This window comes from Gobius niger (assembly GCF_951799975.1).
Source record: "Gobius niger genome assembly, chromosome: 16".
Taxonomy (NCBI): domain Eukaryota; kingdom Metazoa; phylum Chordata; class Actinopteri; order Gobiiformes; family Gobiidae; genus Gobius; species Gobius niger.
In genome coordinates this window covers 4,436,048-4,508,136 of record NC_136867.1, presented here as the reverse complement: position 1 = coordinate 4,508,136, position 72,089 = coordinate 4,436,048, and positions in this window count along the sequence as shown.

Here is a 72,089-nt window from a genome sequence, read left to right as displayed (position 1 = left end):
TTTACAACTCATTAATTATCAGAATTATTTTTATTATATTATTATTAGGCCAGAATCTAGTCTAGGTTTTCTGTTTTCTAAACTTGTTTGTCAGATGTTTTGATGAACAAAGTGAGAAACGTGTTTCTAAAGTAACAGGACTTTCTCTTTCCTTCTGTCCCTGAGCAGAGGAGCGTTCGCTTTGTGTTTCCCAACATTTGGACAAACTTTATTGTGAATTCTGCCGTTCATGACCTTGAGTTGGATATTTACAGTGAAGGATTATCTCCACGTTGTTTCATGTTGGACGTATCAGCGCATTTTGCTGCAACATTCCACCAACAGCAGCAAGGCTGTGGGAACCCAGGGTGCTGAGGGCGCCGCAGCACCCCACTAGTGGATAGTTTGTGAACTGCAGGCAAAATCAACCCTTAACTCCCACCTGAGTTTTCTCCAGCTTTACCCCCAGTCCAAAAGCTTTTGGAAAAAAGGTGTGAAAACAGCAACAAAACTGAGACAAAAACAAGGATGAAAATGTGACAAATGTGAGAAAACATTGACGAAAAAGTGATAAGAATTTGACAAAAATGGACAAAAATTTGACGAAAATTTGTGAAAAAATGAGATGACTGTCCAACAAAAAAAGTGATGAAAAAAAATCTGATGTGAGGAAAAAGATCCATTTAGTTTTGTAGGTTTTTCAAATGAGGCGTTACACTGGCCTAAAGGATTTGGGTAAAGCTGAACTGGAGAAAATGCTCTCGGTTCAGGCGGGAGTTAACAGGTTAATAAATAGGATTTATGCACAGAAAAAGTATTTTGGGGGTAAATTTTGTCCCTCAGTGCCCCCTAACTAAAATATCTTCCCACGGCTCTGGACAGCAGCATTACGGATCCATCAGCGACAACAACACCTCAGTCATGTTCTGGATTCCTAAACTCTGCTGACTTCAATGGTTTTTTTTGGGCGGATAAAGCTCTGAAGGAGAGTCCTTCTGCCTCGCTCGACTATCGCTGAGTTCCCGTTGTTTGTGGCGGCGGCCAGTGCGTCAGCGTGGCTTCGCCCTCTCGGACCATGAGCGGCTCCGGGCGGCTCCTCATCGCTGCTTCTGTCACTTTATTAGGCTACTTTTTAAACTAAATTGTGCGCAAATAGTTGGGTTGTTGAACGTTCATTTTTAAGACCAGTTTACCCTGGATTTAAGACCAAATAGGCCGAATTTTAGACTTTTTAAGGCCTTAAAGGAATAGGCCACCGTTTTTACATACTGAGATATGTTCTTACCTTAGCTTTGATGAGTTCTTTAGGACCTGTCTGATCTTCCCCCGTGCCTTCAATCACGTAAACACAGCGCAGACGGCGTTAGCATTTAGCCTCTCCCTCTCTCCTCTATAGCTCCAAAACAGGTCAAGATAGAAGCTACCAAGCTCTTCCACGTTTTCCCTATTTAAATATGGTTATGTGAAGTGTTCCACTACAAAGTATAATTACACAAAATTAAACAATGTGGATTTTCTAAGCGGATAAAAGATTACTGCGAGGATTTCGAACTACTATTATTGTTACGCCTTACATTATAGTTTCTCCTTTTATCCGCTTAGAAAATCCACATTGTTTAATTTTGTGTAATTATACTTTGTAGTGGAACACTTCACGTAACCATATTTAAATAGGGAAAACGTGGAAGAGCTTGGTAGCTTCTATCTTGAGGCTAAATGCTAACGCCGTCTGCGCTGTGTTTACGTGACTGAAGGCACGGGGGAAGGTCAGACAGGCCCTAGTGAACTCGTCAAAGCTAAGGTAAAAACGGTGGCCTATTCCTTTAAATTTGGATTCTTGAATTTTAGACTTTTTAAGACCCCGCGGATACCCTGTAACTACAACATTGCAACACACCACCAGCCTTTTCCCCACACCTACTCATTCACAAATATTGACATGTTTGGTATCCACGTGTAGCATGAAAGGAGACTGAGATGACTTATTAAAAAAAAAAAAAGTACTTTGACCACAACTGGTGCGATCTGCTTCATCAAACGCATCATCACCGTGGTCACCGCCAGCCCTCCTCTCTCTCTCCTCTGACAGTCCACTTTTAATTGGCCGAGCGCTGCTGCTGTCATGTGGATGATATGGAACGGGGGGGGGGGGGGGGGGGGGGGGGGGGGTTCTCATGTGGCGGACAGGGCCCTCCGCGGTTGTTGGGGGGGGTGCTGTCAAACACACCGGCCCCCCGCTGAGGGTGTCCCGCCTCGTCCCGGGGCCCAGCAGACAAAGCGCCAATTAAAGAGGGGCTTTAAACAATCAAACAAGAGGTCCTGGGGGGGCTTCAGGCGGGCGCTCCCAACACGAGCGGAGGAATCAGTGTGGGGGCTGAGAATCAAAGGGGCCGAGAGCCGGATAAAAGCTTAGGATGATGAGCTCTTTATACATGCGAAATATGATCCAAATATTTATACTTTCTGATATTAAGTATGGACACTCCCATGAAAGGAGCAGATCATGTAAGGGAGGGAAGATTATTCAACAAAGAAAATCGGATAAGTGAGCATCAAGCTGATCTTTAAGAGATCAAAACAACCCAATAACATTCATTTTAACAGACTTCCATGTGTTCCCATGCAGTTTCAGATTGAAAATTGAAAAAAGGTTCCCTACACCAGCTGACACAATTTCTCGCATTTTTAGAGAACTTTAACAGGTATTTGATCTCTTATTGGCATAATAATATTCCTCTATTTCATCTTACACTGCAAATTAATTCACTAACTTTTAGATTTTAAGCCATCGACTTTGCATTATAGTCCTATTTTTAGCACAGACCATTATTAATTGTCTTATTTAGTTCAGAAATCTTAAATCATTATTTTGAGGAACTAAAATAAGATATTGTTTATTTCAACGTCGAAAAGCTTGATTAGAGATTTTTGGAGCGTAAAAAAAGACTTAATTCAAGGACTCAAAATGAGTGTTTGGCACTAGATTTATTGTAGAAAGGCAGTCAGTCAGGAGAAATTTGCAATATATTATTTTCATAGGGTTGGCCCTGATGCGCATTCTTTATTTTGTTCTATTTAGAGTCTCAGTACAAAAGGCACATTTATTTCATTAGTATTACAGAAAAGTCTGAGTGTAGAGGATGATAAGACAGGAGTCTAAAAGTTTGAAAGTCTAAAAGAAGTTCATTTCCCATTAGTATAGGATACAGCAGTGGTCCCCATCCTTTTTTTTCTTGAAGCCGCCCCTATGACCTGACTCTCTGACCAGGCAAAGCTCTGGGCCCCCCCTGCAATCCAGAATCAAAATCACTGTTTCGAAGGCAAATCCAAGGCTCTGTAAGCTGCTTTTTCAATAAGGGAGGGAGGTGGGGGCTCATCATCGAGCGCTGTATGTCCGCGGGTTTTTTCTGGAATCATCTACACTGAACTAACTTTGGCTCACCTGGAGTGCTGTAGTAGTATTGTAAGCCATCGCGTATCAAGATTTCAAACCTCTACATGTGTAATAAAAAAGCATTTGGTTTCACGAGAAAGTTGTAGCAGTACATTATGTATACTGTAGTGCTTGTAAAGCTTCCGAAGTCCCCATAGCTCTCCACCCTGGGATTGAGCAAGTTTGCTATAGCTCCCAAATTCCTGCTTAAGCGGGTTGAGATAACTTTGATTACTTTTTTGTCATATTTATACAATTGAGTTGACAGCCCTGGTTTCATCTCATAAGATGTTAATGATGGAGAAACCACAGAAATGATATAAATGCCACATATGATTAAATATCAGGTCAGAAGCATTATCATAATCATAATCTTTATTCTTCTTGCTACATGTGCCTCAGTCGTCTGCGTTCAGAATAAGCGTTTGCAGTGAATTCAGAGTGACGCATGCCAAAAGAATATTTCGGAGCATTGGGTTTCGCGGTTGTCACCATCTCTGGGCGGTAGGTCCCGGGCCCCGGTGTCTTGGTGCCCTCTGCGGGGGCCAAATCGCAGCCCGTCATACTGTACTGAGGCCTCTCCCTGACGAGTCTCGTGTCCACAACTCTGTAGGCGGCAGGACCCGGCAAGGTTGCCAGGTCCGCGGGTGAAAAAAACTGTCCACGTTTTTTTTGCCTTGCTGTGATCAATGTTGAATTGATCAAAATCACTATTTCAAAGGCAAATCCAAGGCTTTGACTGTATTCTACACGTTCAGATCACCAGTTAGTCTCCTTTCTGCTTTCCTGTAATTTACTGCTGGCTGCTTGGAAGAGCACCCGCCGTGTACAAGTTTTCAGACATTTGGGACCCAGCACTCGTTTGTTTACTTTAAAGGCACACTGTGTAACATTTTGGACTATACTGTTGCCATCAGTACTAAACATGCTCCTAATGACCAGCCCGACACAGAGAATGCTATTTTTGACTTTTAGACGAGGACCTAACCTGTTTGAATCTTAAATTCTGCTGCCTTTAGTCACATCTCCATGGAGACGAGCTGGAGACGCACCCACTCCCGGTAAAGCTACAGTCATGTCTTAGGAGAGCTGAGCCGCTCACAGCAAAAGCACATGTTTGTTTGTTGATGAGGTATTTTTCAATGATGAAAATATCTGTCATGAAATAAATGCTTGTATTTCAATTTTATTTTTAGGGTAAATTTCTATGCGGTGTGGCTTTAAAGGAATAGGCCACCGTTTTTACATACTGAGATATGTTTTTTACCTTAGCTTTGACGAGTTCTTTAGGACCTGTCTGATCTTCACCCGTGCCTTCAGTCACGTAAACACAGCGCAGACGGCGTTAGCATTTAGCCTCTCCCTCTCTCCTCTATAGCTCCAAAACAGGTCAAGATAGAAGCTACCAAGCTCTTCCACGTTTTCCCTATTTAAATATGGTTACGTGAAGTGTTACACTACAAAGTATAATTACACAAAATTAAACAATGTGGATTTTCTAAGCGGATAAAAGGGGGGACTATATTGTAAGGCGTAATAATACCAGGAGTAGTTCGAAATCCGCGCAGTAATCTTCACTTTACTATGCGGATGCCAAATATTTCCCTCATTCCTCCCCCACTTTTTTCCAAACTCCCCCTAATTTTCCGCCCAAATTTCCCCAATCCGAGCCAACTTCTTTTGGTTTTCCGTCACTTTCCCCCTATTTTCCCCCAATTTCCCCCAAATCTTCCAAAATTTCCCCTATATTTTTCACAATTTACCTCCCAATTTTTTTTAAAAAGTACCCCCTATCTTCCCCACATTTCCTGACATTGTAGATAAACGATATTTAGAACTTGGGATTATACGAAATCCCATTTAGATCACACTCCCTTTGAGTACCTGAAGAAAGGAACATGAAACAGAATGCGAGAAGGAGACTGCGAGGGCGTGCACAAGAACAACACAACAAAAACCCAAATAAGACCCGGAGCATGTCACTTCCCACTCTACAACCTGATTGGACTTCACAGCTTTGACTTTTCGAAGGAGGAAATTGGAGGATTTTCAAAATGGCGGCGTCCTAAGTGCAAAGCGGTCCAGCTGTGTTGACTCCGTTGGTTTGGTTCTTGTATTTTCCATGGACGACTGGCTCAGAATGTTGAGTTTGGAATTGGACGCAGTTTCTTTTCTGGACCAGAGCTGGAATAAGAGATTTTTCCTCCTCCTCTTGAATCCTTCTTGCTATAGGACTTTCTTTCATTCCGTTCCACGAAGCAGAAACTACAACTGCGGCAGGAACGCTTGCATAGCTTGAACCTACAACAGCTGAAAAAACAAAACTCCAAAGCTGAAAGTTCGCAAAAAAACAAAAGTCGCCGGAAAGAGCTTGTGTGACAGAATTTCCCGCATCTGTCTGCGCGTGCCTGCCCGCAGTGCCGGAACTGACGGATCCCTCGTCTCTAAACTGATGAACCCTGCATTTTTAAAGAGCAAAAGTCTGGCGTTTAACGTATATCTCTGTCATTCCCTTCCTTTTGGCGCCTTCTTCCGCCACGCTCCTCCATATGCCGGCTCCATATGGCCCTGCACCCTCTCCTGACAACCCCCGAGCGAGGCGCCATCCATCATCCAGCCCGGAGCCCGCACTTGTTATCATCGCAGCCCCAGAGCGAGCCACCGCGAGTCGGGCGAAGGCGGTCGGCAAATTGGCCCTCGCGAAGTCCCCTCATTAAAGGCGACATCGTGTACAAATGTGCTTTTGTGAGTTCTTAACCATGTTATTGCGTTCCCTCGTCAAAAGTACCTGGAGTATTAGTGGAGAGTAAGACTGTATAATGTTGTCGTCTCGTCCTCTTCCACTGCCGTTGTGCTCTGATCTGTATTTCCTGGATTATATTACGTTATAAATGGAACAGGAAACGTTGTCTGTGTGTTTAAAGCTCATTATCTATTACCAGGTCCGTCATAGGCAGTTCAAAGTGACAAGGATTTGCTAACGCACCATAAGCTGAAACAGAAAGGACCACAGGAACAAGGTTTCTTACAGCCACAAATCATCTTCGACATTTAAAAGAAAGTTAACCCTCAATCATGGCCATTCCACCTTTTCTCTGCCCGATCCCGTCAGACCTCAGGAAAGGCCCGGTCAGCACAGTGAGTGGTTGGCAGTGGCGAAGCAAGGATACCAAGGGCCCCCAAGCAAGAAAGTCGGCCGGGGGCCCTCTGGCAGCTGCTCGGTGTACTGCGCACTGGGGTAGAGGACGCCATTTGGGCAGGAGCTGGTCACCTGACAATTCCCATAATGCAGTTCTCTGCATAAGTTTCCCTCTGAACAGAAGGCTGATATTATCTGGTGGAGCCATTAGTAAAAAGTCTGTGCACTGCTCATTATTAGTTGACATTAGGGAACCATGTCTCACTAAAGCAGCAGCAGGATGGGAATTAGTCATAAGAAAGACCGTGAATATCAAGCGTTTGATGCAAGCATATAAATAATTGACTGTTGGGGGCCCCTAGTGGCAAGCTACACCTATGGTGGTTGGTGGTGGTCGGACGGGCCGATGGCACAGACTCGCTTCCGTCAGTCTACCCCAGGGCAGCGATGGCTACAACAGTAGCATACCACCATCAAATATGGAGTGAATGAATAATGACGACAGTGTAGCACTTTGAGAAACTTGGTAATACAGACTTGTAAAGCGTAAAACCAGTGTAAAGCATTATTATCATTAATTCAAACATGTCCACTTTATGGGGACATCTCATGCAAAAATGAGCAAACCTTTAAAGGGGGGGTATTATGCAAAATTGACTTTTTCAAGCTTTACATCATGTGATTATGTAAAAACATGCCTGAAGTGTTGCCTTGGCACATTCACGTATTTCTGAGTAATCTGTAAAAACTCTGATGGCGGCCATTTTAGGGATAGGTTTGCCTGAGTCCTCCTAGGAACGCCCCCACCTCCTGGAGACGCCTCCGAGCTTTCATCACCAGCCGAGTAACCAACCACTGCTCCTCAGCAGAACCCCCTCCCCACTGATGCCACAGACAGCGTGTGGAGGGGGCGTGTCTAAAGGCTCAGAGGTTCTTAAAGAGACAGAGGCCTATTTCAAGACATTCACTACAGCCATTTTGAGAGAGCAACTTTATACAAGGCAGTTATTCTAATTTACTGCATTTACAAACCAAAGGAAGGTTTCGTCGTCATTGTAGTGTGATATAGACTGGTGCTATATGATTGAAAAAAGCATAATACCCCTCTTTAAAAACAAAATTGTTCGCTCATCTTATCCATACAGGTTTAAATAATTCTGTTTCCTTTGGTTGAAACAGGCTTCAATCTGGATTTCCTGGATGTTGTTGCATAATATTGTACTGACATTTTTGAAAAGCCCATAAACATCAAAGAACCCGTTCTGATCAGTTCTCAAACTATGTTCATTTAGATTCATCGGCTTGTTTTGCAGATTGTACAACATTTTATTCCTGAGTTGTCTGGCCATTGTAAAGTGCGTATTCATTCTTACTGTCCTTAAATGAATGACCGCAGACCACTGTGAAAGACAAAATCCAAACATAAAACACTGATATCATTGTTTGTTTTAAGCGGAAATAAAAGTAAAACTATTGCAAAGTATCTGGCCCGTTTTGCGCCGTAGAAAAATAAATGGTTTCCTCCGGGCAGATGCAGAAGTCCTGGTGTTTATCGCAGTCAGTGTAAACACAGGCCGTGCGGGTTTACGTTCACAGCTCAGAGCAGCCTGCTGTGGATGAGAAGGGACGTTTTCTGAGCACAAGCTGGTGTGGAGTCGGCTCATCATTACAACATGTGTATTTTGCCAAACACCATTACAAGACGGCTGTGGTCAATACATAAGCACAAACAAACACATCTCGCATTGTCAAAGAATGTAAAGAGTGAGTGAGTGTTGGCCGGATGTGAAGTGGTTCATGCAAAGTGAGTCTAGAATGTAAAAAGACTCTCAAGTATAAGGCTTTATCTAGGGCCTCTTTATCAGTTATGTTTACATGCTCAGATGAATCAAACAGATGTAATGTGTTGCATTCAGTCTGAATTCTTCTACCTGGTGTTGCATCTCCACCTGCAGCACCTGGTGGAACCGATCAATGGTGAGCACAGGACAGTCTTAAAAGAAAAGACCACCGTTTTTCCACACTGAGATATGTTCTTACCTGAGCTTAGATGAGTTGATACGTACCTGTCTGGTCTAATAACTTCACCCCCGTTTGGAGCTATAGGAATATACTGGGAGAGGCCAAACGCTAACAACATCTTTGGTCGTTTTGCGTGACAGGTATGTATCAACTCGTCTAAGCTCAGGTGAGAACATATCTCAGTATGGAAAAACGGTGGCCTGTTCCCTTAAACGGACTATACAGAGTTTAAAAATGTTAAATCAAGTATTTTCCTCCCCCTACATGTTCCAGCCATGTCCTAATGTGTAGAATGAGCTCAGACCTGTTCACCACAACTGCCTCTAAAATCCTGCACTGTCGCTCAAAAAGTTGTCAGAAGGGCATTCATGCACAAGCTAATATAGAAGGTGCAGTTACACGTATGACCTGAGGTGGCAGTAGTGAGTGTAAAATGGCCGACTTGCATCCAGCATCCAATTTTAAACTTGGGATATGGTCTTTTAATCTTTTTAAGTGAAACTGCCTCATATACGTCTTACAGGCCTGTTCTTCAGTAATTATAGTGATCTTATGTCGGAGAAAAATCGATAAACAAATAGAAAACATTAACAGTGTTGGTTTTGGGTGGACATGATTACTGAAGGTTAACCTGTTACTTGCCATCCCCTGGATCATTGAGTTAAGCCATTGCCTGGCTCTGCCATACTATTCCCTGTCCATTCCAGGCAGGGAGGTAGTCTGGTCACGGAGCAATTGAACGGACGGGCCTAACGTGCACAGATTGTCAGTGAAATAAACCAATTAGCCGACGTGACGACAGCTGTGTCCAATTCACAAAATATTAACTGAATATAAACTCACGTGGAGAACACAAGGCAAAATCCTCGACTACTTTATCCATGATTAGATTTGGCTCATGTTAATGTTAAATGAACTAACAACATAGTGGTGCAGCGAGTGACGTAACCTTGTCATTTCTCTGTGACGGTCGTGATTGGTTCGGCCTTAGCCGCCAATCAGCAACTTGTTTACCGTGTGTGACCAGACCCACCTTCTTTCACGCAGAAGGAAGTGGGTGTGGTTTATCAGGCTAGTTACGCCGGTCTCACATGAAATCCGGTTTGGGTCCAGTATGGCCTCCGCAAGAATGAAAAAGTCATTCAAATCAATGTTGCACACTTGCGTTGCTCCGCCAGGTCCGGGTCCAGTTACTGACTCTCAGGGCCTTTCCGAAGGTGCCCTCACTGAGGCCTGAGTGGAAGGGTGTAGGGGAAGGGAGGAGGGAATGGTTTGGGAAAGGCCCTCAAAGGAGTCTATTCTTGCCAAAGGCCGGAGCACTTCCTGAACAAGCTGACGGTAAAAACACGAGCCAAACAGGAAGTCGTGTCTCGTAAGGAAATAATCCCGTGTATTTCAAAGTAAAATCTGCCTGCTCACAATTGATCTGGTCTCGTCTATCACCTGTACACTAGCGAAACGTCGGAAATGTAAACATTACATCACTACCGGTGGGGTCTAAAGTGTGTTGCAGAACATCCACTTCACACATTTGGAACAATGTGAGACTCATCGAGGATGGATTTACAAAACGCATCTTTGTGTTTGTTACATGACAGTATTTTCCTGGTTGGCGTGTGCACAGGTGTGAAACATCTGAAAGAAATCCGATTCATGTGGACCACAAACCTCCAAAAAACCCACCGGAAACCGACATCCCATCTGCGGCCGCCATTTTGAAACCCGAGCTGAGGTGTCATAAAAACAGATCCACCTTGAGACAACAGCAAAGGTGAGGGAGGCGATGCTCTCCCAGACGAGCCTACGTGCATCTCGATGTGCGCACGGGGACTTGCGGTCGCCCTGCGGTGCATCTCTGGAGCCAGGACATTCTATCCGCGAACCAGTCTGGTCCTGCTAGCAGCCTGAACGGGTCATTTGAAACCCCATTTAAAAATCCTGAGGCCTCGCATATGTATAACCAACCACACTCACTCACTTAGGACAGACGATCCAAGTTTGCGGATGCCGGACTTCCTCGTAGGCGCGGCGATGGCATGAAATATTGAAATGGGCGAGTGTGCGGGGACGTGTTCGTGTCTCCTGCCTTTTTAAGCAATCAGATGTAATTAACGCGTTGGGGAAGAGAGACCAGGCAGTGATGTGAAATCCATGTTTGCGTGGTTTATGTGTGCGGGGGTGACGGGCGTCAGGGTAATGTGTCTTTCGGAGGTTAGAGTTTCAAAGCATTAAGGCGATAATTGTCCATCAGACTGTATGGAGATGGTACAAGGCCGGAATTACATGCAGCCTGGGTTTAGGGGCTGAAGTAATGAATACAATTAGACAACCACAAATTATGCAATAATCGATAGCCATTGCAATGCTATTACAGTAAAAAACGACTATTTCAACATATTCAGTCATGTGACCATAAAGAATAATCAACGCTTTCTGAAATCTGAACTCACTGAAGAGGTCACGGTCAGGATTCGAACAGTCAACCTTCTACTTTACCCGGACACTCCTGTGTTCAGGTAACTTTGATTTGATTAAAGGGATATTTCAGGATTTTTGACATTAAAAACAGTGTGACCCGCTCCACAGAGCACCTGAGGCAAATCACTTTATTACGCCAGACTAACCATATAAATGTCTGTGTCCATAGAATATTTTTGGGAATATAACTGACCTGCATCACATGAATGATCGCATTTTGAGGGACTATTTTCTAGCAGATCACTCCGCCCCTGCGTAGTTTATAGAGTTCGACTAACACAGGGGTCACCAACCTTATTTCAGCTGAGGGCTACTTTAAGAGCATTAAGTTGTTCGAGGGCTACCATTTAAAAACAAATCCTAAAGACTTAAACGTACACTGTTCACTTATAGGATATTGACCCCATATTATATTGAAATAGCTTTATTTTAAACTCATACTGAGTCACAAGAACCGAAATAACTGTAATTTTAAGAATTAGATTCAAGAAAATGAAGTGTTTTACACTTTAGAAAAAGTCCCAAGGGCTACTGGACATGCCCCAAAGGGCCCCTCGGTGCCCGCGGGCACCACGTTGGTGACCCCTGGAACATTAGCTAAAGACAATTTATTGTGGAGAAAATAGCCGTGGAACAGCTCCGTTACCGGCTGAGTTACTGCTGGTAAATACATCTAACTCACTGTGGTGTCCAAGTGTTTTAATGTGAACAATAACTCCAGTATTTTAACTTCTAAAATCTCCATTAGTTTACAATTGCTGCTAATCCCATAATGCTTAGCGATATGACGTCACATTCCCGAACTCTATACAACCACGAAGCTGATGCTGCTCAAATATAAGGTATTTTAAATGCAAAATGTTTAAAATTACTCTATCGACACAGACATTTATATGGTTAGTCTGGCGTTATAAGTGTGCACTGTGTAGCGGGTCAGACTGGTTTTAATGCAGGCTAGCTGATATCGTAGAAATGCGCTAGCCTCACATTAGCCTAGCTCTAGCCTAGCACTAGCCTAGCGGCACGTAACTCTTCAAACATAAGAACTGCATGAATTTGAAAAAAAATATCTCCAGAAATCAGCAACACTCTGGATAACTAGGAAATGTCGAAAATCCTGAAATATCCCTTTAACATCAGCTGAACACGCAAGATCGAAGGAACCTTCAGTTAACATATTTTTCCAAGTCGAAAGGGACATTTTAGTTCACCAGTAACTGACAACACAACTGAATTGGTTGAAATTCGTGGGTATTAATTTGAATCTGCAGAATACGCTCATGACCTTTCGTGATTAAGAAATACAATACAATATTCCGTTGAACTCAAAGTAGTAATCATGTGCTGCCCTCCTATTAGACCTTAATATAGGGCCTTCGACAGGTAGATCCGATGTATTCGCTCTGTCTGGATCATTTGTTCAGTTTGGGAAATTCCTTCAAGTCCCCCTTCAAGTCCCCCTTCAAGTCCCCCTTCCAGGCCGTTTGACCCGTGTAAATAAACGTAGCTATCAAAGAGCCGGGGGCCATTGTTGTGGTCGGCCCGTCTCTCTCGTGTCACGCCGCTGACGGGGAGTCAAGTGTGGCGGTGGGTTTGATGTTCCTGACCTCTCTTAACAGGCTGGAGGGAAGGAGGGAGGGGGCACTGAGGGGGTTCCAACCACAAACTGAAGCTTTATCGATCAACGTCAAGTGTCAAAACAGCCATCGGGGCAAATGGTTAAGAGCCGTCTGAAGAATCTCAGTGAGGAGATGTCAAAGGCCTAATGTTATCGTGGGTTAAACACACTGAGATTCAGAGACTATTATTTTAACCACATTCCCTTCGTGAAAAGCACAAGGCGGTGGATCTCTGTGCTGTTAAAGTCCTGACACCTTCACTGGACCGGTTCTGACAAGTCCACATGTGTGCTTTTAGAAATAAGGGCTGAATTACTTACTTTTAAGCCATGTTAATGATTATGGAGATTGAAAAATAACTAATCTTGTGATATAAACTGATTCCCTGGTAAAGGTGCCAACGCAATGGATGAGACAGCCAGCAGATTCAGGTTTAAAAGGTGATGTAATTGAGGTGGAGTTGTAGTGGGGGTTGTGGGCCTGGGGTGGAGGTATGGTGGGCCATGAGGGAGAGCACAGAGCAGTGGTCCTGGCCCAAATTAGCCTAAATGTGACACTTCCACAAATACATATGTTAACCTCTCACCCCCCGCCTTAACCGAGAGCATTTTCTCCAGTTCGGCTTTACCCAAATCAAAAGGCTTCCTGACTGGAGAGCAGCACTGTAACGCCTCATTTGAAAGCTCAAATCGAGAAAAGTGATGGTAACTTTTTGTCACATCGCTGCATTTTTGTCATGTTTCTGTTGCTTTTTCATTACTTTTTTGTGGCTTTTTGGCCTGTTTTCGTCACTTTTTTGCCACTTTTTCGTTGTGTTTTCGTCTCTTGTTTTTCTTTTTTTTTTTCATGTTATTGTTGTTTTTTCATCGCTTTTTTCATTGCTTTGTCGTCACGTTTTCGTCCCATTTTGTTGTGTTTTTGTCACTTTTTTGTCACTTTTTCGTTGTGTTTTCGTCTCTTGTTTTTCGAGAGGTTTTTTCATGTTATTGTTGTTTTTCATCGCTTTTTTCATTGCTTTGTCGTCACGTTTTCGTCGCATTTTGTTGTGTTTTCGTCGCATTTTGTTGTGTTTTCATCACATTTTGTTGTGTTTTTTCACTTTTTTGTCACTTTTTTGTCACTTTTTCATTGTGTTTTCGTCTCTTGTTTTTCGAGAGGTTTTTTCATGTTATTGTTTTTTCATCGCTTTTTTCATTGCTTTGTTGTCACGTTTGTCACATTTTGTTGTGTTTTTGTCACTTTTTCATTGTGTTTTCGTCTCTTGTTTTTCGGGGGGGGGGTTCATGTTATTCTTTTTTCATCGCTTTTTTCATTGCTTTGTCGTCACGTTTTCGTCACATTTTGTTGTGTTTTTGTCACTTTTTTGTCGCTTTTCCAGCACATTTTTGTTTTTGGATGCTTTTCTTCTAAGCTATTAGATTTGGGTAAAGCTCGGTTTCGCCCGGGGGGTAAGTGTAAGGTAAAGTGAGGGTCCAGACCGGTGGCCCTAGAGCCAGTGGCCCTTCTGTGCTCTTCCAGAATGGACATGTGGCCAGTCCGCCCCTGAGCGAATGTGACAGGTGAATGCAAGATGAAGATGAAGATGTTTTTTCTGATCTAAGACCAGACAAAATCTACTCAAACTTTAGATTGAATAAAATGCCATTTCTTCCTTAAAATTATTATTATTTTTCCAGTGCACTTTCTACAAATGCCAGAGTTGTACATAATATGGCCTAATTGGGTATAATTACAGTGTTTCTCCCATTTAACCCTAAAAAAGTTAAAGTATCTTCTGATTTGTGCCATAATGTTTCTCAAAAATCATCTCGAGAGCCAGAGGTTCTGTGCTGGAGGGCCGGATTTGGCCCGCGGGCCTGACGTTGCCTTGCCCCTGCCCTAAAGCATCAGAAAGAGGATGAAATCTCAACAAATCCTGAATTTAAACAAAATTCATTGCATAGTGGAAGCGTTGGTGTCTGTAGATTCTACCTGAGGTGGAGATGTCGTCTCTGGAACATGGGAAACACATCCTTTGAAAGTACAAACTCCCAAAACATCTAAGGAGAAACAACAATTCAGTGAAAAGCAGTAGAAAAACTGAAGTAACAGAGTTTTGCTTGAAGTCCGTCCACTTAAACGCAAAAGTAAAGCTCCACCTATCTATTCTTTCAAATCTCTTTCTAAAACCATTACCCAAACAGAATATGTTCACGCTTCTGGGCTTACACACGTTAGTTTTTTTTGTAAGCACTTTTTCTCCACACGCTTGCGGCAACGATCACATATATTACCAAAAAAAAAAGGCCTTTGTTGATGTTTTTTTTTTAATCCCCTCCTCCCTCTTCTCAAAGCGTCTCTTCCCCCCTCGCTCCTGTCATCTCCTCCATGACGGGCCCAGACCTGCAGCTCAGCAAGGCCCAGCGGAGAGCTCCCGTCCCAGGCCCAGCGGAGAGAGCTCCCTCCCAGGCCCAGCGGAGAGCGGAGAGCCCCCTCCCAGGCCCAGCGGAGAGAGCTCCCTCCCCAGGCCCAGCGGAGAGAGCTCCCTCCCCAGGCCCAGCGGAGAGAGCTCCCTCCCAGGCCCAGCGGAGAGAGCTCCCTCCCCAGGCCCAGCGGAGAGAGCTCCCTCCCCAGGCCCAGCGGAGAGCGGAGAGCCCCCTCCCAGGCCCGGGGAGAGCGATGATGGGTCAGCGCGGGAACAGAGAAAACGCTCCCAGGGTTAAAGCGTTTGTTCACACGCCGGGCTCAGGCCCTGCTTAGACCGGGCAAATTTCGAATCAGCCCGTCCGTCATTTTTGTGCAGAGTGGACGGAAACTCATATCAGAGGCTCACGTGTTTGTGTCGAGGTGAAAGCATTAATTTTTCAAACCGTGGTCAATTTTTGAAAGTCTCAGCTAGATTTCTCTCTGAACATCTCAGTGTCAGTGTCATAGTTTAAGGAAAAAGGCTGAGCTCACCCTTTGTAATGCTTATTTTATGCTGTAATCCAGATATGGTCGTTTCCTGTGGTCTGGGATTATCTATATTTTCAGCTACGAGTATCCGATCTAAAGAGTGGATAGATGCAGGTTTACATAAGGTTTTACTTTGTTTATATACTAGTTACAACGATTTCTTCTTGGATCTTGTTTAGTTTTTGAATGAGTAATTCATGAGTGAAAAAAAAAATCTGTACAAATTTCAATCTCGCCTTGTTTTTTGCGGTTCAAAGCTCAGCCTGGGAATTGGACATTATTTTATTTTAGCCTCTTACCCCGACATATATTCTCAATGCAACACCTGACCTAAATTTGAGCTTAATTTGAGTTATATCGGATGATTTTTTTGGACAATATACGACATGTAGTGCTGTTCTGTGTGAGTTTCTCTCTTCAAAAATCCTCCTCACGACTTTTCTGAAGGGACTGGCCTCTGAGTCTCTGATCTCCGCTATAAATAGGACCTACCTTTTCTCCTTTTTGACTCAAAGTTCGTCATATGCCGTTCACTACTCCATCCATCTGACCGTCCAGGGTTACACAGCACTCATCAGTGAACAAGACTGTTTCCATGTATTTCTGAGACTTCAGAGGCCCCAGCAGCTTCAAATGCCTGTTTGCTCCTGTTCTATTCATCTGATGTGTTTGTCCGGCAGAAACTGTCCTCATTGTGCCTTTATCTGCACAAACCCGTGTGTGCTCTAAATATGTCTATATACAAATCTCTTAACAGTACGATGATTACGCTTAATCTTTCATGAAATATCGAAGGTTTCCATACCTAGACCAAGGCATTCAACTATTTCACACTTTTCATCAGCAGAGAGTTCCTTTTTCTTTCCCATATTGCTTGGAAATGTTGGTCTGCTTAATAATGTGGAACGTCCTTTTTCAGTAGTTTTTCATGAAAATCAACCATCCCAGGCGTCTGAGATTGATGTCTGTGATCCAAAGAGCCCTGAGACACAACACCATCCATGAGATTCATTGAAAAAATTGGTGTTGCTTTGACCTCTTAACTCCCACCTGTCCAGCTTTACCCAAATCTAAAAGCTTAAAGCCTGCAGGCCAGTGCCTCATTTAAAAGCTAAGACCTACAAAATTCATCCAAACAGATCTTTTTCCTGGCGTTGATTTGTCACTTTTTAAAAGCATTTTTCATCACTTTTTTTTGTTGCATTTTCTTTGTCACGTTTTTGCCATTTTTGGCGCTTTTTTGTCACTTTTGCATCGCATTTTTGTTGTGTTTTTGTGGCTTTTATGGTGCGATTCTTGTCACTTTTTCATCTTTTTTTTGTGTCACTTTTTGGTTTTGCCCTTAAGATGGGCAAAACAAAAGATTGGTTAAAGGAGCTAGAGTTAGCCATTTTATACTCACTGCTGCCACTTCAGGTCATGTGTGTAACTGCACCTTAAGCTTGTGCATGACGGCACTTCGGACCCGTTTAGTGACAGTGCAGGATTTTAGAGGCAGTTGTGGTGAACAGGTCTGGGCTCATTCTACACATTAGGACATTGTTGGAACATGTAGGGCAGGGCTAGGCAACGTGAGGCCCGGGGGCCAAATCCGGCCCTCCAGCACAGAACCTCTGGCCCCCAATGTGATTTGGAGAAATATTATTATGCAAATAAGGGATCAAATATCTGTTAAAGTACTCTAAAAATGTGAGAAAGTATCTTTTTACAGTGTATTTTTGAAAAGGTCCTGCAGAACATCCCACTTGGTCATATATAATGTATAACAGTGGTTCTCAACTGGTGGGTCGGGACTCAATAGTAGGTCGTGAGCCTACAGGGAAATTTTTTTCAATATTTTCCATCTGAAACTACACAAAACACACACGAGTCTTTTAAAATGAATATTATTGGGTTATTTTGATCATCATTTTCAGTCTTAAAAGCAAATCTACGGCTTGTTCAATAAAAACATGTGGTAAATACAATATTTTATACGATATATGACAAAGTACTGTTTTATTTGGGTCGCAGCTTGTCATTAAGGTAATGGCGGGTCTTGAAGCCGGACCACTTTAGAACCACTGATGTAAAACATTGGCATTTGCACAAAATGGTTCTTAACTTTAGGCTACCATGGTGAGGTTCGTCCCTCTGTGACGCAAACTTGACGACCCCTGATGTGGGGGGAGGAAAATACTTACTTTTAACATTTTTAAACTCCGTATAGTCCCTTTAAGGCCAGGCTGGAGTAAATGTGCTTGGTTAAGGCGAGACACTGCAGGTGAATAGGGTGAACTGGCATAAATGTGAGAAAAAAATACATTGCAAGTTTTCTGTCATTTTATCTTTTCATATAAGAACAAAGTGTTTTATGCCTAAAAATGCCCCAAATTTCCCATCTTTTCAGCGACGAAATCTGAATAATGGATAGAGCCACATTCAAATGTATGGTTTCATTTTATTGATGAATGAGTAACCAAGACTTTTTCAGAGCGGATTTTGGATTTCTTGTTTAGTTTTAAAATAAGCTGTTTTTTAGTGGAAAAATGTGTAAAAATTAAATTCTCGCCTTATTTTTTGACATTCAAAACTCAATAAATGGAGTTTAGGGATTAGATAATAAAAAATCCCTCTGAAAAAATCTTCCAAACATTGTTCAGTCCAAGGCTGGAAAATGTGAAGTCTTTAGGTCCGACTGACGTGGACATAGTGTCGCCACAATGACAGAAAAATGTGTTTTGAGAAAAAGGCCCTTGAAATTGCATTCTCCCATATAAGTCTATGGGGGAACATTGAATCAGCGCAATATTTAAACATGTTATTGTGAAGATTAGGCATTTTTTCTTTTTCCGGGTGAAAGCTTATATGTTCAGAGACCAATTTGGCCCAAAACCTGAAAACTGAAAAAAAATGAGTTTTGCCTGTAGTGTCTCCCCTTAAGTCGGGGGTGTACGAGATTAAATATAAGACTGGAAAGTTTGCCGTCTTGACGAGCGACTAAAGTGGAGATGTTGCAAGAGTGGAATTTTGAGAATCACATATTTACGACTCGCTAGCAAACAATCGTCATGAAGTAAACATCGCAAAGAGTGAGTTTGCTCTGTTTTTGCTCTGACATTAAAACTAAGACGGGAGAACAGCAGCTGAATGTTTCGATCTGTTTTGACCTCCTCAATATGTCAAATCTCGCACTCGTCATAAACCTCCCAAAAATAGCTGAATGTATTTGAGTTCAGGCTTTTCTTTTCTTTCTTTTTTTCCCTGTATTCACTTCCTTCAAAAGCCGTGTCTCCAGAGCAGGTCATCCGTCTGTCACTGCGCTGATAACTCCCTCTATTTACTGACCCCGGACTGTTTACTCAAACCCCCTTAAAAGCCGCGTAATGGACTGAAATACTTAAGCTGGAGCACTCTCGGGTTTTAGCAACAGAACCGGTCAAGCCACCACTTCCAGAGTCCCCCCCCCGCCTGCATGTGCAAATAAACAGACGATCGCATACCAGAAATCAAAGTTAATCAAGACGAAACGCCGTCTTTTCCCCACATAAAAATAATCGACCAATTACACGATGAGGGTGTGTTGAACTTGGCACGGGGGAAAGACTGAAGTGCACGATGTAGAAAGAAAACACAAACGCTGCCGAAACAGTGGGAAGAGTGTGTTCAAGAAGATAAAGACATTCTGTTGTGTTCTGAACCTGTTCCTTCAAATGCACGCTATCTATATCGTTTTTTTCTTTATTGTGATTCTCATTGAAGACATTGATTCTCATTGACGTGAACACATGGGATTACCGTAAATTCTCTAATACTGGCCTGTATTCCATTAGTGGCCGGGTCTCTAACAGAGGCCGGGTTCGCGGCTGGCGGAGGCAAATTAAAGCCGGTCTCTAAAACAGGCCGGGGCTTTTATTAGAAACTATAGCGGTAGAAATATTCCCCATGTTAGGAATTTGTCTCATACTGGTGTAAATGAAAACTCACGTGCAGGAAGTAACAAACGGGAACCCGGGCAGAGGGGGACGCTGCAGAGGAGCTGATCCAAGCGTAACTTTGACACAGATTTAGCCACTTTTCAAACCTCCAGTGACTATTTGTAGAAACAGGGCAAACAACAAATGTCATGTGACCCTCCAGGGTTTTAATAAAGTCACCATCACATCTTCAAAGCACGTCCAGCTGCTCCGTGTGCAGGTCAGTCCCACGCCTCAAAATAACTCCTCCCATCAGCGCGAGCGTCTCGTCTTCTCTCGGGTCAGTCTCATGATCGATCACAAACACAAACGCTCCGTCTAAACTCGCCTTTTACACAAGATACAGTGCCTCTCAAAAGTATTCATACACCTTGAACTTTTTTCACTTCACAGCTGTCTGTTACTTGTGTGTGAACGTTCAGTAAAAAAATCTAAATAAAATCTTTATGTTTAGGGTTGTAAACATGACAAAATGTGCAAAAGCTCAAGGCGTATGAATACTTACGAGAGGCACTGTAACAACAAATAATCCGGTCTGTGGTAAAAACGAAACAGAAACCTGCAGTGACATTGATGTCAAAGCTCCGCTAACAGCAACGAAACACTTCCTGTTGTCCCGACAAAATAAAAAGCGTCAATGCTCCAGCCGCTGGGAGAGGGTTTGAAATGTTCATTAATAAAAGAACCTAATATTTTAGGTGCAAATGGACACAAATCTTGTTTTTCTTCGTTTTCCTGGTCGTCCGTTTTGCTCAAATAGAAATAAAGGCCTGTCTCTAATTGTGGCCTGGTTCCAGTAAAGGCCTGGTCCCAGATGCCCTTGAGTAAATAAAGGCCCCGGCCTATATTAGAGCATTTACGGTATGTGGGAAACAAAAAGAGGGTGAAGTCACTCTAAATGTGCTTAATGTTTTCAATTCTTCAAAATGGCCACTCTTTATTCTCCATGAGCTTCGTCAGGTCCTTGTCCCTGAAATGGTTTAACAGTCGGTGAAGTCAAAACCATTCCTGTGACGACATCATGAAGAATCGGTTTCAACTTTTTTTATTTGTTTAAACATAACACCACATGTATGAGAGAATCTACAATGTAAATACTCTTGAAACACATAAAAAAGTGTTTTGCTCCCGGAGGGCCGATTTTCTTTATTGTAAAGAGATGCCAGTATTGTACATAATATATGACCTAATTAGGTATATTGACAGTATTTCTACCTTTATTGACAGTTTTTCTACCTTTTTTTTCTCTCCCATTTAACTCTAATATTGTTAAAAGTACTCTCTGATTAATAATATATAATACATTTCTCAAAATCATCTTGAGGGCCAGAGGTGCTGTGCTGAAGGGCCGGATTTGGCCCTCGGGCCTGACGTTGCCGACCCCTGCTATGGGGAACATAGGTACCGGGAACATAGGGCTGACCCCAGTATTAGAACTGGGACAATACATCTTTGTCGCAATAAGAGTATTATATCGCAATACTTTGACACCCGACTCACCTACTCAGGCGGTGCGGCGCGGTGTCGTAGTGGTTAGCGCTCGTGCTTCACAGCAGGAAGGTCCCAGGTTCGATTCCCACCTGGACGGGGCCTTTCTGTGTGGAGTTTGCATGTTCTTCCCGTGTTTGTGTAGGTAGGTATTCCGGTTTCCCCTACCACGAAAAAACATGTACACTAGGTGAATCCTCCAGCCTGGCTCAACATCTGGAGATGGGTCAGGTGTAGGGCTTTTTTCGGTACCGATACCTGAACAATACTTTTTTCGATACTTAATTATTTTTCATTTAGAACCATAAAACAGATGAATAATGTTAATTTATTCCACCATTTTCTTCTTCCATTTATTCCATGTTGTTTCCCTTTTTGATATTTTAGATTCCCCAAATTTTTCCCAAATTTAGCCCAATTTTTCCCACTAATTGCATTTTTTTTTTTTTTTTACTTTTTTACGTCTTTCATTGTTAAATTTGTATAACCAACAGCATAAAAACTTGAATATAAAGATTTTTTATTTCTTTTCGGTACCTGCTTTCGATACTTTGATTTTCCGATACCGGTCGTACCTAAACCTTCATTTTCGATACCGTACTGGTATCGTTTAACGGTACCCAGCCCAAGTCAGGTGTTGCTTCTTGCGGGTCATCCCAGAAGGATGGGTCAAATGCATGGGACACATTTCGTTGTACAGTTGTTGTATAGTGACAAATACATAATCACATGAACCGTTTTTGACTTCAAGTTAGTATTGTTAGTCATGCTTTAAAGAGACTAGATGAAAGTTGGTCATTTCATGCTCACTACTGCCACCATAGGTCTTACGCGTAACTGCAGCTTCTATATTAAGCTCGTGCATGACGACGCTTCGGACCCGAAGTAACTTTTTGAGTGACGGTGCAGGATTTTAGAGGCAGTTGTGGTGAACAGGTCTGAGCTCATTCTACACATGGCTGGAACATGCAGGGCAGGGGTAGGCAACGTCAGGCCCGAGGGCCAAATCCAGCCCTTCAGCACAGCACCTCTGGCCCTTAATCAGAGAGTACTTTTAACAATATTAGAGTTAAATGGGAGAGAAAAAAAAGGTAGAAATACTGTCAATATACCTAATTAGGTCATATATTATGTACAATACTGGCATTTGCACTGGAAAAAGAATAATTGTTTTAAGGAAGAAATGACATAAATCTACTTGAATTAACAGATTAAATCTAAGGTTTGAGTAGATTTGTTCTGGTCTTAGATGAGATAAAACCTTTAGTAGTAGTTATTCTCTTAATTCAGATCATTTTGTGTAATTTCAAGTGAAAAACAATTATTTGTCTGACTTCAAGTGGGTTTTATTTATCAGTTCAAACCGACTGAAATTCAACATAGAAGAACTTTTATTCAAGCATTTTGAAGTCATTTATCTCATTTAAGACGGTCATCTTTCCAGTGTTGTTTACTTTGGAATAACAATCATCAGCTTCGGCCCTCGGTCTCTTTACAATAAAGAAAATCGGCCCTCCGGGAGGAAAACTTGCCTACCCCTGATGTAGGGGGAGGAAAACACTTAATTTTAACATTTTCAAACTCCGTATAGTCCCTTTAAAACAGCCGTTCGCACTCGTCCTCAACCGGTGAGTCTCTTCGGTAAAAACGAGCAAAGCGTCACAATCCAATTCACACAAGAAAAGTATCAGCAGCAACAGTCATCTTGGCAGAATGATGGGCTTGGATATATTTTTAAAAAAAGTTTCCGGGGTGATTAAAGCTGCTTGATTCCACACAGAAGACAAGGGCCAATGCTTCTTCTTCTTTACTTTCTTCATCCCTGGTGTGTGTTCACTGGACAGAGCGCCTGTTTACCAAACCATCCAGGCCAGCGTGCACCGTTTTATCGTACCCGACCACTAATGCTTCCCTGAGACCTTCCAGTATTTTCTTTCTTAAGGTGCATCCAAAACCCATTTGCCCCCCCTCCCCCCCCCCCCCATTTATTCACCGGCCATTTTCGAGTAAACCCACCCCACTTAGCGCTTTCCTCCGCCTTATTACACTTTTTATTTTAGACCCGGCGTATCGATTCCTACATCTCCCGGTGCATTTTCTCCTTCTATTACTTCTGCTACTTCTGCCCCTTTTTTAATGCCCCCCCCGCCCCCCCCCCCCACGCCGGGTCGATAGTATTGACGTAATCCCGCCGCCGTGTTTTTGAGTGATCCGGCCCGACGTATAACGACAAGCCGAGCGCATGGGGGGGGTGGTCGGCGAACGGGGGGGGGGGGGGGCGAGGTCGGCGCAACATCGCTGCAGCCATTGACGAAGTGTCCGGGGCCCCCGCTTTGATTAGCCCCCCCCCACCCCGCGCGCTAATGCTACGCTAAGCAGAAAAACATCACTCCTCCTTCGGCCCCGCTAGCGATACATGGAAAAGGAACGCGTAAGGGGGGGGGGGGGGGGAAAGGTGTGGGGGGGTGGGGGGGGCTAGCATATACTCTACAGGGAAATTAAGCAAGCCCGCCGATGAAATGCCGTTCCCGGGGAAATTCTTCGGGATAAATTAACAACGCAATTACATTACACGACACGGCCGCAAGATGGATGGGGGGAAAGTTGGCCCCGGATTATGTTCTTGTTTTTCCAAATTGCAATTTATTTGAGGGCCCTAATGGATGCCGTATTAAAACATCTCGGGCCGCGGTCAGATTTCATTGTGTGTCACCGGGGCTTGATTGATGACCCAGCTCGCGCAGCACCTCCCCCCCCTCCCCTCCACCAGGAAACAGAGATGTTGTTGCTTTTTTTTTCCCCCCTTCTCTTTCTTCTTCTTCTTCTTCTTCTTTCCCAATCCGGGCCTGCACATTTAGGGCCAGGCGATCCACCATTAGTAGCGTTTATATAGATCCCGGTATTGACTTTCTTAAAGGCGCGGGGGGGGGGGTGTTGGTGGGGGGGGGCAGGGTTTTCAAACGCGCCGCTATTGGATATGTTTGGATGGGTGATTTATTCTGCCAGGAGAGGGAGAAGGCGGCGGTTGTCATAAGCCTCGTGCTGCTCTAAAAGGGTTCTTAGCAGGACCCGCTCTCAACCTATCGGACACAAGAAGAAGAAGAAGCCTGCTACTTTAAGATACTGCATGTAATATACACGCAGGTCGAGTGGTTGGGTTGGGGTCACAAAATGAGCGTTTAATCAAAAACTTTGTTCCTTTTCTCCGTACACAGATAGCAGTATCTCTTCCACATGGGTTTGGTATTGGGAGAGGCCAAATGCTAACAACATCTTTGGTCTTTTTGCGTGACTGAGGGCACACAGTTCTTCCATACTGTGATACGTTCTTACCTGAGCTTAGACGAGTTGATGCGTACCTGTCTGGTCTTTATGCCCGTGGAAGAGTGTGGCAGCTTCCAGCTTCACCCCCGTTTGGAGCCATAGGAATACATTGGGAGAGGCCAAATGCTAACAACATATTGGGTCTTTGGGCGTGATGAGCGCGCACAAAACCAGACAGGTACGCATCGAATGGTCTAAGCTCAGGTAAGAACATATCTCAGTGTGGAAAAACGGTTGTCTGAAAAACAGGTCTGGTCGTGTTGGGTCGGGTCAGATAATGTGCTGGATTCGCGGGTTAGAAAAAAGTCTGATCCTCGCATAGTAACTATAACCCAGCTCTGGTCCTGAGCCACCAGCTGGGATTTGGTGACCTTCAAGGCCTGTACACGTCTATGTTCACTTGGTTCATGGAAATCAGATGACCCGATAACCAGAGCTTACATTGTCTTTGGAAATCTGACGTTCCAAACCTTTCTGTGCACACGGGTCCATTCAGTTGGTTTAACCTCTTACCACCCGCCTAAACCAAATGCCTTCTGTCCTCTTTGGCTATTATATAGGACTGTGTAACACAGACCCACAAAACTGATCTTTTTCCTCGCGTTGTTGCTGTGTTGTGTCACCTTTTGTGTGTTTTATTTATTTATTTTTTCATTTTTGCGACATTTTTGTTGAGTTTTTGTTGAATTTTTGTCACATTTTTGTTGCATTTTTGTCACATTTTTGGTTGAGCTTTTTGTCACTTTTTGTTGAATTTGTGTCATATTTTTGTTGAATTTTTGTCACTTTTTGTTGAATTTTTGTCACATTTTAGTTGAATTTTGTCATATTTTTGTCAAATTTTTGTCAAATTTTTGTTGAATTTTTGTCAAATCTTTGTTGAATTTGTGTCACATTTTTGTTGAGTTTTTGTCACATTTTTGTTGAATTTGTGTCACATTTTTGTTGAGTTTTTGTCACTCTTTGGTTGAGTTTTTGTCACTTTTTGTTGAATTTGTGTCATATTTTTGTTGAATTTTTGTCACTTTTTGTTGAATTTTTGTCACATTTTTGTTGAATTTTGTCATATTTTTGTCAAATTTTTGTCACATTTTTGTTGAATTTTTGTCAAATCTTTGTTGAATTTTTGTCACATTTTTGTTGAATTTTTGTCACTTTTTGGTTGAGCTTTTTGTCACTTTTTGTTGAATTTGTGTCACATTTTTGTTGAGTTTTTGTCACTCTTTGGTTGAGTTTTTGTCACATCTTTGTTGAATTTTTGTCACTTTTTGTTGAATTTTTGTCACATTTTAGTTGAATTTTGTCATATTTTTGTCAATTTTTTGTCAAATTTTTGTTGAATTTTTGTCAAATCTTTGTTGAATTTGTGTCACATTTTTGTTGAGTTTTTGTCACATTTTTGTTGAGTTTTTGTCACATTTTTGTTGAATTTGTGTCACATTTTTGTTGAGTTTTTGTCACTCTTTGGTTGAGCTTTTTGTCACTTTTTGTTGAATTTGTGTCATATTTTTGTTGAATTTTTGTCACTTTTTGTTGAATTTTTGTCACATTTTTGTTGAATTTTGTCATATTTTTGTCAAATTTTTGTCAAATTTTTGTTGAATTTTTGTCACATTTTTGTTGAATTTTTGTCAAATCTTTGTAGAATTTTTGTCACTTTTTTGTTGAATTTTTGTCACTTTTTTGTTGAATTTTTGTCACATCTTTGTTGCATTTAGATCCTTGCTTTCTTCTCATTTTTTATGGCTATTTTGATGTTTTTCCCCAAGAAGCTTTTTGATTAGGGTAAAGCCAAACTGGAGAAAATGGGATCCGTTCAGGTGGGAGTTAAGAGGCTGAAGTTTGTGATGTCACATTCTGGGACTGGAGACACTCGTGGGTGAGGATGGGCTAAGATCTGCCTCACATGACTTGCATTCAACATGGGCCCTATACCTGATTAGTTCACCATGTACTAGGAGGACTTCATTTGACCAAGAGGGGATTTTCAGAGCAACTGAACCATCTCCTCTGTCCTCCCTTGGATCACCTCCACCTGCAGCACCAGGTGATCGATTGGAGATTGCACCTCCATAGTTGGGTCCTGATCCCAGCTCCTATCCCTTTGTCTGGAGTTACAAACCAGAGCTTCAGCTGCGTTTGGACGATCAAACCGCCCCTCACGAAGCGGCGGAAACAACAACTGTTTCCTGAAAACACTGCCCACAGACTATAATCTGCCGAGCTGCGGCCACTGGCTTCCTATATTTGAAACATGCATAACCAAAATCTGTGACTCAATTAAGTCAAACTGCTGCTGCGTTCAATAAACAGCACTTTGTAAAGCCCACAGACCGGAGCCACATCTGCACTGGCTCAGAGAGTTTCAAACATGAACCACCGTAACGACATGAAGCCACACAAAAAGCAGACCATGATGAAAAGACTTCCTCAACAGCTACTGCCCTCATCACAGAAATAAAACGACTCTGGTCAAATATTCCACCAAATCCTGTCTTTTGGTTCATCCTCAGAGAAAGACAGCTGGATTCACGTGCAGGTTATGCAAATGAGCCATGTGGCAAAAGCACAAACTGCCTTCATTTACTTCAATAGTCTTTAATCTCTTGACTCCCACCTGAACGGATCCCATTTTCTCCAGGCTTTACCCTAATCAAAAAGCTTCTTGGGGGGAAAAGGACCAAAATAGCTACAAAAAAAATGAAAAGAAAACAAGGATGTAAATGCAAAACAAAAAAGTGACAAAAACTCAACCAAAAAGTGACAGAAATTCTACAAAGATGTGACAAAAATGTGACAAAAATTCTACAAAAATGTGACAAAAATTCTACAAAAACTCAACCAAAATGTGACAAAAATTCTACAAAAATGTGACAAAAACTCAACCAAAAAGTGACAACAATTCAACAAAAATGTGACAAAAATGTGACAAAAACTCGACCAAAAATGTGACAAAAAATCTACAAAAAAGTGACAAAAACTCAACCAAAAAGTGACAAAACTTCAACAAAGATGTGACAAAAATGTGACAAAAATTCAACGAAAAAGTGACAAAAATTCTACAAAAATGTGACAAAAAATTTACAAAAAAGTGACAAAAACTCAACCTAAAAGTGACAAAAAATGTGGCAAAAAAGCGACAAAAATTCTACAAAAATGTGACAAAAAATCTACAAAAAAGTGACAAAAACTCAACCAAAAAGTGACAAAAATTCAACCAAAAAGTGACAAAAATTCAACAAAGATGTGACAAAAATGTGACAAAAATTCAACAAAAAGCGACAAAAATTCTACAAAAATGTGACAAAAACTCAACCAAAAAGTGACAAAAATTCTACAAAAATGTGACAAAAATTCTACAAAAATGTGACAGAAACTCAACCAAAAAGTGACAAAAAATCTACAAAAATGTGACAAAAAATCTACAAAAAAGTGACAAAAACTCAACCTAAAAGTGACAAAAAATCTACAAAAATGTGACAAAAAATCTACAAAAATGTGACAAAAATTCTACAAAAATGTGACAGAAACTCAACCAAAAAGTGACAAAAAATCTACAAAAATGTGGCTAAAAAGCGACAAAAATTCTACAAAAATGTGACAAAAACTCGACCAAAAAGTGACAAAAATGCTACAAAAATGTGACACAACACAGCAACAACGCGAGGAAAAAGATCAGTTTTGTGGGTCTCAGCTTTCAAAGGCGGGTGGTAAGAGGTTAAAACAGTGAGATGTGACTGTGCTGTGGTAACTCTAGCATTCTTTCTGTCATTTTTTTTATGTGTGGCTGTCACTCGTCTGCGGTGGTCATGCAGAGATTGGCAGTTTTCGGAATCACCGGCGCAATTCTCTGCTTTTTTTCGAATTTGCCACTGGATTGCCTGCATTAGCTCACTCCCATAGCAGCATTTTCCTGAAACCTTAGCCTCCGCTCATCCCTCTGATCTCCGCTCTTCTCCTCGTGCGCTTTTGTTCCACTCGCGGGCGCTGCCGATTCTCCAAATGAAAATCCAATTGAAAGTATTTTTACGGCTGTAGCAAATGCATTAGAGCGCAGTGCCATCTGGAAGCCATCCGCGCGGCCATGCCAATAGCTTTATTTGACCATTTATAATTACTCGCAGGGCCGCGGGAAACCATATGCTCCGCTTTGAACTTTGGGGAGAAGGGATGTCCCGCGATTGACCCAGGCTGACTCGTACAGGCGACCCAGTCAGCACCTGTAAGGCTGAATTCAAGAGAAATGACTGTTTTCACATCCTGCGGAGTTCATTTTCAATTTACAGGTTTTCCGTGACTGTTTCCGAGCCTGGTAAAAAGCAATTTGTGTGCAGAAATGATCCACTGGAAGTATGTGAGCTTAAAGAACATGCACTTCTAGGTGTAGATGAGCCGTCTTATGACATCAGCAAGTGTAATAGATTGTTTGGAGCCAGGCGGACTGGCCATATGTATATTCTGGAAGAGCATAGAAGGGCCACTGGCTCTAGGGCCACCAGTCCCGCCTCAACCGAGCTTTACCCAAATCTAAAAGCTAAAAAGAAAAGCATCAAAATAGCGGCAGAAAGAGGATGAAGAGTCAAGAAAAACATGAGAAAAACACAGACAAAAAAAACGACAAAAAAGTGAGAAAAACACAACAAAAAATGATAGAAAAAAATCATTAATAAAACAACAAAAATATGACAAAAATGTGGCGACGTGACGAAAAGTTTCCATCACTTTTGTAGGTCTTAGCTTTCAAATAAGGCGTTACATTGTTGCTCTCCAGTCGAGAAGCTTTTAGATTTGGGTAAAGCCCAGTATAAAAAAACAACCATGGAGTATGGTGTACCACAAGGTTCAATTTTGGGACCATTATTATTTATTATTTATATTAATGATTTTGCGACCACCTTTCCCGTTCTTTTTGCTGATGATACCAGTCAAAAAAATAGTAATAAAAAGCCGAACTGGGGAAAATGCACTCGTTATTGTTATTGGTTAAAATATGTTTTTGTGGAAGTGGCACAATTACGCTATTTTGGGCCCGGCTGGTCAGAGTCCAGGGCTGTTTTTCAGTCCCAGTCCGCCCCTGCTTGGAGCTCCAGAGAAGCCGGATGTGCAGACTCTTAACCCCTGCCATCGCCTCCTGATCAGCTTTTGTGTTTTTTGTTTCATTTTCATCCTGGTTTTCGTCTCATTTGTAATAAACACGTGCCGCAGGACAGGACGATTCGAATGATACTCTGAAGAGGGAGCTTTGGTGTGCATGTCACCATTCGAGTGCATTTCTCCTCAGCCGCACTGTACTGTCTGTGAACTCACACCGCTTCATCATGCCTGTTGTCATGGGAATTGGCGTGGCGAACAGCTGATTGCCATTATGTTGCTGAGTGGTCTTCGGAGTGAATGCGTACACATGTGTGAAAACGCTCTAAGTATAAGGCAGGGGTGTCCAAACTTTTTTCATGGGGGGCCGCATATTGAAGTGTACACGGGGTAAAGGGCCATAGATCAGTAGTTAGTGCCGCAAAACCTTCGACTAGCAGAGGTTTAAATTGTGCCCCATACCTCTATTTAAGCTTAAAACCTTCATGCCAGCTCTGTCTCACAACGAAATGTTAGTTGTTAAGTTAGAATTGTATAGAATTATTACATTTCAGATAAAAAGGTCCATCTCTGGTGATGTGTACCGATACAGCAAAAGGCCAAGGGCCACCATAAATTGGTCTGAGGGCCGCATTTGGCCCCCGGGCCGCACTTTGGACACCCCTGGTATAAGGCTATATCCACACGAAGACAAAACGCTTATATTTTCAGAAACTTTCTTTGTAAGCCTGATGCAGCTCAGTAAATGTGTGTGTCCACATGGGTCGACTCAGGTCTGTGAAAACGGCTCAGTTCATCCTCCAGGCCTGTGACGCTAACACAGTTAAGAGAACAGTAAACTTTTGTGGAATGTAAACAGTCAAAATGAAACTGATTCAAGGATTTATAGGTTTATTAGGTTTATTCTTCAGACGTAACGGGACTAAAGCAGAAAAACCTGTCAAAAACACAGACTGACTCATTGTTTTTCTTCCTGTCACCTGTAGCTTGTGGACGGCAGTGGAGCAAAGAGGAGCGGAGTAAAAACATCATAGATCCATGAGTCAAACTCATTATAAGGTCAGTAGATTATGGATCTGTGCCCGAATGATCCTGGAGCTCTGTTGTCGGGGGCTTGGTGCCCCTGGTAGGATCTCCCAGGGCAAACAGGTCCTAGGTGACGGGTCAGACAAAGAGCGGTTCAGAAGCTCCTTATGAGAGACCAACAGGCCCGGTTTGAACCATGAGGCCGTCCTTCTGTGGACCCACCACCTGCAGGAGGAGCCATGAGGGGCTGGTGCAATGTGATATGGGCAGCTCCAACAGCCGCCCCCACGACCCAGCAACAGACAAGTGGAAGAAGATGGATGGATGGATGGATGGATGGATGGATGGATGGATGGATGGATGGATGGATGGATGGATGGATGGATGGATGGATGGATAGATAGATTATGGATAACCGACACCACTCTGTGATGTCATCGTTTTAGTAAAAGTTGAGGAGACGCTACGTAAACGGCATTTTCAGATCTTTCCACCCTGGGATCTGGTTTGGAAAACGTTGGATTGATAAAATATGTTTGCGTTTGGTCCTCAGCTTGACTTCATGTGGACAGGGCCTAAGGGGCTGGTTTGAAAGTGGCTGCTCTGGTGGTTTTCCGTAAAGCACTTTGGTCTGCCTCGTGTTATTGTAAAGTGCACTAGAACTAAACTTTCATTGATTGCTTGCTTCTCAAACTGTGGATCAGGGACTATCATGTTGCTCAAGCCTGTTTTTTTTTTTTTAGAAATGATTGGTGAATGAAGTGTTCTTGGTGAAACAAGGGATGCAAGTCTTCTCGACTGAGCATGTCCAAGAGACGTGGCAAAAAAACTTGTTATCCAGGAGCACTTGAAGTTTTGACCCTTGTCTGGACAGGTGTTGCACTGTCCTGTTTGGTGTCCTATTGAAACAAGTGAACAAGGTTTCCGTCCTCTAACAGTAAAGTATTTTGATCGGAATTGTTTGGACAGACCAGAGACATAACGGATTCGGTGTGAAGAAAGACATACGAATGAAACAATGGCTTAGTTTAACCTTTTTAAAGAGAGGAACTTTCTTCTCAACATCATTTTTGGGGAGCCGTGCCTAATATAAACAACAAATGTAGAATTGATGTTGGGGGGCGGGAGGACACATATTTCACTTGGCAGAAGGTGCTTTAATTTAGCCGAACGGGATTAGGCTCCCAATCATCGAGAGGCTGGGAAAAGGATGTTCCAAATAAATTCACAGGTGTTGTTCCTCCGGTGAAATTGACCTAGATTTAGAAGAAGAAAAAAAAATCCATAAATAGCCACCGAACAGGCGAGAAAGTTTGCAAAAGAAATCAGGAAGTTTCTTCCGTTCTGTGCTGGACCCAATTGACTGGTTTAAAAGAAGGCAGTAACGGGATTTTTGGAGCTGAAACTTGAGACCTGCACTTATTGGTCCACTTTAAATGGATCAGGGTTCGTTTTGAACGCTGGTCCGGATTTTTTATTCAGGTGTGAATACAACAAACGAATCCTGTTGCGGATCAAAGAACCGGACCGAGACCCACTTTTTCAGGTGGTCTCGGTCCGGCTTCCAAACGGACTCTGGTCCAGTTTGCTCCAGGTGTGAAAATAAACCACGGTTGATCCGAAACAACTGCGGGAAACATGCGCCTTTCTGGGCTTAACAAGCCAACATAGCAAAGCACCGTGAGAAAAGTTAGCCCTTCGCGGCTGCTAACGCTAACACTGGATGGATGCTACAAACAACGAGCTGTGGACAGACCTGGAGCCTCCTGGATATTTGGGCAGATGCACTAACACAACTGCGTTCGTGTTTAGCGAGAAAATGAAGCAGACGGGCTTCGAGCGTCTCCTGAACAGCCGCGGTCGTCGCAGCGCGGTGTCAAAGTGGAAAAAACTTCACCAAACTTAAATGTACGAGACGCATTAAAGTGAAGAATTATAAAATATATTCAAGGTTTTTTACTGTTATATACTATTTCTATTCTCATTATTGTTTAACTTGACTTAACAAAATGTATGCGAAGTATTCTCAGTTCTTTGTTACAGAGGAAAAGTGTGTGAGCACAGAACCGCCGTGCCCCACAAGTAAGATAAACAACTGCCTTTCTCCAGAAGGATCCTGTCAGTTGCAACATTCCATTGAAGACATAAAATTGGGGGTCGCGGGGCGGAACTACGTGACCAGCACAAGCACTGGAGACAATGGAACCAATGAGATTTAGTTTTAGGTTCATGAATATTATAATGTTTAAATGTGATTCAAATATTCTGCTTCCTTAGTATAAACCCAGTCTCTCCCATTGAAATGGGCAGCTGGTAAACTCGATGTTAGGGAACTAGGGAAGCAGAGCTCTGTATTAGATGACCTGTTAGGGAAATAAACCTTTGTGATTTAATCTTCTGAATCCTGGGTCATCTGTGCTGGTATGTGTTATTAGCTGGTAGTGTAGCGTTGTTTGTCAATAACTCTTCTTCCAGTGTTGAACACGCTTGGTGTTGTCCGACGTTTGGGTAATTAATTAGGAAGTGGACAACACAGGAGAAGGAGTGAAAAACTCCTTGCTCTTCATGTGGTGACCTCGACGGGCTGTTTGGGGAATTGGAGGCAGACAACACGGGACGCGGCTGAAGACCGGTCTCCTAAAAACAATTTGCGAAAGACATACCAGTCGTTCCTTTCACATCCAGCCATCAGCGATTTCACGGACGTCCAACTAGATTAAGGTAAGACGACTTTTGACTTCTACTATTGTGTGAGTCTCAAAGTACGTCTATTTGGCTATTTTTCCAAAATTTAGTTTAAAGATTTTTACTGAAATCGACTGTTGGCTGGTGTAATCTGTGAATTGATGGTGGAAGGAAGAAGGGACACACGTTAAAATTATAAACTGTTGAAAATAAAGTAGAGAAAAAGTAGTAAAATGACAAAATAAGTGAGAAATAAAGAAGAAGAAGAAGAAGTAGAGGACTGCACGCTGGGTTTTACCCTTTAAAAGCCGAAAGGTGCGTAGGTAGGACCTCCCAAGCCCACGGACGCGTGGACTAAAATTAAAACGTTGAAATAAGTCGTTGACGGATTTGGGGACCGTCTAAAATAGTGAGTTAAAGTTCTAAATAGCGGGTTTCAGTCCCGGAGAAAAAAAAAAAAAAAAATATTAATTAAAGAAGTGTAAAAGAAGTGTAATAATGTGTGAAGTGAATTAAGGAGATACGTGAAGTTGTTTCCGCGGAGAGAGGAAGGAATTAAAGGTAAGAAAAAGAAAAAGAAATAGCGACTAGAAGGTAAGAAAAATGTCGGGAAAAAATGATTGTGAGAAATGGGTTATGTGGTTGTGCAAGGGAACGGGCTTCCTGAAGGGAAGGTCAAAGAAAGAGGTAAGGAAGGCAACAGAGGCGTGTGCACAAATGTATGAAGAACAGAAGAGAAATCCTAAGGAACCACATGATTTAGGAACACTCTGTGGAACGCTGACGGCAGGAGTAGAACTCTGCTCTATGGAAATGCAAGATGCGGAAGCAATTAAGAAAAAAGGAAAATTGGGGAAGCAAGACTTAAAACTCACAGACCTCACAATAAGAAGATATTTTAAGATCAAACAAAGAATCGAACCGGTCTTGGAGGCTGCTGTATCTAAATGGACAAAGGAACAAAAGATTTTCTCCCCCACTTCGGGGGGCGGGACAAAACAGCCCCTCCCACAGGGAAGAGGCCCCGTCTTGGGCCCTTCAGCCCCCCCTCCATATGAGGCGGGGGGAGCTGGTAGCTCTCTCTATCCTCAAATATCACTCCACGGACTTCTGGATCTGGATGTGGCTCCATCAGACCCACTAACGAAAGAAGAAGGTAAAGCATTGCGTACAATTATAACACGCAAAGCTACAAATGTAAAAGCACAGGACTTGAGAGACTTGAGTGGCCAAGTGTGGGGAGCACAAATGATGGAGACAACCACAAAAAACGCAGAAGAGGCACGAGAAGCTTTCGATAAAATTCAGAAAATTACCAAAGAAACGCATGATACAGCAGTGGAAAAACAACGAGAATTTTATGAAGACCTGGCTAAAACAATGAAAGAGGAAGCAGAAGGGAGGAAAGCAGAAGCTGATGAGCTTAGACGGAAACTAGAAGAACTCACACTTAAAGCCAAACCAGACCCAGTGGCAAAACCTAAAACTAAGACTTATACGCTCCACAAATCGTATACGGAAGATAGTGAAGAAGAGGGGGATGGAGTGAATACAGAGGCTTATGGAGCATACAATGACCTGCAGCGCCTGTACCAAGAAAAATACCAATTAGTACAGACCATGCAGAGTCTTAAACAGGGAGACGCGGAATCAGAAGATGATTGGAAGGATAGACAGAGAATGGCAAGGAAATCTGTACAAGAAAAAGAAGGAGAAATTCTCAAAGCTACAAAGGAGTTGAAAGACCTCCCTAGAGGAGGATTCCCTCCAAAAGGGACATACCCCCTAATCCCCACTGGGGCGCCAGCGGTGGGAAATGTTCTCCCTATGGCATATAAACCACTTAAATGTACAGAAATACAACAGATGAAAAACACCCTGCCACCCCTACAGGAAGGGGGCAGGAAGTGGTTTCGCACTCTTCAAATGCAGTGCGCAAATGCCACATTAGCAGTAGGAGATTTGAGGGGCCTGGTGGCGTCGTGTGCTCCTCCGCACGCAGTGGATCAACTCCTGAGAACATCCGGTTTGGACAATCTGCCCCTGCATCAACCTTTTGACCCACATGTGGAAGGCTTTCTAGCGGTGGTGGAGTTAATGTATCCCCCTCCACACCCGCAGCCCCCAACCTTTTCCGCCTATTTACCTGGGATGTGCCCTACTAAATTCTTGGAAGAATGTGTTCAGGTTTATGTGAGTTCAATGCAAACCCACCCATACAGAAACCCCCAAACAATGTGTCTGTTCCTCCAGGGGGTGTTGGATGTTTTGCCGGAACCAATTAAAACAAGCCTGATGAGTGTTCCAGGATTGTCTTCGGACTCAACTCTCTTTTTGACACATTTAAAACATCACGCCGATCTGTACAACAAAAAACAACGCGAGCGTGAAACAAATTTTAAAGAAATGCAAGAAGAATTGCTAAAATCTCAGCTGAACCAAGCACGGCAACAGGCCACAGCTGCGAGAAAAGACGGAAAAAACAAGGCCCAGGGGCAAATGGTGGCAACAACCTCGACAACTGAAACAGCAGACATGCCTGCCCCATCACCCGCAAGCGCCTTATACGCCTCCCAATCACAGCCCTTAGGGCAACATAACTCCAACATGCTCCCACCAATGCCCCAAACCCAAACACACATCCACTTACATGGGAACTAAGGTGGGAGGGGCAGAGGGAATAATAGGGGACAGTTTAGAGGCAGAGGGTTCGGCGGGCAGGGCTATGGGGGACGGCAGCAACAAAATAACAGAGACAAGTCATGTTTCCAATGTGGAGGAACCGACCATTGGGCCAAACAGTGCCCTCAGTCAGGATGTTACAATTGTGGAGCCACAGATCACTGGGCTAGAGACTGTTCCTAACCCCCAGCCCAAGCTAATCCAGGAGGACGAGGTGGGTCTCCTCTGAGAAATCCAGCGGGAGGGCCTGGCCCTGCACCGTGGAGGCGTGGGGGTGGAGGTAATAACTACCCTGTGTACGACACCCAAGGATGTTTTCCCTACGACAGGGATGACCACTGCTAGGGGTGCCCGGTGAGTCCTGTCTCCACCCCAGAACCGTTTGTTCCTGTAGAGGTTGGTGGGGAAAAGTTGATGATGCTCGTGGATACAGGTGCTACGCATTCTAAGATGAGGAAGGCTGCCCCGCACATGCTAAGTGATAAACACATCAACCTTTCAGGGCACACGGGAAAAGCGACCCCTCTACGGATGACAAAGAAATTGAAGAGACATTTTACAAGCTACGGGAGCTTCCATCTAATGCTCCCCGGACGCAATGCAGGTCACATGGTCTAATGGACAGAAAATCACCTGCACACCTTCAACCTCTCATGGACTTTATGTTTTTCGAGAGGACCCTGAATATCCTGGTGTTTCAATCTACTGGCTCCTCCTTGAACCCGATACCCCACAGATGAATGGAAACCATGGTTCTCGGTGCTGCACCCATAAGCCCCTCCCAAAGACCCACTGCATTGCACTCTATTCTATAATAGAGCATTAGACCCTCAATATCAGTTAGATTTTGAAAAAGAGTTAAAGGGAAACACACATACGATAACAGCCACCCATTTCTATGTCCACAAAACGGGAGTTGTTGCCCCAGTTGTCCTGCCTGAAATTGTGAAACCTTTTTATAAAAGAGACTCGCTTACTGACCCACATACCTCTCTATTCTTAGGCTCAGATCATGAAGCGCGTGAACTAGGGCCTCTGACTTATAAATTGAACCACACCCTGGATTGGGAACAGACCGGACTTCTTGGCATAATGTATAGTCCATTTGAAAAAGCTTATAAAGTTGACATTGGTTCTTGTACTGATGCAGTTGTAGTCTCACGGTCACACGGCTGTGAACTTACAGATCATGAGGGGGCTGCTCAAATGCTGGCTGGGTTCTCAGGAGAGCTGTGGGCGGAAGGGCCCGCGGAAATCGGACATTGTAATAAAGTTGATCCAGTGGTTCTAACGGTGCTCCCTGGTGCACATGTGTATGTCCCCAGAGGCCATTTCGCCATGATAAATAGAGACAGGGCATAGAACAGGCCTTAACAGAATTATGGAACTCTCCCCGTTATTTAGGACCTTTTGAAGTGACTCAGAGGACTGCTACAGCAGTTAAAGTGCAGGGAAAAGACAGCTGGTTTCATTGGACACATCTGAAACCTTGCTCGGACAAGACCGGCTACCACTGGTCCGACACTTTGCCTAATAATGGTGAAAGTGGGTCTGGGAGCCCCACTGAAGGGGGTGGGCAAGCAAACCCAGCAAACCCATAAACTTGAACTAGAGACAAAGATGGACAAAAGCTCCTCTCTAAAGTCGTGGCTACAAAAACTTGGCCCACATAGGTGCCCATACGGGGTGTGGGGTGTAATACTAGCCCTCTGCATACTACTGATATTAATGGCTTTAAAATTAGAAGGTCAAAACAATTGTGACAAAAGGGTTGAAGGTCAGTCAGTGAAAGAATTAAAACAAACACTGTATAACATGTGTAAAAAAGTTAGGCTAAAAACAAGGTGGAAATGTAGTCATTTATTGTAATCAAATCGGAATGATATTGGTTAAAAGGCGAGGAGTAGTATCCAACCGCCACACTTATAATGGGTTACCCATTATACAGAAGAAGCGATTGAAACTTGGAATAAAAAAGGAAAATACACACACCCAGGTTGCAAGGAGTATGCTAACTATGCTAACCTTTCAAACTGGGTAAATCCAATAAATTGGACCGCAATTAGAGATAAGGTGAGTAGACTCAAGGACCAAAATCCACAATGGACTTGGTTGAATTGGCTAGAGTCCGGTTCCTGGATCCACATCCTTCAAAAAGTGAGTATTATAATAGGTGTTGTGTTACTGTTATGTTGTGTTTTGTTTTGTTGTGTTGTACCTCTCATTCGCAGCATGATAACCAGGGCTTTAGCCCCTTCAGGAGGGATCTTTGTTGTCAGTAGTGATTCCCCTGAGGATCTGGAGATGGGTTTTACAGAGACGCCTGAAGGGGGCGTCTAAGATCTGTATACTGAAAGAGCCAGAATGGCGTTTAAAAATGATTGGACCCAGACGAAGGCTATGATGGACAAAGTGGAGGAGATTTTATCTAACCAAACATTTAAGAGTGTTGTTTTGTTTTGTTGTGCTTTGTGTTGCAGGAATGTTTATTTTTATAGCAATACGTGATGGTGCGCGAGGCACAGAAAAATAAAGTGTACTGTCGATCTTGGTACTCCATCACTCCATCACTGACCTTTCGTTGGGAGAGGTTGGTGAGTGGAGACTATGTCTGGGAGGAAAAACATAATTTTGAAACTTTTCAGGAACTGATTGAATATGCTCAGATGAAGATGGAGACCTGGTGGTGGTTTTATACTCAGGGACACGGTGAACCACTGTTTGATAAAGGATTTACACTTATTAGTTAAGGGATTTAGTATTTTAGTTGATCTCTATCGAGATCAGAAGGGGGAATGAAGAATTATAAAATATATTCAAGGTTTTTTACTGTTATATACTATTTCTATTCTCATTATTGTTTAACTTGACTTAACAAAATGTATGCGAAGTATTCTCAGTTCTTTGTTACAGAGGAAAAGTGTGTGAGCACAGAACCGCCGTGCCCCACAAGTAAGATAAACAACTGCCTTTCTCCAGAAGGATCCTGTCAGTTGCAACATTCCATTGAAGACATAAAATTGGGGGTCGCGGGGCGGAACTACGTGACCAGCACAAGCACTGGAGACAATGGAACCAATGAGATTTAGTTTTAGGTTCATGAATATTATAATGTTTAAATGTGATTCAAATATTCTGCTTCCTTAGTATAAACCCAGTCTCTCCCATTGAAATGGGCAGCTGGTAAACTCGATGTTAGGGAACTAGGGAAGCAGAGCTCTGTATTAGATGACCTGTTAGGGAAATAAACCTTTGTGATTTAATCTTCTGAATCCTGGGTCATCTGTGCTGGTATGTGTTATTAGCTGGTAGTGTAGCGTTGTTTGTCAATAACTCTTCTTCCAGTGTTGAACACGCTTGGTGTTGTCCGACGTTTGGGTAATTAATTAGGAAGTGGACAACACAGGAGAAGGAGTGAAAAACTCCTTACTCTTCAAAAGAAAAGTGGAGGATCAAGACCAACAGTTTGTCCTGTGGACAGCTCAGCAGACGACCCTTCATCCGCACAAAACACCTCTTCCTCCAGCTGCTCCGGTGAAGCTGAGGTTAAAGGTCAGTGGTTTAGCCTCTCACGTTTCTTTTATTATCATAGTGAGCGTCAAATTTTCATTTTTATTTCATTTGTTGTGGTCCTTGCTGTCCAATGGGAGCCTCGATCGTCACACAAGTGTATGTGTTGACAAAATATAGTTCTCTTGCAAAAAGTACAGTCTGAATACGAACTGCACCAAACGAAAAAAAAAAAGTTTGCTTCTGATCCGGAACAAACAAGCGGAGCAAAGGACTTTTCTGGTCTGAATACACCCTTAGGCAAACTGACTTTAAAACCGGCATAGACTTCCCCTGGAATCTGATTGGCCACTACAGACCTCAATCCAAGGTTCGGCTTCTTGAATGAACTTTTCTTCAAAGCCTTAAAGACCCATCATGCCCACACTAGTTTTGGATTTGTTTTGTGTTCTGCACTTTGTTATTTCACCTGACCATTTCACGAAAGCCCCTTTAATGCAACAATAACACCCCCATCCCTCATTCCCAACATACTTTTCTGAATGTATCGGCGAGTTTTGACTTCCGCAGGCGCTGACCCGATCCCGCCTCAGAGAAACAACTCTGACAGCAGCGTCGGAGGAGCCTCATTCTGGATTAAGCCCCGGGAAAATGCAATGGTCCTACCTCCTGTCACCTGACTTTACTTCACCAGACGGAGGCTGCGGGGAGGAGGTGGAGATGCACCGGCCCTATGGGGAGGGGGAGGACTTCTTCAGAGGGTCGGAGGGAGGAAGCCGCGGTGATCAAAGCCTGACAGGAGAGAACCCAAAGGCATAACGACGGAGCAGTGACTTGAACGCTCCAGACGGGGGCTCCACCCTCGACTCGGCTTTCATCTCCACGGCTGGACACGTCCCACAGAACATCCCGGTCCAGTTTCACTCGCAGACATCATGCATATTCAAAGGGTTAGTAGTGTGCTTCTGTATTCCTTTATGCATCTACTGTTGTTATTTGAATAGAATTGAATTAAACAGTCCAACATAAAGCCACAGCTGCGTCACACTTCATGTTGTAATAATAATCATGTTATAATAATGAAACGCCACAGTTAGGCCTTCAACATGAGCAAATAGCAATGTTATTGGGTATGATAATATGACTTACCTTCCTGACGACATACCGTAAACACTCTAACACTGGCCTGTATTCCATCAGCGGCCGGGTCTCTAACAGAGGCCGGGTTCGCGGCTGGCGGAGGCAAATTAAAGCCGGTCTCTAAAACAGGCCGGGGATATTATTAGAAACTAGCGGTAGAAATATGTTAGGAATTTGTCTCATACTCGCGTAAATGAAAACTCACGTGCAGGAAGTAACAAACGGGAACCCGGGCCGATGGGGACGCTGCGGAGGAGCTGATCCAAGCATAACTTTGACACAGATTTAGCCACTTTTCAAACCTCCACAGACTATATTTGGGAACAGGGTGAGTAACATATGTTGTGTGACCCTCCAGGGTTTTAATAAAGTCACCATTGCGTCTTCAAAGCACGTCCAGCTGCTCCGTGTGCAGGTCAGTCCCACGCCTCAAAATAACTCCTCCGATCAGCACGAGCGTCTCGTCTTCTCTCGGGTCAGTCTCATGATCGATCACAAACACAAACGCTCCGTCTAAACTCGCCTTTTACACGAGATAACAACAAATAATCCGGTCCGCGGTAAGAATGAAACAGAAACCTGCAGTGACATTGATGTCAATGTTCCGCTAACAGCAACGAAACACTTCCTGTTGTCCCGACAAAATAAAAGGCGTCAATGTTCCAGCCGCTGGGAGAGGGTTTGAAATGTTAATTAATAAATGAACCTAATATTTTAGGTGCAAATGGACACAAATCTCGTTTTTCTTCATTTTCCTGGTCGTCCATTTTGCTCAAATAGAAATAAAGGCCTGTCTCTAATTGTGGCCTGGTTCCAGTAAAGGTCTGGTCCTAGATGCCCTTGAGTAAATAAAGGTCCCGGCCTCTATTAGAGCATTTACAGTAGCTCTGGTTTGGGGCTCAGGCCTTTGAGCAAGTCCACATTCCAAACCTGGATTTGGAACTTTCACTCTTTTGAAGTCATTCAAATCACCATTTTCGTACTAAAGGTGATCCTTCCAGGCTCTGGGATGATCTTCCACCCTCTTTGCGCTCATTTGACTCCTGACACCTTCAAGAGCAAACTTAAGACTCATCTATTTGTTCTATAGATGAGCTATTTGTATTGTCTCGGCCTTTTATATTGTGTGTACTTTCTGATGTTTGTGAACTGCGTTGTGACAGGTGCTGTATAAATAAAGCTTCCTTACATACTTACTTACTTATTCTTCGATCATTATGAGGATTAGAATACATGCATTTTCAGTGATCTGGTACATTACACAATTAGAGGTAATTAATGATGCCCGACCAAAAGGGTTTAGTCTGAAGTCAGGACTTCTTCTGCCTAACCCCATATACAATTGAGACACTATGACCAAAAGTGGCCCATGATGAGACAGTTATTCTAATACCAATGATGGCAACACATAAACACAAAAGAAAAATATTAGAAATCGAAAATGTAATTCACTCTACATTAGATCTTATTTTTCTTTTCTGATGACCTTTATTTAAGAGTTTGACTTTGTGATAATATTTCATCACAGATTTTGGAGCCCTTAAGCTGAATATCATAAGAAAATGATCCTTTATTTGCAACTCTCTGTGTTTGAATGTAAATGCATTGTAGACTATTCTTCTTGATTCACATAAATGGATCCTGATTTGGGTTTTAGTTTAAAGGAATAGGCCACCGTTTTTACATACTAAGATATGTTCTTACCTCACTTTAGACGTGTTAATATATCCCCGTCTGGTCTTTGTCCGTGCGCTCTGCCAGGCAAACGGAGCACATACGCAGCCTCTCCCATATGTCACATAGCTCCGAAAAAGCTCACGATAGAAGCTACCAAGCTCTTCCACGTGTTCCCTATTTAAATAAAGTTACGTGAAGTGTTTTCATGTGAAGTATATTTACACAGAAATGTAACGTGTCGATTTTATAAGCAAATAAAAAGGGGGACTATATTGTGAGGCGTAATGATACGAGGAGTAAAACGTCCGCGCAGTAACTCCTAAAGGTTATTGACGGAAGTGAGCGGGGGAAGTCTTTAGGAGTTACTACGCGGACGCTGTGCTCCTCGTATCATTACGCCTCACAATATAGTCCCCCTTTTTATTTGCTTATAAAATCGACATGTTACATTTCTGTGTAAATATACTTCGCATGAAAACACTTCACGTAACTTTATTTAAATAGGGAACACGTGGAAGAGCTTGGTAGCTTCTATCGTGAGCTTTTTCGGAGCTATGTGACATGTGGGAGAGGCTGCGTATGTGCTCCGTTTGCGTGACAGAGCGCACGGACCAAGACCAGACGGGGATATATTAACTCGGCTAAAGTGAGGTAAGAACATATCTTAGTATGTAAAAACGGTGGCCTATTCCTTTAAGCTGCTGTCCAAATGTGTGAGAAATGGCTCTTGAGTCACCTATTTCCCACACAAATACGTATATAATAATAGAATAATCAAACCCCCTATTGTTTTTCAAGAGGAAGCTGGCCCAAAGCCTAAAAGAAAAGTTTTTGCTGCTCTGTTTCCCCTTTAAATCAGAGGGATGCCAGAGCTCTCTCAGTGTTCTCCTCCTCCTCCAGAGTAGAGCCATAAACACCTCCAGGAGTCATTCTCAGGTGACCGCGGGTTTGTTTAGCCCTCAGACCGGAGTGTAACACTTCCACGGCTCAGACGCCCGCTCCCTCCCCTCTCTATCTTATCATTACCCGTTCCGGCGGTTTCACGGAGGAAGTCCCAGCTCTTCCAGATAACTCAGCAGAAAAGGCCGAGCTCTTTCATGCGCGGCCAAAGCCTGGGCGCGAGCTCCAGCCGCGCAGACCTCAGAGCCGTGGCTGCAGACAGACGTATTTATTTTCATGGTTTGCAGAGCTGTAATCTGTGTCACCGCGCCGATTCGGAACAGACGGACTCGCACATGTGTCGGGAAGGGCTCCAGCTTCAAAAGGAAAACGTCTTTGTGAAGGCTTTCACTGGGGATGGAGAGGAAAAGCACGGCGGTGTTTCAGTTCGAGGGCGTTTAGGCGAGATGTGTTTGGAGTTGCGAGTGTGATTTGACATTACTATCAAAACATTATCGATTATGACTTTTTCTGCGCAAAGGCTCGCGGACCCCGAGTACCCAAGTCATATATTTCAGGTATTCAGTTTGTTCTCTTAACCTCTTACCTCCCACCTGAACCGAGAGCATTTTCTCAAATCCTGTAGGCCAGTGTAACGCCTCATTTGAAAGCTAAGATCTACAAAACTCATCTAAATTGATCTTTTTCCTCACATCAATTTTTTTTCCATAATTTTTTTTTGGGGGGGTTCAACTCATTTTTGTAACTTTTTTGTACATTTTTTGTCAAATAGTAAACATTTTATCACTTTTTGTCACATTTGTCCTTTTGTTGTCATTTTTTTGTGATTTTTTGCACATTTTCTTGTCCTTTTTCGTCAATTTTTTGTCCGTTTTTTGTCTGTTTTCTCACTTTTTTGTCACATTTTTGTCATTTTTTCATGATTTTTTTTTTTCATTTTTTTGTCCATTTTTTGTCCATTTTTTGTCCGTTTTTGACAATATTATGTCCGTTTTTTGTCTAAGTTTTCTCACTTTTTTGTCACATCTTCATCATTGTTTTCGTCTCAGCTCTGTCGCTATTTACTCACCTTTTTTCCAGAAGCTTTTGGATTGGAGTAAAGAACAAACTGGAAAAAATGTGCTCGTTCAGGTGGGAGTTATGGGGTTAAAGGGATGTTTCAGGATTTTTGACATAGGGCCTCATTTCCTAGTTATCCAGAGTGTTGATGATTTCTGGAGTTTTTTTTTTTTTTTTTATTCATGCAGTCCTTATATTTGAAGAGTTTAGCGGTGCTAGGCTAGCGCATGTCTATGGTAACTAGTAGCCTGCATTAAAAACCTCTTAAAAATCATGGGGTCGTCCTCCAAAAGTTGCCATATTTGATTTATAGAAAGCTCCACGTGTAGTAATGTCGGCCGCAGGTAAACAAACTACTGTAGATCCGGTAACCTGGCAGATCACTCCGCCGCTGTGTAGCTACAACCAGGAAGCTGATGCTGCTCAAATATAAGTTCTTTGAAATGCAAAATGGTTATTTTTCAATAATGATTCAGTCAAAACAGACATTTATATGGGTCGTCTGGTGTTATAAGTGATTTGCCTCAGGTGCACTGTGCTTGGGTCAGACTGTTTTTAATGCAGGCTACTAGTTACCATAGACATGCACTAGCCTAGCACCACTAAACTCTTCAAATATAAAGACTCAATTAAAATATATATATCTCCAGAAATCAACAACACTCTGGATAACTAGGAAATGAAACACTACAGGGAAATGCGGAAATACAATGAAAATGTATCGAAATCAATGAATGAATCTTGTGCTGTAGATTTTATGTTTTCATTTAACAAATAAGCCGTTTATTTGTTTACAGTAAAAATGGCTCAGAAAATGGTCTGGACGGAATTTAAATTTTTTTTAATTATGTATTTTCCACCCCCTTCATGCTCCAGCAATGTGAGCCCAGTTCACCACAACTGTCACTCAAAAAACTTTAGCTCCATCTCAACATTGACCATTGCAAGAAATAATCTGTAGTTTTACCTTAATACAACGTGTACAAAGCCCAAGTTTTCAAATTGATATTTTCCACGAGAGAAAGAGTTGGAGGCAGGGGCGGACTGGGACTGAAAAACAGCCCTGGACTCTGACCAGCCTTTCCACAAAAAGATATCTTAACCTCTAACCACCCGCCTTAACCGAGTGTATTTTCCCCAGGTTGACTTTTTTTTATTTTATTTTTTTTTATTGGTATCATCAGCAAAAAGAACTGGAAATGTGGTCATAGAAACAGAAGCAAAATCATTAATATAAATAATAAATAATAACGGTCCCAAAATTGAACCTTGTGGTACACCATACTCCACGGAATTCCTTTTAGATTCACTTTTTTTTTTATACTGGGCTTTACCCAAATCTAAAAGCTTCTCGACTGGAGAGCAACAATGTAATGCCTCATTTGAAAGACCTACAAAAGTGATGGAAACTTTTTGTCACATTTTTGTTTTGTTTTCATTATTTTTTCTCTCATTTTATGTTGTTTTTATCACGTTTTTGTCGGGGGGTTTTTGTCGCCTTTTCATCACATTTTTGTCACTTTTTTGTTGCTTTTCCAGCACATTTTTGTTTTCTTTTCATCCTCTTTTTCTCGCTATTTTGATGCTTTTCTTTTTAGCTTTTAGATTTGGGTAAAAGCTCGGTTGAGGCGGGACCGGTGGCCCGAGAGCCAGTGGCCCTTCTGTGCTCTTCCAGAATGGACATATGGCCAGTCCGCCCCTGGTTGGAGGACACAGTGATGAGAACGTGCACATTTCCTGGAGCGTTTTCAGCGGTGGTAAAAATGGCCGCCTCCCTGTACTTGCATCTCCGCCTCAGCGTCCACGTCTGAAAAAACCCAGTTACCCATTCCATCTCACTGCCGTCCCCTGTTGCCTGCTGCCATCCCTCCTTCCACCCCGGCTTGTCTAAATTGCGTCTCCGGAGCCCCTGCGCTCGGAAGCCGGAGGTTGCCTGCTCTCTCGGATTCCCCCTCCGCCTCCAGACGTGGGGGGTCCCGCCTTGGTTGGCCCCCCTCCGTTACCTCGGCGCGCCCCACCTGTCACGGCCAATGCTGCCGGGGGATGACAGGAGGGCCAAACAAGCTCTTGTACGCCCATCTCCAACCTGACAGGGGGAGCGAAAGGTTGACAAGCGCTGGAGAGACTAGCTTAGCCCCTCGATGCTTTCCCCGACAGCGCTCCAGACAAAGGTTCCGGGATGAATTAGTAATTGTTTTTTTCCTCTTTTGCGCCTGTCAACAATGCCGATATTGACGACTTGGGGTAATTTGGTCGGGGGGCTGCCGGTTGGGATCTTGCTTGTCAAAAAAGTTGGGTGGTTGGCGATCGATTGGTTTTGAATGTTGTGTCCAAAAGCAAAGACGCCGAGGTTACTGACACGGATTTGAACTTGTTTGGAGGGAGACGGTTGACGAGTTTGAAAGGGGAATGTGTTGTCAGGGAACTTTGATGGGTCTTCAAAAAAAGGTGTTGGAGGGAGGTAAACGTGAGACTGGGGAAGGCCTGGCAAACAAATACAACTGCAATATTCAACTTTACTTGAACTGATTTCTTCAATTGTCTTTTCCCATAACATCTTAGATTTTAATTTCCTTTTACGATGCTTATTTTATGACAGGGGCGGACTGGGACTGAAAAACAGCCCTGGACTCTGACCAGCCTGGCCCAAATTAGCGTAATTGTGACACTTCCACAAATACATATTTTAACCTCTTACCACCCAACATTAACGAGTGCATTTTCCCCAGTTCGGCTTTTTATTATTATTTTTTTGATTGGTATCATCAGCAAAAAGAGCGGGAAAGGTGGTCGTAGAAACAGAAGCAAAATCATTAATATAAATAATAAATAATAACGGTCCCAACATTGAACCTTGTGGCACACCATACTCCACGGAATTCCTTTTAGATTCATGTTTTTTTTTTTATACTGGGCTTTACCCAAATCTAAAAGCTTCTCGACTGGAGAGCAACAATGTAACCCCTCATTTGAAAGCTAAGACCTACAAAAGTGATGGAAACTTTTCGTCACGTCGCCACATTTTTGTCATATTTTGTTGTTTTTTAAATTATTTTTTCGATCATTTTTTGTTGTGTTTTTCTCACGTTTTTGTTGACTTTTCATCCTCTTTTTCTCGCTATTTTGATGCTTTTCTTTTGAGCTTTTAGATTTGGGTAAAGCTCGGTTGAGGCGGGACTGGTGGCCCTGGAGCCAGTGGCGGTTCTGTGGTCTTCCAGAATGGACATATGGCCAGTCCGCCCCTGTTTTATGACGACTGAGATCTCCAAGAAATGACTACAGCCTTGTGCACTCTGCCTTACCTTTTCCCACATTTATTCATCAACAAATATTGACATGTTGCGGTAATCCAAATATGGTCATTTCCTGTCTGGGAAACAGCTGCGGCTAAGATGGAGAAACATGGGCTGAAGTTATTTCAACCTGAAAAGCCTCAGAGACAGAATGGCCAGTGTTTTATTAATGAACATGAATCGTTTTTGGGCTCAGACCCCGGCGGAAGATTGAACGAGCGATATGTAAAGCAAGGCATTGATGAATGATGGCTCGAGTCTTCCCCGAGCCTGGACCCTGGTGGTGGTAGAGGTGGAGGCCTGGGTTGAATCGACGACGGGCAGAGCCGAGGAGAGGCCGGGCGGAGAAAGGGGGCGGAGGAGGGTCGCAGCACGGCTGGCAAACGGCTGAGCGATTGACCAGGGAGGTTAAAATGGGGGATCCTGAGCGATGAGCAGCTGGAGCAGAGATGAGCAGCTGTGGTGATTGGCTGTCGTGAAGGTGCGGCTTGAGCAGAGTCTGTGATTGGACGATTGGAGCTGCCGGTGATGAGCTCTTCCTTGTTGAATTTGCGCAGAAGCTTCATTAAACTTTAGAGCCTGTTTTCTATTCCACCCTAAAGCATCCACTTTAGTCGCTCCTACAGACTCCAGTCTTTCCAGTCTTGGCCCTGACAATATTTTGAAAGTTCTTTTCAGAGGGATTCTTCAAGGGCTCATTTCTTCCTGATTTATTGCACTTTGACCCCAAAACAAGATCCACAATCTTTGTAACTAATAATTATGGCTTGCACTTGTATTGCGCTTTACCAGCCTGTACCAAGTTTCTCAAAGCGCTACACTGTTGTCATTATTCATTCACTCCATACTCGGTGGTGGTAAGCTACTGTTGTAGCCACAGCTGCCCCTTGGGGTAGACTGACATGTGTGTGAATTTAAACCTAGGTACAGTATAGATACAGACGGCATCTCTGGAATCGCCCATATATGGTCATTTTTTTAAAACAGTTAAGGGGGAAAACAATTTTTTTTTAAATGTAAATTTTCTCTAATTATTCAAAAACTACTTTAACAAACGCTAAATTATGAATATAGTTTTCTACTAAATAAAGATACAAAGACATGGAGAGGAGCAAAGTGGTTCAACAGCCCATAAATACATGAATAACGGAGAATGCTAACTTGATGCTACATGTTAGCATCAGGCTAATGGTAACGGTTAGAAAGAGTTAAAAATTGTGTTTCTCTAAAGATTCTATTTTCCCCCTCGATGAAGCCACGCCCCCTTCTATGACGAGATGCCGTCTGTATCTATATCCATTATTTAAATTTTGTTGCATGAAGATATCAGCAATTTTGGCATTTTTTGCACATAAAATGACTCATCTACATCTCCAAATGTATTTTTTTATGTGTCTTATATATTTCTAAATGACTTTGAAATGTTGACAGGAAGTAGTTGTTGCCCTACACTAGCTAGCAGGAAGTTAGCCTAAAAACATTCCATGCACCAAGCCCATTAACATTCATAATACTTTTCTAAAGCTTACAAACACATGAATCAGTTTGTTACAAAACAGGGATTTATGTATGGACATAAGTCTTTTATCACACTTACTGTTAGCGCCCCCTACAGGAGCCAGAGGGAACACCACGGCGCTCTTCCTGCATCACCTCTCATTGGTTCCATTGTGTTTTATTCATAGTCTGATCAACATACATTTTCTCCATATCGCTGACCTCTTTCACTCTAATATTCTCTCCTAAACCCATTACAAGATATTCCATGATGGTGCATTCAGGGTGCAGTGTCCGTTCAGTTTTTTTTTTTCACGAGGCCTTTAAATCTTCCCGGGGGGAGTCTACGGCCTGGTAAAACGGTTATGACCTCTTTATCTGTTTTATGGACTCCCTGGCCATTTCAGACGGGCAAAAATCAATGTCATTTTTGAGTCAAATCAATTGAATTTACTGGTGGTAATTTGAAGATGCGGCCGCGTGAGGCTGCAGGGGAATTGTGGGTAACGGGGGAGGGGGGAAAAAGGGCCTGACAGAGTGGTTTTCACTTACAGACATGGAGGAGCATTGATTGAGTGAAACATGGACAAGTTGTTAATTAGGCAAAAGTCCTGCATTAGCAAATATAGATCTAGAACAGACAGTGTTTAAGGAGTCACGTTTTTGTCGGGGTGTGAGGCTAGAGGCCCACAGGATCGTCCTGGTTTTCGGGGGTGATTTTGAAACGTTTCTTACTTGTGTTTAGTGTCATTTATTCACGCATGTTTTGAGCACCTTCTCTTGGCCAGGGGTTCCTAAACCTTTTTGGATCCCAAAAATCGACATGTTAACGGGACCCCCATTAAATAAAGTTATTCCCTCTTATGCTACTAGAGTTGAAAAAGCATTTTAAAATCAAGTTAATATGTGTTTTAGCTGTTTATTTTGGATGCAGAGAAAGATCCAAACCAAAGATCCATGTTTTTTTTTGGGACAGAAACATTAAAAAGCATTCTGTGTATTTTCTACTTTTGCAAATGATGAGTGCCTGGACCTGATCTTTCTCTGCACATCCTTCCATGAGCACCATCTTTTTGCTGGACACCAGAGGCTCCCTGTTCTAATTTCTGTTTATTTTGGATATTTGGAAGGATTTCACAAATTATATGCTGTTATACACTAAAAGTTACACTAAAATGGTAGCATTTTTATTTTTATTTGATCTAGAAATCATAAGATAAGATAAGATAAACCTTTATTGATCTCACAAAGGAGAAATTCACTTGTTACAGTCGGCGTTCAAGAAGATCACTCAGAGTTAATAAAGTGCAGCTGATACAGAGATTATTGCACATGTTACTTTACAGTCTTATTGTACAGTCTGACAGCAGTGGGGATGAAGGCTTTGCGGTAGCGCTCCATCCTGCACTGAGGGTTCATTCTGTTCTTGTCCCGTTCTGTGCTGCCCGGGGCCCAGCACATGACAGCGTAGTGGAGAGCAGAGGCTACCACAGAGTCATAAAAAGTCCTGAGCAGAGGCCTGCTCACTCCGAACGTCCTCAGTCTCCTCAGAAGGTGGAGGCGACTTTGGCCCTTCTTGTACAGGGAGTTGGTGTTGTGGGACCAGTCCAGTTTATTGTTGAGGTGAACACCCAGGTACTTGAAACTGTCCACCTCCTCAATGTGAAATCAAATCATCTGGGGACCCCCACCCAAGACCTCGCGACCCCCCGAGGGGTCCCGACCCCCACTTTGGGAACCACTGCTCTAGCATATTGTGCCTAATCAATTCTCAGTTACACATTTTTCTTTTCTTTTGTGACATTGGAATCTCTTGTTTTCAGTTTCTTTTTTGGTTTCAATATATTTGACACTTCCCTTACAAACCACAGAGGCGCCCACAAATAAAATGTATTATTATTGTTATTATTATAGACAGAAAAGGACATATTGCTCCATGGAAAAAGCTGCTAACAGGAAGTGGACGCTGGTTCTGGAAGTCCTTTGCTTTAATGGACTTTCTGTTTTGCTCTTCTTTGACCTCTTGACCTTCACCAAGTGCATTTTCTCTCTGATCTTCATATCGGCTTTACCGAGTCTAAAAGGTTACTGCCCACGGACCAGTGTAACGCCTCATTTGAAAGCTAAGACCTTCAAAAGTCATCTAAACAGATCTTTTTCCTTGCATTGTTGGGGCCTTGTCACTTTTTTGACACATTTTAATCATCTTTTTTTTTTTTGTGTGTGCCATTTTTCTGTTGCTCTTTCATGGCTTTTTTGCTGTGTTTTCGTTGCTTTTTCGTCACATGTTCTGATGCTCTTTTGGGGCACATATAGATAATCCCGTCCTCCTGTGTAATGACGCCGTCTCTCTGCATATGCGGGGTCGTGTGCATGTTGCCTTCCAGCCAGCCACAATAAGGCACTAATGAGGTAGATCTATCTTCAGAGCTAATACAGCCCGCCCTCTTTTGTTTCTCCACGCATGTCCTAAGTGTATCCCAGAGTGCCTTGGGACAGGGCCGCATCATTGACTCCCATAGATCAGCGGCCCACTGCCGGTTCGCTTATGTAAAATACACATTGCGTTAGTGATTTTTGGACATCGTTGGTTCTTCCCCCCCCCAGGTAAATCGCCTAAGTCACACTTCCTGAGATTTTATCCAGTGAAAGCAAAACATTCATTATTTCATTATTGGTTTTAGTGGTGAAAAATACCATCTCAGCGATTTCCCGGTGGGCGTGATTGACAGACGGGAGCTGCTAAAGCTAAAGTTCCTCTCCGAACTGCACTGACTCATTTGGATGCTCCTTGTCACGGCTGACGATGACGCACGTCCAGGTCAACGATGAGGAGAAGGCGCTTCTTAAGATTATTTACAATTTTTAGATGCAGCCTTTGTCTTTAGTGCAAGAGGACTCACCTCTCTTAAAGGGATTGGATGCAAGTCGGTCATTTTTATACTCACTACTGCCACCTCTGGTCATGTGCATAACTGCAGCAGGACAGGGCAGGATTTTAGAGGCAGTTGTGGTGAATTCAGGGGCGGACTGGGACTGAAAAACAGCCCTGGACTCTGACCAGCCTGGCCCAAATTAGCGTAATTTTGCACTTCCACAAATACATATTTTAACCTTTTTCCACCCGCCCTAACAATAACGAGTGCATTTTCCCCAGTTCGGCTTTTTATTATTATTTTTTTGACTGGTATCATCAGCAAAAAGAACGGGAAAGGTGGTCGTAGAAACAGAAGCAAAATCATTAATATAAATAATAAATAATAATGGTCCCAAAATTGAACCTTGTGGTGCACCATACTCCACGGAATTCCTTTGAGATTCATGTTTTTTTATACTGGGCTTTACCCAAATCTAAAAGCTTCTCGACTGGAGAGCAACAGTGTAACGCCTCATTTGAAAGCTGAGACCTCCAAAAGTGATGGAAACTTTTCGTCACATCGCCACATTTTTGTCATATTTTTGTTGTTTTATTAATGATTTTTTCTATCATTTTTTGTTGTGTTTTTCTCACGTTTTTGTCAGGGTTTTTTTGTCCGGGTTTTTCTCATGTTTTGGTTGACTTTTCATCCTCTTTTTGTCGCTATTTTGATGCTTTTTAGCATTTAGATTTGGGTAAAGCTCGGTTGAGGCGGGACTGGTGGCACTAGAGCCAGTGGCCCTTCTGTGCTCTTCCAGAATGGACATATGGCCAGTCCGCCCCTGGGTGAATTAGTCCCTTTAAGACTTGATTAATATCTTTCCCGGGCAGGGCTGGACCGGCAGCACAACAAACTACCGCCCCTGGATCTTGCGAAGGGGTTGGTGCCTTTCTGGCTCTTCCCAGGATCACGGTTGGAAATTTCGGCTCTGGGTCTCTGACTAGTTGGCCACCCCTGCCATCGACGCTGATTTATGTTCTTACCAGTGGGTAGGGGTCAGGATTGATCTCACAAACTTGTGGTTATGAGCCCGGCGATCTACCTTTGGAGCTAAACAAGCAGAGCATTGAATTGCCGCCGCACATACATGGACCGCCTCGCGCTTGTGTTCTCGCAGGAAACAGTGTAGCGGTTTTACTGGTTCGGCGATAGCTACTTATTGAATCATTTTGGAATTAGGGCAAATTCGCTTGGGTGCCCAAAGATTTGAGTGGGTGCTGACTGAGGTACTCCAGCCCCGCAGCACCCAGGGGCTCGGCGCCTGTGAGTCATATAGTATTCAATGCAATAGTCGAGGCCATTAGCAATACCATACGCCGTTGTGCTAAACCAGTATGGGCTACAAAACCCAAGAACAATGAGCTGCATGTTGTTTTTGCCGAATTCAAGCTAGCACCTCAGAGCACTCACAACTTTTATCTTGTTTTTTACAACTTGCTGCAACTTTGGCAAAACTCCTAAACAATCTTAAAATGCACGTTCCGTTAAGGAGGTCCCTCTCGCGACTTAACTTTACAAAATCAACCAAATCATCGCACTGTAGGTTTAGTTAATGAAATGGTAAAACTCACCGCGGAGTTAGGGAAGTGTGGAGTGAAGATAGATGTCCCAAAAAGAACAAAACATTGTAAATCCTTTTAACCCCTTACCTCCCACCTGAACCGAGCACATTTTCTCCAGTTTGGCTTTAGCCCAGTCCAAAAGCTTCTGGAAAAAAGCAGTGAAAATAGCAACAAAACTGAGACGAAAACAATGATGGAAATGTGAGAAAACATTGACAAAATAGTGCCGAAAAATTGATGAAAAAGTGGAAAAAATGTGACAAAAATGTGACAAAAAATCACCAAAATGTAACAAAAAAATGACCAAAAAAAAAGAAAAAAAATGTGACAAAAAAATGACAAAAATGTGATAAAAATTTGACCAAAAAAATTACGAAAAATTTACGAAAAACATTCCAAAAATGTGACAAAAAATGACCAAAAAAAATGAAAAAAAATGTGACAAAAAAATGTCAAAAAACTGACAAAAATGTGATAAAAATGTGACAAAAAAAATTACAAAAAATTTACAAAAAATTACAAAAATGTGACAAAAAATGAAAAAAAAAAAAAAGCTTGTTGAACACCCAACAAAAAAATGATGGAAAAAAAATCTGATGACGTGAGGAAAAAGATCTTCTCAGTTCAGGCGGGAGTGAAGAGGTTAATGGCAACCAGAAGCTATTTCCAAACTGCGGGCACTGAGACAGGAGTTTGGCTTTACCCCAATCCAAAAGGAAAAAAAGGCCCTGGAAAAAAAGTTGTGAGAATAGCGATAGAACTGAGATGAAAACAATGATGAAGATGTGACAAAAAATGACAAAAAAGTGATTAAAAAAGACAAAAAATGTGACAAAAATGTGACAAAAAAATTACAAAAAATGTGACAAATGTGACAAAAAATGACAAAAAAAATGATTAAAAAAATGACAATAAATGTGACAAATGTGACAAAAAATTACAAAAAATTGATTAAGAAAAAAAGACAAAAAAGCTACAAAATGAGTTGAATACCCCCCCCCCAAAAAGATGGAAAAAAAATCTGATGACGTGAGGAAATTAAGAGGTTAAGATAATGTATGTGAAGAAGGATAATTATATAATTCATCTCTCAGCTCTCCCTGGCTCTCTTCGTGTTGTGACTATTTCAATCCGGAACTTGAAATTGCACCAAAGCAGATGAGAACAAGATTCATTTAAACGATCGCTCTCAACTCTCATTCTAACATCACATGCTTAATCATACTTTCAAGCTCGGAGCAAAGAATTAAGACGACAAATGCCTCTGGTCGATCTGATTGTTGCTCCGCACCAAGTCATCAAGGAGTCATCGGAAACATCCTGGAGCCACGGAATAAAGAGCTCGCGATCGCTGTGTCCTTAGGAGGGTAGTTAAAGCGCTCTCGATCCATAATGGCTTACATGTTGTTGATTCGGGGCGGGTCGATGTAGATGGAGCCGCACTGCCCCGGAGCTGGCTGTTAGAAATGAGCCTGTTTTCGTCGCACAATGAAGAAAATGATTATCGGGAAAAGTGTCTGTACGCGCTTTATTGGGGCTCGTGAGTTTCTTCAGGTGACGTGAATGAAAATGTAGAAGCTCCTCAAGTGGAGATGTTGTTGCAAGGGCGGAATGAAAACCTCAGTTCCAAAAAAAAACAGGGCTTGAACTTGATGCTTTTTGTTTTTCACTGTGACATTGAAACTAGCTAATCTTGACTTGATTAGTAACTTTCCCGGGCAGGGCTGGACTGGCAGAAAAAAATCGTCCTGGGACTTTTGGGCAATGGGCGCTGGCTGCTCTGCTTTATGACCACGACACTGGGGGCCGCCATTGCTGTAGTACCTCCATATCGCCACTAGGCCCCCATTGAAAAGCATTGGAGTTTAGACACCTTAAAAACAACTTTAACGCCTGGTTTCAACGCCTGGTGGGAAAACATTGGCAAAAATGTGACGAAAAATGGATGAAAAAATGGCAAAAATGTCACAAGAAATTGACAAAAAATGGAAGAAAAAATGTGACAAAAAAAATACAAAAATGTGACAAAAATGTGATACAAATTTTACAAAAAAATGACAAAAATGACAAAAATGTGACAAAAATGACCAAAAAAATGACCAAAAAAAAGACAAAAATGTAATTAAAATTAGACCAAAAAATTACAAAAAATTGAAGAAAAAAAAATGAAAAAAAAAAAAGAAAAAAATGTGAGAAAAAATTAATGACAAAAAAAATGACAAAGTTACAAAAATGAGTTGAAAACCCAACAACAAAAAAATGATGGAAAAAAAATCTGATGACTTGAGGAGAAAGATCCTCTCGGTTCAGGCGGGAGTTAAGAGGTTAATGAGGGTCGGACTGTTAGCATTGGAGCAGCGCGAGCTACACGTCACGCGAGGGCCGAGTCTACGGTGAAGATCCCGCCCTTATGTCCTTTTTAGGAACATGCTTCGTCAGAGCTGGGGAGGGGGAGTCTGTAAATCCTCCATGAATTCCCCCTCGACCGTGGTCATCATGGTAAACGGGGAGGAGTGAGCAGAAGACGTCCATGTGAGCAGAAGACGTCCATTATTTTTCACAGTCTATGCTTTTGGGTCAAGACCTGCCATACCGTAGATGCTGATTTATGTCCTTCCCAGTGGGTAGGGGTCAGGATTGATCTCACAAACCCGTGGGTACGAGCCCGGCGCTCTACCTATGGAGCTAAACAAGCGGAGAATTGGGTCGCCGCCACACATATATGAATGTACAGTATGTAGAAATGTAGAAGCTAAGTGGAAATGTTGTTGCAAGAGTTTAATGAAAACCTCAGTTCCAAAAAGCCAGGGCTGAACTTGATGTTTTTTGTTTTTTACAGTGACATAAAAACTAGCTAAAAATGTCAACACCGTGTGAAAAATCTGCCTTTTCACCTGCCGTGTCTGGCCTTAACAAGCAGCAGCATTAACGGCCCAGGCCAGACTTCATCTGCGCCTCTCGGGTTTGTAGAATCAGCTGCTCGCCCTATAACGTTACCGCCCTCCCCTCTCTGGGCCCGGGTGGGTGGCAGACCGCGGGGCGCCCGCGGAGAGGTCGGGGCCGCGCTAACAGGTGAGCGCAAGGCTTTCAGCGCGCCTTCAGCTCGTGTTGCAGAACAAACCTGGGCAGGGAGCTAACGTTACCGGGTCCACAACAGCCCCGGGAACCTGTTCACCGTGGAGGACCTGACCTCCTGCTGTCACTGGGGGGGGGGGGGGGGGGGGGGGGGGGGAATGGTTAGCTCATCTACATCTTTAAATTAGGGCCAAATAACAGCATGGGCTTTTCTTTCCACTCTTCCCTCCACTTTACCCGCCCCTACAGACTCCAAACTTTACAATCTGGTACTTTACAATATTTGGAAAGATTTTTCAAAGGTGTTTTTCAACATCTAATTCCTCGCCTGATTTATTGAGCTTTGAACCCCCGAGTTAAATTAAGATAAAGCATTTGGAAGAGACGAGCCGGTGATGTACAGGTAAGATCTGAGTGAGGATCTTCATAACCTGCCCGATCCGTCCGTTCTGGCCTCCTCGTACCCTCTCGTAGCCTCTTTCCTTAGCAGACTTTCATCACGGCTTGATTTGAAAAGTGTAGCATTTTGTGAATGTTGACTTCATGCAGGGTTGTCAAACTCATTTTGGATTGTGGGCCGAAATTCAGCTCCCATGGCGGGTCGCGGGCCGCAAGTAATAGAGAAAATGTTTCCAATAAATGAAAAATAATGAGCTTCATTAATAACAACGGCTTACACTTGTATTGCACTTTACAAGCCTGTGTCACAAGATCCTCAAAGTATAGCCATTATTCATTCACTCCACACTCAGTGGTGATAAGCTGTTATTGAAGCCACAGCCGCCATGGGGCAGACTGTCCTTTTACAACGTGGCTATATAATGTGTTGTTCATATCCTGAGCTCTTATTATGTCAGTGCCCTCTGCTGGACACATGTGGAACCCTTTCCTTTTTTTATATATAATGTCCCCTAGTGGCTAGAATGAGCATCCTGGTTATTCAAATTCATAACTCCGCATAGGAATGGGCCCCTTTTTTTTAAAAGTTGGGGTATTATGCAAAATGGACTTTTTCAAGCTTTACATCATGTTATTCTGTCATCCCCTCATTAAAAACATGCCTGAAGTGTTGCCTTGGCACATTCACGTATTTTGGAGTAATCTGTAAAAACTCTGATGGCGGCCATTTTAGGGATAGGTTTGCCTGAGTCCTCCTAGGAACGCCCCCACCTCCTGGAGACGCCTCCGAGCTTTCATCACCAGCCGAGTAACCAACCACTGCTCCTCAGCAGAACCCCCTCCCCACTGATGCCACAGACAGCGTGTGGAGGGGGCGTGTCTGAAAGGGTCAGAGGTTCTTAAAGAGACAGAGGCCTATTTCAAGACATTCACTACAGCCATTTTGAGAGACCAATTTTATACAAGGCAGTTATTTTAATTTACTGCATTTACAGACCAACAGAAGGTTTGGTCATCATTGTAGTGTGCTATAGACTGGTGCTATGTGATTGGTGCTAATACTCTGGAAAGTATGCTCTACAGGGCAGGGGCCGGATTAAATCACCTCGCGGGCCGGATCAGGCCCCCGGGCCATATATTTGATACCCCTGACTTAATGTAATGCATTGTTGCATCTCATGTAAAGAGATAAGATAAGATAAGATGATACTTTATTGATCTCACAGATGGAGAAATTGCATGTAAACATGTAACTCACTCAATTGTTTCATTACTACAAGCTACCAAGGGCTAAACTAAGTTATTTTAGCAACCACATTATTTAAATTAGAGGACTGCTTTTTGAAAAGGTTTGCTTCAATGGCTCATATTTGGACTTAAGAGCTTGCACAGACCGCAACAATATTTATTTGTATATTCGCTTCTTTAAGCGTCATCCACCGTATCGCAACAATAATGGCACTTTCTGGAATCTCACCAAAACGCTCGGTTAGCAAATACGAGTTCTTTCCAGTCTAATTTTACAGCTGAGTGGGTCGTTCTTTACACATTCTATTAAAATGAGACTGGTGTGTTCAGCGTTCCTGACTCTGTAATTACACTCAACACTGAGGCATTACTATTGCAGTTATTAAGGGAGCGAGATGGAGGACGGCTGCGCGGCGCCCTGTCACATGCACAATCACGATCTCTTTTCAAACTCAAGAAAGGCTCATCAACATCCAACTTTCCTCTTAGTCAAAGAGCATGTGACAGGTTAGACTGATATTACAACCGAACATAGAGACAAATTAACCTGATTTCCCCAGGATTTATATTTTATTTTTATGGAAATGGACACATATGGTGACAAAAAAGAGTTAAATATGTCACTGTGTCGCCAATATGCGAATGAGGGCCATGAGCGAGTCCCACTTTTAACCAAGGAGCCAGCTACTAACACTGTCACTGCCTGACCGACACCGGCCCAAACCTCGCTATAAAGGAACACTGATGTTCCAAGTAAGAGAGAAGATTTGAAAATAAAATGGTGTTCTCTGGTGTCAAATGGTTTAAAGTGGACAAACCGTGCACAATTGAGCTTTAAACCATGTTATAGCGTTCCCTCGTCAAAGACAGGCCTGGAACAGTGTTTCACAACATTCACCTATAGATTTGAATACGGTAATCCTCAGGTTAATCCTGTTTGATATAGCTTTTATGGTGTCAGCGCTTCGTTCTGTACTTCCTGGATACAATTGCATCAACCATGATGTAAATCCAAAGTGAAAGTAAGTTTAAAAAAAAACTTTTTCCTACATGAGGAAGTCTTCACCAGCTCTGGCCTCTACTCTTCTTACTATATATTTCTTACCGAGACATAATTTAAAATGATACAAATGTAAAATATCAAAGGGTAGGCAGCAAAATAATGTTTTTAAGATTATTTTAAAGCACTATATGCAGGATATTAGCGCTGGTGCTTCACAGCAAGAAGTTCTCGGGTTGGATACCCAGATAGGGCCTTTCTGTGTGGAGTTTGCATGTTCCTCCCGTGTCTGCGTAGGTTTCCTCCAGGTACTCCGCTTTCCCTTTCCATTAGAAACATGTACAATAGGCCGGGATGAGTGTTCCTATTCCTTGTGCACCTTAAAGGAACAGGCCACCATTTTTCCATACTGAGATTTGTTCTTGCCTGACCTTAGACGAGTTGATGCGTAAGTGTCTGGTCTTTGTGCATGCGCTCAGTCACGCAAAACGACCAAAGATGTTGTTAGCATGTAATGTGTTCCTATAGCTCCAAACGGGGGGGAAGTTAGAAGCGACCCAGCTCTTCCACAGGCACAAAGACCAGACAGGTACGTATCAACTCGTCTAAGCTCAGGTGAGAACACATCACCGTATGGACAAACGGTGGCCTGTTCCTTTTAAAATGTGACTTTTCCTCACAGACTTGCCTCTTCTGTTGGATTTGATGACTAGTACCAAACAAAGTGAGGAAAAACCTCCAAGAACCTGCAGTACCTCCTCTTTGTTTACCAACGTATGTACAGACACATGCAGAAAGTGTTCCCTGTGACAGCTTCGATGCCCCCTCGCTCCTCTGCGCGCCTACAGCCCTCAGCAGGTTAATTATCTGTGAAAGGCTCTCTCTGGAACCTCCAATCACTCATTCGGCGGGGCTGTCACGAGCCGCGAGCTGAGCCGGGTTCCGCCTTGTTTAGCCAACACGCCGACACATGTGCGGAGGAGGATGCAGGCGAGCGCGGCAGGTGCTTCTTTAAGACCCCCGACATGCTAATTCACGCTGGTGTCTCGCGTTGGTTTGGGGCCCAGGTGTGTGCCCAACGCCGCCCACTCCGGTGACAGCCCCCTCCATCAGAGCCACTTGTGTTTTGGGAAGCGTGGCTGCGCGTTATCTTACACGCCAGCGCTCGGCTGCAGGGCACGGACTGGAGGCATTCCCACGATTCCACGGCGGCACGGGGAGGGTTTAGGGTGATGGCGTTCACATACTCGTCTCCCAGCGTCACGTTTGTTTGTAACGATTCAGACATGGCACGGGCTAGGACAGACAGGGGGGAAAGTTAACCAACCAGCAAGTGAATGGCTATGGCAACAATCTGGTCAAGGTTTGGGATGACACCTTCGGGGACTGGATACGCAGAAGGAGATGGATTTGATTCTGTTGACGAGAAACTAAAATTAGCATATTTTTTTGTTCAAAAGTTGGGTCCAATTTTCTTTTGAATGTCAAGATTTCCCCTGATTCCTCTATTTGCTTTAAAAGAAATGTAGTATGCTGACTTTAAACCCAGGTTGCGACTTCAAACTTCAAGAAATAAAAGTCATCAGAACCGGCAAAGGCTACATCTCTTTCTCTCAAGGCACAAACATAGTCTAGGTCACGATGGGGTCAATGAAGTTCTTAGTTTGACCTGAGAGAGCCTGTAATGCTTAAAGGAACAGGCCACCGTTCTTCCATACTGAGATATGTTCTTACCTGAGCTTAGATGAGTTGATGAGTACCTGTCTGGTCTGTGTGCGTGCCCGTGGAAGAGCTTGGCCGCTTCTAACTTCACCCCATTTGGAGCTATGCTTTTTAGTCATGTGACTTTTGTTGTTATGGCGGCCATTTTGAAGTAGAATAATGCAGCATTACAACAGGTAACAATATCTCTACTCAGGATATAAAAGAAAGACAACTGATTGACAGTGGGATTTTTATTTACTCGTAATCATAATCAAGAAGAAAACAGTTAAAACACGGCCCCAGAGACGCACGTTTATGTGAAGAAGCCAGTGAAGTTTAAGCTGCTCAAGACGGTACCAGTTAGCATTTAGCTTCAACAGCTCAGCTCTGAGCTCTCCAAGAGAAAGCCCTGAACCACAAACATCTGGCCTTGGAAACAACATGCTGTTACTGTAGTATTTCCTTAGTGTTCATACATGTGAGCCGCACATGTGTTTATCGTGTTGAAACCATTGACAGTTGATTGATGACAGTTGCTAACTGGTAGCATGCTAACGTCTTGAGCAGCTTAAACACTGACTCAGTCTGAGACTCTGTCGACATGAGATATTGTTACATGTTGTAGTGCTGCAGTGCTACTTCAGTATTCAAAATGGCCTATCTATGCTGGGAGAGGCCAAATGCTAACAACATCTTTGGTCATTTTGAGTGACTGAGCGCACGCACAAAGACCAGACAGGTACATATCAACTCATCTAAGCTCAGATAAGAACATATCTCAGAAAGTAAAAATGGTGGCCTTGTTAGTTTGCAAAATGAGGACAACCGGAAAAGAACTTTCCAGCTCTGGAAACCCCCGCCCCTGATTGGACGTGACAGGCTGATTCACAGGTAACGCTCATCTCATTGGTCGACATGGGAGGATGCTAGACTCTGATCAGTTGCTGAGTTCCAGGCAGGAGGGACTTTCCAAAACAATTAATATATATATATACATTAGTACTTACTTTCCATCAGAATGCAATGCTCTGCTTTTGGACTGGGCTTGGGCGAGGCAGCATGCCTTCAATACAAGCACTGCGAGGTTTCAGGAACAACAACAAAAACGGCTATAGGACCCACTGCTCTATCCCACCGACCCTCTCCTGGCTCTGAAATTCCCCTCATTCCGTCGTGCACACGTTGGGACGGCCCTAGCCGGGCGACACACGTCCACACTCCACTTACACTCTCTCATTTTCTCTCCTACAGGTCCATCCAGCACACCCTGACATGTTTGCCTTAGCCTCACCCACGCACTGTTTCCCCCCCATTACTCAAAGGCTGCTGCGCCCCTTTTCATTCCTACTCCAAAAACACAGCCTGGACACCTCCTTGCTTCATTTTGTTCTCACCGCGGGGGTATTGACCAGTAATGGCACCCCGGGGAGGCGCCCGCTAATACGCTTTCAACAGGAGCACATTTCTGGGCCGGCCCGCTTCTAACACACTCGTGAAAGAAGCCATTCATTAAAAAAGATGAAAGTTTGGCTGGGGAAATTGCCCCTTGATGGCTAAAGTGCTGACAGTATTGATTATAAACAAAGACGCTAGCAGCTTCCACTAGCATAGCATATCACGACCGTAAATCACATGTGTGCGAATACAACCTCATAACTTTGTTGTGCGTGCGCGCTCATCAGCATTCTTTGTTTAACATTTATGTTTATTGAAGCCAGCGTTAAATAATTCAGCGCAAACATTAGCTTTGAGCCGCGGAGATTAATAATTGATGGTGTGCGCCGCGGAGCTAGCCCCACTCTGGGAATAGATAATATTAGCTTAATGCAGGCCCAGTGCGAAGGAAAAAAACATGGCAAGCGTAATGGAGACGCCAGGCCTAACGGATGAGGCTATTGTGGCCGCAGAGCTGTTACAGAAGGAGCAGAGGAGGATCTGTTCAGCGGCTCAGGGAGAATAAGGCAGCAAGAAATCGCAGTCCGAACCATTGCAACTAGCAGAATCACCAAAACTGCGATTATTTATGTTAAATATCTAGACTAAGTATCAAATATGTTCGGAAATCACCTTATTTTTGTAGCACAGGGATAGGCAACATAAGGCCCAGGGACCAGATCCGGCCCTCAAGCATGTTAATGTAAATGTTAATTGCTCAAATAAACTACACAAAAGCATGTACAGTTGTGCTCAGAAGTTAAAGAGGGGGTATGATGTTTTTTTCAATCACATAGCACCAGTCTATATCACACTACAATGATGACCAAACCTTCTGTTGGTCTGTAAATGCAGTAAATTAGAATAACTGCCTTGTATAAAATGTCTCTCTCTAAATGGCTGTAGTGAATGTCTTGAAATAGGCCTCTGTCTCTTTAAGAACCTCTGAGCCTTTCCGACACGCCCCCTCCACACGCTGTCTGTGGCATCAGTGGGGAGGGGGTTCTGCTGAGGAGCAGTGGTTGGTTACTCGGCTGGTGACGAAAGCTCAGAGGCGTCTCCAGGAGGTGGGGGCGTTCCTAGGAGGACTCAGGCAAAGCTATCCCTAAAATGGCCGCCATCAGAGTTTTTACAGATTACTCAAAAATACGTGAATGCGCCAAGGCAACACTTCAGGCATGTTTTTAATGAGGGAATGACGTAATAACATGATGGAAAGCTTGAAAAAGTCGATTTTGCGTAATACCCCCCTTTAACACACCCTGGCAGAACTATTTTTCAAAGTATATGAATAAAAACACAAAACGTTTTTTTTTTTTCACTCATAGTTAGTGCTCGTGTAAAGCTATTTATGGTGAAACAGCTGAGTTTTTAAATGATTTCTAAATCATGATGAAAAAAGAAAGTACCAAAATGACCCTGATCAAACGTTTACACACCCCAGCTCTTAAAGGAACAGGCCACCGTTTTTACAGACTGAGCTTAGACGAGTTGATGTGTACCTGTCTGCTCATTGTGCGTGCCCTCAGTCTCGCAAAACAACCAAAGATGTTGTTGGCATCTCCCAATGTAAACCTATAGCTCCAAACGGGGGTGAAGTTGGAAGCGACCCCGCTCTTCCACAGGCACAAAGACCAGACAGGTACACATCAACTCGTCTAAGCTCAGGTAAGAACATATCACAGTATGGAAAAACAGTGGGCTGTTCCTTTGACATCAATGACAGCTTGGATTCTTCTGTAGTTGTGGATGAAGTTCTGTAATGGTGAAGGTGGTGCACTTTTCATCATAGGCCATCATTGACCTTGTTGACAACAAAAAAGTGCACCATAGAAATATGGAGGTGTTTCGCTGATGCCTCTGGCTCCAGCAGAATACAGTGAAGGGTCCGTGTCCATCTCAGTCTCCTGACCTCAATATCATTGAACCACTGTTGAGCTCGAGAGCTAAAACGTGCAGTTCATGCAAAACAGTCCAGGAATTTACAGAAACTGGAGGCTTTTGTCCAAGAAGAATGGGCCGCTTTACCATTAGATTATACTGTATGTAGAACCTTCTCAACAACAACCACAGACCAAGACTCCAGCTGTCACTGATGTTAAAGTGTCTGCGTACATTGGTGTATGAATGAGAGTATGAATGGGCAGGGGCGGACTGGCCACATGTCCATTCTGGAAGAGCACAGAAGGGCCACTGGCTCTAGGGCCAACAGTCCCGCCTCAACCGAGCTTTACCCAAATCTAAAAGCTAAAAAGAAAAGCATCAAAATAGCGACAAAAAGAGGATGAAAAGTCAACAAAAACATGAGAAAAACATGGACAAAAAAAAACTACAAAAACGTGAGAAAAAGAAATCATTAATAAAACAACAAAAATATGACAAAAATGTGGCGACGTAGCAAAAAGTTTCCATCACTTTTGAGGGTCTTAGCTTTCAAATAAGGCGTTTACATTGTTGCTCTCCAGTCGAGAAGCTTTTAGATTTGGGTAAAGCCCAGTATAAAAAAACATGAATCTAAAATGAATTCCGTGGAGTATGGTGCACCACAAGGTTCAATTTTGGGACCATTATTATTTATTATTTATATTAATCATTTTGCTTCTATTTCTACGACCACCTTTCCCGCTCTTTTTGCTGATGATACCAGTCAAAAAAATAATAATAAAAAGCCGAACTGGGGAAAATGCACTTCTTATTGTTAGGGCGGGTGGTAAAAGTTAAAAATATGTATTTGTGGAAGTGCACAATTACGCTGATTTGGGCCAGGCTGGTCAGAGTCCAGGGCTGTTTTTTCTGTCCCAGTAAAGCGCTTTGAGTGCCTAATGTAGGTGGAAAAGCGCTATATAAGTTGAGACCATTTACCATTTACCATAAAGGGGGCAAAACACAGTATTAAAAACTGGGGTATGCAAACTTTTGATCATGGTCCTTTTGGTACGTTCTTTTTTCACTTTTATTTCAAAAGAGCAAACTCAGTAGTTTCCCCATACGTGGCTTCACACAACCACTAACTATGAGTGAAAAAAGAATAATTTTGTGCTATCTTTCATATTCTTTGAAAAATAGCCAACAAATCCAAAATTCCGCCAGGGTATGTAAACCTTTGAGCACAGCTGTACCCTCTGGCCGGTGTTAGTAGATTACAATTTAAGGGGAGACACGGCAGGTGAATAAATTGACCCCTGGGGGTCCTCAGAAGCACTGCAGGGGGGCCTCCGAAGCCTGTCTGTTATAACAAGTCCATTCATTGTTTTTTTTACTTTGAATGAAAATGTATATATAACTTATAATGTACTAATGCATAGAGCCAGGTTTAAAATTATGTTTTATTTTGTTATTCAGAGAGAATTTTGGAAACGTGCTGCATCAGTGTGTTCATTTACCATTTGTACTTTCATATCTTTAAGCCCAGTGTTGATCAGGACGAGTTCCGCGATGGTGTCAGGACATTGACAATACCTGTTTTAGGGAGGTCAGTCTAGAGCTAGTGTGGTGCAAACTGTGCTGGCCTGAGTGTAATGAGATCAACCTGCTTTCTTTTCCTGTCAACGCCCATCACCCCGCCATATTCATACCCCGTCATATTCATCCAACAACTCATGAACACAGGAGCACATGTATGTTGTAACGGGATCTTCTTTTCAAACATCCAAGACGTCTAATCTCTATGACCTTTTTTAAATGAACGATGTCATCTCTCTGTTTTCTGTGTGTTTGCAGCATAAATGCACAGAGTCACCTTTAACTGGCCCAAACCGGCCCTTTCTTGACAGCTCCTCATCGATCCTCCAGCGTGCTGTCATGGACGGATCTTCCAAATTGCACCTCGGGTCTTAGCGCGTGACCTCCACCGGTCGCGTTGTGACCAGTCAAACGGCTGTCTTAAAGGGCGCGTCAAAGCTCACACTGACAGCAGTAGTGTCCGCCATCAAAAATAAACCGTCAATTCTCCACCAGGGTGAGGAGACGTGACGGCCCGGCCTGTGTCCAGTCTGATTACAGCCGGAAAAACTGTGGTTTAAACGTAATTCTGTTCTGTCACCCTGAAACAGACTGACGAGCCATTAGCACATTCATGCAGGGGTGTGTCATGCCCAAAGGCACAACGATAATGTGGCATCTCCATGTCTCCTGATGACACCAGGCCAATAGATGCACTTTTTAACTGCTTTTTAGATAGAAAACTTTCTCCAGCTTAACCAGGACAAAACTGAGATGTTAATCATCGGCCCAGAGAGAGAGGCTCTTACCCAAACTACAGTCACTGTCTATGAATCCTTCCTCACAGGTGAAGATCTTTGACTCTGAGCTGGCGTTTATTCCACACATTAAGAATATCACAAAGAGGTTTTTACCATGTAAAGAACATAGGTCAGAAATAATGACTCCTCTGTAGAAAGGCTTTGTGGGGGAATCACTACATGGGAGGAAAGTAGACCCGGCTGTTCAAGATAAGTGTTTTATCAGTTTGAAATTCAGATGAACCGGCTGAGAAACGCCAAGCAGACATGAATGACAAAACTCGAGGCATTCTGTATTGTATGTGTTGTTTTTCCTCATCTTACCAGGGCAAATTGTGTGATCGATTAGATGCTTAACCTCTTAACTCCCGCCTGAACCGAGAGGATCTTTTTCCTCACGTCATCAGATTTTTTTCCATCATTTTTTGTTGGGTATTTAACTCATTTTTGTAACTTTTTTGTCATTTTTGGTCACATTTTTGACATTTTTTCGTAAATTTTTTAATCACATTTTGTCTTTTTTTGTTGTCATTTTTTGTCAAATTTTTGTTATTTTTTTGTCAAATTTCTATCACATTTTTGTCATTATTTTGTTGCATTTTGTCCTATTTTTGTCATTTTTTTCACCATTTTTTGTCATTTTTTCGTCATTTTTTTCATCCAATTTTTGTCATTTTTTGTCACATTTTCCTCATTTTTTGGTCACATTTTTATCACATTTTTGTCATTTTTTTGTCAATTTCTTGTGACATTTTTGCCACTTTTTCATCAATTTTTCATCACTTTTTTGTCAATGTTTTCTCACTTTTTTGTCACATTTCCATCATTGTTTTCGTCTCAGTTTTGTTGCTATTTTCACAGCTTTTTTCCAGAAGCTTTTGGACTGGGGTAAAGCCAAACTGGAGAAAATGTGCTCGGTTCAGGTGGGAGTTAAGGGGTTAAAAAGTAGTACATATGCATATATTTATATTCACATTGGCGTTTATTCCACACATTAAGAATATCACAAAGACAGGTTTTTACCATCTAAAGGACATAGCCAGAGTCGCCCCATTCTCTCTCGGGCCAACACGGAGACGCTCATGCATGCTTTTATCACCAGCCGTATCCACTACTGTAATGCCCTGCTTTCTGCTTCCCAAAAAGAGGATCTCAGGTTTACAACTTTTACAAACTTCAGCAGCTCGTGTCCTGATGAAGACCAGGAGGCGGGACCACATTACAACGGTTTTAGAATCGCTGCATTGGCTCCCCGTGTGTTTCAGGATCGATTTGAAAGTTCTTTTAATGTTTTTTAAATGTCTTAATGGTCTTGGTCCGTCTTATCTTTCAGAACTGCTTTTACCTTATGAACCTTCACGGCCCCTTCGCTCCTCCGGCAGGGGTCTCCTAGTTATTCCTAAAGTCAACAAAAAGACTCATGGGGAGGCGTCTTTCCAACATTACGGCCCTCGCCTCTGGAACCACCTGAGGAGGAGCTCAGGGCTGAGGAGAACGAACATGTTTTTAAGAGCAGCTCAAGATCCACCTTTTTAGCTTAGCCTTTAACTGACTAATCTATTTATTTAATCCTAATATATAAAATGTATATATGGGAGGTTGTCCCAGGCATGTTGGATGGATGGATGGATGGATGGATGGATGGATGGATGGATGGATGGATGGATGGAAGGATGGATGGATGGATGGATTGATAATCTTATGGTGAAGGAGAACTTTATTCGTGGGACCATTTATGTAACACCAGGCTGCACCGCCAACCACTCACTCACTTATGAGCCTAGTGTGCATGTTTTTAGTGGTAGGGCAAACTGAAGCACCCAGGGGAAACGCAGACAAACAAGCTTCACCTAAAGGCCCCGCCCTTCTGGGGATCGAACCTGGGAACCTCTAACTGCTGTGCCACCGCGCCACACACCCACTCACCATTGGGATATTTATACTAAAGAGCTGAAATTTCAGTATAGCCTACACTCCATCAAACATCATTCATCATTCATTTTACTTGTACTTTCTGTTTGCCAATAAGCTTTCCGTAAATAAACAAGCCTTTATACAGTAGTTATGTGAAGGAAAGTTCTGCATTGTGCATTGTGGATTATACATTTGCACTCAGAGCCTTTTGTGGGATGCACTCTGCTCAGGTAAATAGACTACATTTACCTCGCCAACCACACATGCCATAAACGTTTTGTTGAATGTAGTTACTCCATGGTTGGGTCGAGGCAGTTATAAGAACACTGTGAAAGAACTCATCTTTGTCTTAAAGGAACAGGCCACAGTTTTTCCATACTGAGATATGTTCTTACCTGAGCTTAGACGAGTTGATACGTACCTGTCTGGTCTTTGTGCCCGTCGAAGAGCTTGGTAGCTTTCAACTTCACCACGTTTGGAGCCATAGGAATACACTGGGAGAGGCCAAATGCTAACAACATCTTTGGTCGTTTTGCGTGACTGCGGGCACGCACAAAGACCAGACCGGTACGCATCAACTCGTCTAAGCTCAGGTAAGAACATGTCTCAGTATGGAAAAACGGTGGCCTGTTCCTTTAACCTCTTAACTCCTGCCTGAGCCGAGAGGATCTTTTTCCTCACGTCATCAGATTTATTTTTTTTCCCATCATTTTATTGTAGGTATTCAACTCATTTTTGTAACTTTTTTGCCATTTTTTTGTCATTTTTGTCACATTTTTGTCATTTTTTGTCACATTTTTGTCATTTTTTCATCAATTTTTTATCTATTTTTTGTCACATTTTTGTCATTTTTTTGTCATTTTTTTGTCATTTTTTCATCCATTTTTTATCAAATTTTTGTCATATTTTGTCACATTTTTGTCAATTTTTTTGTCATTTTTTGTCACATTTTTGTCATTTTTTTTGTCATTTTTTTGTCACATTTTTGTAAAAAAAATAATCATTTTTTGTCACATTTTTGTCATTTTTTCGTCATTTTTTCGTCACTTTTTCGTCACATTTCCATCATTGTTTTTCGTCTCAGTTTTGTTGAAGCTTTTGGACTGGGGTAAAGCCAAACTGGAGAAAATGTGCTCGGTTCAGGTGGGAGTTAAGGGGTTAAGTGTGATATTTTTGTGTTAAAGCATAACATTACAACAGAATTTACCCTAATCATATGATAATGATCTAATAATTATAATCCATCGCATTAACATGAGTGTCGTGGCAGTAGTATGTAGCACAACCAGCTCGGCCCCTAATCTAAAGACAAAAATGAAGGCATCAAAGAGGTGGGGAGGGGGGCGTCTGTACCCGGAGATTACGCCAGAACCCAGGCTTCACGTTTTGGAATCCGAAAGAATGGTCCCTCCGTCCTTCTCCTGCTGTCTTGAACCTGCGAGCGGCAGATCTGAGGCGTGCTGAGGCCAGACGACAGCTGTCACCGCTCAAGTCTTTTTCTCTTTCTCAAAGCCAAGACCAAACGCGCACGGAAAAGCGGCAACTTCACCACTTTTGTGCAAGACCAGCGCTGTCGATTTCTGCCGCCCTCAGCATAAAAAAACAAAAAAGAACAGGATTGAGAGGTAAACAGTGACCGGCTGAAGCGTTGCAGCGCTGCGGGGGGTTTCCTTTGTTTGGATGCTAATACGCTGCTGTGATAGCAACATACACGGGATGGTCCTTCTCCCTGGCTTTGATTTCTTTTTCTTTTTACCAGCCCGCCGAGAGAGGCTTCCCCGCGAGAGTAAATGAGGGCCTTTTGTCGGGGGCTGACCCACAGGCAGCAGGAGGCATTAACATAAGTGTATGGGTGATATCTAACGCTGCTGCAGCCTCGGCGGATCAGAAATAATGACTCCTCTGTAGAAGGGCTTTGCGGGGGAATCACTACATGGGAGGATAGGAGACCCGGCTGTTCAGGATAAGTGTTTTATCAGTTTGAAATTCAGATGAACCGGCTGAGAAACGCCAAGCAGACATGAATGAAGAATACAGGTTTGCTTTTAAGTGAGGCGTCCAGACAAAACTCGAGGCATTCTGTGTTGTACGTGTTGTTTTTCCTCATCTTACCGGGGGAGATTTTTGAGAGGATCTTTTTCCTCACGTCATCAGATTTTTTTCCATCATTTTTTTGTTGGGTATTCAACTCATTTTTGTAACTTTTTTGTCATTTTTTGTCACATTTTTGTCATTTTTTCGTCCTTTTTTTTTTCAGCGCATTTTTGTCATTTTTTTGTCATTTTTTGTCAAATTTTTTGTCAAATTTTTATCACATTTTTGTCAATATTTTGTAGCATTTTGTCACATTTTTTTGTCATTTTTTGTCACATTTTTGTCATTTTTTCATCATTTTTTGATCAAAGTTGTGTCTTTTTTTTGTCACATTTTGTCAATTTTTTGTCAAATTTGTGTGATTTTTTTGTCAAATTTTTATCACATTTTTGTAATTTTTTCATCATTTTTTCGTCATTTTTTAATCAAATTTTTGTCATTTTTTGTCAATTTTTTATCACATTTTTTATCACATTTTTATCACATTTTTGTCATTTTTTCGCCATTATTCGTCATTTTTTCGTCAATTTTTTAATCATTTTTTGGTCATTTTTTGGTCAATTTCTTGTCTCTTTCTTGTGACATTTTTGCCACTTTTTCATCAATTTTTCGTCACTTTTTTGTCAATGTTTTCTCACTTTTTTGTCCCATTTCCATCATTGTTTTCGTCTCAGTTTTGTTGCTATTTTCACAGTTTTTTTCCACAAGCTTTTGGACTGGGGTAAAGCCAAACTGGAGAAAATGTGCTCGGTTCAGGTGGGAGTTAAGGGGTTAAAAAGTAGTACACATGCATATATTTGTATTCACATTGGCGCCTTATCACTGTCTGTTTATGATGAGTGTGGTTTGGTATTTTTATTCTGTAAAAATGCCTTAGATTATTTGCATGTAGCACATTAAAGTTACAAGTAATATACGGAAGGAATACATAAATTGGTCAAAAAATGCTCTTGATTTAAATCACAAGAATATTTACAGTGTGTCTGCTTAAAGGGACTATACAGAGTTTAAAAATGTCAAAATTAAGTATTTTCCTCCCCCTACATGTTCCAACAATGTCCTAATGTGTAGAATGAGCTCAGACCTGTTCACCACAACTGCCTCTAAAATCCTGCTCTGTCACTCAGAAAGGTGTTAATTCGGGTCCGAAGTGCCGTCATGCACAAGCTTAATATAGAAGATGCAGTTACACGTATGACCTGAGGTGGCAGTAGTGAGTATAAAATGGCCAACTTGCATCTAGCCCCTTTAAACTAATACCACCCAAACATTTACATGTCAGCACATTCTAAATGGCCATAGCATGTAAACATTCACAGGACAGGGAGGAATAAGTGAGTACACCCCCTGGCTAAGGATCCTCCAAGAGCTAATTTGGGTGTTCTGCTCTCCCAAAATTTCATCCACTGAGCGGCGCTGTGATCAAAAAATGACTAAATTCCTGTTGCTATCATACTGCATTCAGACCGAACGTGGTGGAGACTTTTCTGTTCTGTTTTATTGCCTTAATGGTTTGTGCAGCCCTGTGAGGCGACTCCTGTTGTGATATTGGGCTTTACAAAACCACT